The sequence below is a fragment of the Pempheris klunzingeri genome, chromosome 20 (genome assembly GCF_042242105.1).
Source record: "Pempheris klunzingeri isolate RE-2024b chromosome 20, fPemKlu1.hap1, whole genome shotgun sequence".
NCBI classification, from domain to species: Eukaryota; Metazoa; Chordata; class Actinopteri; order Acropomatiformes; family Pempheridae; genus Pempheris; species Pempheris klunzingeri.
In genome coordinates, this window is record NC_092031.1 from 5285330 (window position 1) to 5357418 (window position 72089).

Here is a 72089-nt window from a genome sequence, read left to right on the forward strand (position 1 = left end):
TCTTCCTCACTGTCTGTCTTCATGTCTTCCACTTCCATCCTTCCCCGTTGCTCAGAGATTAATTCCTGGCTGGCTCCGGGGAGGGGAGGGGGTTCATTATAGAGATCGTTGAAGGATCTCAGGGTTCTCGACAGCCGAGCAGATGAGATGGTCCCGCCAAAGGTCTCGTTACAGCTCTTTGGAAGGAACAGGGCTAGGGGAGTTTTGCTCGGCAGAAGACATCATTATGGCTAAGTGAACATGCTGTCAAGGTGGCAGGGTTAGTAGGAGGGAGCAGGATAGAAGTGGTGGTGTAAAGAGGAGGGGGGGGGCATTTGTTCTGCAATTAGCTATGAGCCAGCTCTCAACTCCTCCAGTGTAGTCTGGAGTTAATTAGCAGAGCTATTATCAAGCCTTGTTCATCCGCACAGATGAACAGACAGCAGCTCTAATCTTACCGCACTCTGACGTAGTCTGGAGATCTAATGTATTAGAATTGTTAAAACGGCTGCACCCACCCAGCATCAAATACACATATTATAGATTAAAGCGTGAATGGTGCCAGAGTGCTGGTTTGTTGACTGCCTAGTTTGAGCTACAGCTTTTATCTCATAGAAACATTTGATCTCGTTCCATATACATGTATGTTTGAATTGATCTAAAATGGGGGTGGACTAAACGGAGACATCGTTAATGAAGGGCATCTCTCTCTCTTCCTCTCTCTCTTCCTCTCTCCATCTCTGCCTCCCTTACTTTTCCTCGCCTGCCATATAAGCAACTGTCCCGATTGTGTCTCCTCAGACTTAGACATCACAGCCACACCAAATCTCCTGGAAGCATGAGGCGAGGGGGGAAGAATTCGGCTTAGCTGAGAGACGGCATGGATAACGGGCCCCTGCAGAATCCCCTCCTCCCGTCTCTGTTTCTCTCTCTCTCTCTCTCTCCCTCCCTCTATCTCTCTCTCGCTAACTTTTCATTCTGTGCCGTGGAAGATTTACTGTAATCTGGCAGATCAAAGGCGAGCATCGCAATCCTATTCCCCTAATCCAGTTTGATGGTGACTTTTGCACATGTAATAACACTGGCAAAAAGAGAGATTGCTTTTAAGCCAAGTCCCCCCCACCCCCTCTGTTGTCACAGTAATAATCATATTTATGAAAACAGAGTCAAAGCCAGAGCTATTTTGGTCTCTGATTACATATTACATGAATAATCATGTCAAATTTGCTATTTTTCACTGTAACATATTCGGTCCATACAGCAGGGATGCTGGTGATGATATCAGCTCCGGATTTTCACTCAATTTTCAAGTCTTAAACTCGATCTATTTTACCATCACATTATTTTTTGAGTACTTTCTGACTATTAATGTTTTTTTTCCACCCAAGATGTTTATCTAGGAATATCACAATTTATCTTTATTGCCAGACATCAATTGGATTTACCACAAATTGGTGTCAAAACATCTGGTTATTCATAGAGTGAAATTTCCTAACTGGGGTCCATTGACCCCTTAGGGTTCTTGCGACGGTTTAATCAAATCCCTCTCATATTGCATCTGACAGCCCAGCCATATTCTAACAGCCCTTTATGATGTAACTTATTTGATTTGGCTAAATAGGAAACAATTAGCAGTGACATCCCTTCGAGGCATTTTCTAGTTCCTCTCCCCCTGTGATTACCGCTCTACCCAGTGAAATCCCTTTGAAGGGGCAGACGGCAGAGAGAATCAGGAAAGAGTTACCTCATTAATCCTTACCTATAATTTCTGTTATACAAAGGTGAAAAGCAGAGAGGAAACTATTTCCTAGTGGTTGCTGAATTCTCTCTACATCCCTCTCAGTTATTCTAAATTGCTGATGGTCTTACTCTTGTGTTTTTTAGTACTTAAGCTTGTCATCTTTCTAGCTTTCTTCGCTGGATCATTATCCCTTATTTCCCTCCTCTTTTTGGCATCATACCCCTGTTGCCCTCAGCATGTTTATTTTTGTATCTAGTCACACTTTCGAGGCGGCTCTGCTTTCTTATCCACTTCTCTGTACCATTCTTTAGCCCATACGTGTGTTTTCACTGTCTGCTCTAATCTACTCAATTTAACATCTTCATACAGCTTTATCTCACGTCGAGCTTCTCACATTCCTCTCTCTGCAACTCAGTGTCTGCCTCTCTCTCGCCCTCCATACTTTAACCGGGCTTTGGCAGCTCTGCAGTGTTGCTTTGCATTTATCCGTCATGCTTTCAGTGGTTCTTAGTGACAATATGGCAAACAAAAGTACACATCTTTGAATGTGAATCTTTCTCATCTGTTCCGAGTGCTCTCAGACCGACGCTGTTTACATTCACCGCTACAACTGGGGCATATCTCACACCATGTTGATGTTTTACCGCTTTGCTTGTTTTGTTTCCCGAAAGGGTTAAAGCGCATACAGTACATATTTATTTGTCTCAAATTTGAATGCCGTTGCAGAAAACTTCAAGGGTATAATTTGCTCATTGTGCCTTCTCATTTCAGTGGATAATTTCGTAGAGTAATCACTGTCTCTTTGAACAGAAAACACACACACACACATACACAGACACACACATTCCTTATTTTCACACAAAAATGAAAAGCAGCCCAATTGCACATGCTGGATTAATGTGGAAAATTATGGTTGCTCGGCTTCAAATTCAAAATGTTTCTCCGGTTTCTGTTTCTTCTATTTTCTTTCATTCAATCTAGGGTTTGATGGATCCATTAGTGAAATGCATACTGCTGGAATAATACACTTTTTCTGTAATATGCTCAGCCTTTAATCCTTTGTCATGAGAAGTGGTTTGCTGACTGAAGCCTGAGCAAATTTCTGCTTCCAAGGGAGAGAAACCTGTGGAGTAGATAGCCCCTAGTGGTGGCTTTGGTTATTACACTTTCATAAACTTTCATAAAGTTGGTTCAACCCCTTTACTGTAACAGTGCTCGGACTGTGTCTCTTACTGCAACAGCAATACCTTTTTAAAAGATGATATATAGATCTCATAAAAGGAAAATATTCCACAATATCAGTTCAGGATGTTAATAAAAGGAGAAATATGAGAGTGACATAAGGAATATCACCATTTCACTGTCTTAAATCAAGACACGAAGACTCGCAGATATTAAATTCCAGACCTGTTTAGTTCGCCTCACATTTAAGTGGAAAGGTTTTAGAAGAAAGGTTTTCAAAAACAATCCACTCTGTTCACAAAAATCTCTACAAAGTTTGTGTTTAGTTCTTCAACTGCCAAGAGTTTCATTTATAAAGAATTTGGCTTGTAAAATAACATTCATGACAGATATCCTTAAAAGTGTACGTGTACTCGGAGCTGTTTAATAATATACAGGATGCAGTGTTGTTGCATGCAAAGTCTGTAACGGGATCTGTGCTCGGCCTGACCAGCTCAAGCCAGGGAAACGTATGATGTATTACCAATAAAACTGTTTTCCGTCCTCTGTCAGAAAGTCATTCAGGTTTATAATCGGGTTTATTTTAAGCCCCTCTGAGTAATAGTGCTCTGTGAAACAGTGTGTTTACTGAGAAATCTGGTTTATTGTTTCTCATTTCTGATTTGTTTTGATGTCATTTCACAGTTTATGTAGCATTTCACCCTCAGTTTATTTTCTCCGGTGTGATGTTGAGATTGTGTTCTCTTTCAATGGCTGCCAAGTGCAGAAAAAAATAAAAGCAGATTTGATGGCTCATGAGCTGTTGGCAGCGCTTATCAAAGTGGGAAGATGGAGAGATGGATGGATAGATGGACGTGTAAGATGGACGACTTGATGGTTTGTTGGGATGGACGTGTGCGTGGATGAGGGGGGTGGTCATCAGCCATGTTTGGGTAAAATTAGGGCGTGCTCCTCTGTGTATGTGGCAGCAGGGGCGGAGGCACTGACGTGTGGGTGCTCAAGCATGTTTGTATGTGTGTGTGGGTGTAAGTGTGTGTGTGCCTCTGTGTGTTGCAGAGGTCCTGTCAGTGAGCAGGAATGATTAATGGGCCTCTGCCACATGAAGGAGCCACAGACTAAACCCCAAAGCCTTAACTGAAGCATATAGCATACCTCACCTCTTCCTCTTTCTTTCCTCCTTTCCTACTCCTTCTCCTTTCCTTGTCCCTCCTCCTCTCCGTGGGCTTGTTTTCACACCTGCTCGCAGCTTTCAAAGCTAGGGAAGTGTGTTTTTTTTTCTCTCCAAGCTGTGCATCTGCAGCGTGGTAAAGCTGGGCGGCACCACGGAGAATCGACTGTTGATGGCAGCGGAAGAAAAGGAAGCTTGGAAGTGCAATGGAGCAAAGTGTTCAAATGTTTATGTTTGACACAACAAATAAAACTGTGAGCTAATCAGTGATTGATGAGCTCATGTATTCCCAAAGCGCTGATCGTCACATTGTCACTATTGCATGTTTTGGGTTGAGTGTTTTTGGGACGGCTGCTTTAGGCCTTTAATGTGACCTCTTCTTGTGACTCATGAGCTCAGAGCTCCAGGTGTCCCACAGTTGGAAAGCCTTTTGGGTCAGTGTTTTGGATGACTGCGGATGTAGCGGTGCTGCGGGGCCGTTTGGTCTCAGTCACTGTAGCTGGTCAACAGCAGTGTGCGGCAGGTGCCACATATGCCAGAAGAGGGGAGGGTGACAACGGGTGGCCTGAGTCAATTCTGGGCAGACACACTGGCACTGTAAAGTGAAAATGTGTGTGTCTGTGTGCTCACCGGACACGTGTGATTGATGAACATTTGGTAGAAAGTAGACGGCACAGCAGAGTATGACAGATTAACACTGTACACCCCTTTCTCTCAGTATTGTGTACACACACACACAGACACACACAATGTCAAAGGGACACCTGTCTTTTCTGTTTCGCCAAGGCTGCTCTGATGATTTGTCAGGTGCTGCTATTCATTTCTGTACAGTCTAATCAGGACGCAGTGAGACAGTAGTTCATGTTCACTAGGCTCGAGCCGGATGGGAACAAATAGACTGAATCATCATATGGGCCAGGATTCATTAGCCAGATGTTAGCCAACATGGAGCAGAATCACAACTGATCTCACCCTAAATGTACTTGAAGGATATTGTCCCCTCCCTCGTTCGTTTTGCGCCGTGAGTTATGAGTGGTTTTAGCTATAATTTAGCTACTCAGACACACACGGTTTGTGGATTTGCTGTCTATTTAGCTTTGGAACTTTGGAAAGTGTTTTGCACAATCAAATCCAAGTCTATGATTTATTCATGCTGCTGTTTTGCTGCCTTAGATTTGAGTCGATGGGCAGTGTACCATTACGCATGTAAAAACACAAATACCTTATGTGTCACAATAGTTTCTTTTCCAGCTGCCACCAAAAATATAAGCACCCCATCATGTTTTGCTGCTCTTCCATTGTGATCAGAGACGTGTGTGTAAAAAGGGAAAAAGCAATGTATTCAAATTTAGCAGGCTACTCATTCTCTATCACAGTTGCTGTCAATTGCCTATAATACAGTATTTTACAAATTGGAAGAATGTACTGCCAAATTTTTCACTGTGCTGGACATCAATTTTAAAGCATCATATTAGATCAGAATTTTGTCTTCATATTTACTTTATCCTTGCGTTTACCACTTTGTTACCTTATTGATACCTTGTTTCTAGGCACAGCATCCACTCATGCTTGTCTTTAAGAGACCTCATTCCCAGAAAGCTCACAGATGTGGGCTGACAGCTAGTTTCAGTAGTCTGAATGTTCTTCCCAGACGCTGAGTTTGAACATCCAAACAGCACAAGTCTGAGTATGAATTACTTTCCTTACCCATCTTTTGACTTAACTTTTGAATTTAAGTGGCCAATTTCAGTCACCGACCGTGAATCCAGCCCTTTGTCTGAATGTGTGTGTGCTTATTTATAGTTTCCACATACGTGTGTCCAAATTTCCCCCCCAGTTCTGCTGCACACGTTTCTGGAACTGCATGTGTCCTCCCTCCAGTTCAGAGCACTGAGGCCCGGCTTTGTGAGCAGAGCTGATAAGGACACACAGTAGGAAAAGGACTTCAGCTCCTTGCATGCACGCAAACAGCTTCCCTCCTTCATATCAACGCAGCAAAGTTTCTCTATTGAATCAACTTCTACATAACTGCTGTTATTGGCTGGTAGTGTGGAAGTCAGTCTATGCAAATGGTCTCCAATGGGGTAAATGAAAGTTGACAGCGACAGAGCCTCTCCCCTCAGCCTATAAATGGAGAGGGATTTAAATTTCAGAGGAAATTTCAGAGAAGATGCTGCAAAGAAGACTCAAAGACAAACTCTGATAGATATAGAGAAAGAGGACTATTAGTGCTCTTAGGGTCATTCATTTCATTTTGCATTTTAAAATTTGGGACCAGACATGTTGGGGTTTCATGAAATAAGTTAAGTACACTTTGAAGAGTTCCGAAGAACTATAGTATTTTTTTCTGGCAATATGCTTTCTGTTTCATATCAGTATTCAGTTTCAACCTTGTGCTAATGATTATGTATATGATGTCACAGTAATATTTCACACATAATGTAACCCAAGCAGGCCCAAAGGTCACAAACACAACACATGCGCTCTTGTACGGATATGGTGTCCACCTCTACTCTACACTGACACTTTTAGAAAATGAGCTCATGGGATGCAGCTCGGCTGGCACACTGTACATGCCATTCCTATCCGCTGATGGAGTGAGCTTTTTTTGAGGGCAGGTGGGCTCATAATCACCGTGCTCCTCTGCCCGCTTGTTATCCACTCCCACCGCCACCGGTGACAAGAACAACCCCACCTGGGCCCTGCCAATCCTGGGGCATTAGAGAGAGAGAGGGGGAAGTTTAAGGAAAAATACTTGACAGGGAAAGAGATAAACAGGAAGGGGAGAGAAATAAAGACTGGCCAGGAACATTTGAGGTAATGGATAGTGAGGGAGAGGAAAGAGGATGAGAATTTAATTTGGAGGTACAAGCGTCATATGGCTATTCCTGGGTAGTGACAGTGAACAGTGCTGGTTGCCTGCAGGCTGGGCCTCTCTTATCTCCAGTGCTGTGTACTCTCCAGTGATAATAGCCTCTCATTACAGAGCTGCAGCCCTAGGGAGACTTTGGATAAGTTACCGGCTGTAGTCACCACATCACAGAAGGCTATCCCTCATCACACACTGGGAAAGTGGGCCATTCCCATTCGCACACACATATTTGCTTGCCTACGTGCGGATATTCGTAATTGGACATGAGTGCACATGGGCAACCCAAACAGGAACAGACACTCCAGCAAGACAAATATTAACACAGACAGAAAAACACAAATCTACACATGCAGTTTTATTGGACGCCGGAGTGTCTGGTGCAGAGCAGCCAGGAACAGCTGTGTGTCCAGTCCAGCCTGAATCCTCTCCAAGTACCAGCAGAGAGACAGACAGTGCCCCCTGCTTAGCCCCATAATCTGGCATAATGCCTTTACTGTAACTCTAGCTCTCATGTACAGTGATGGACACACAGCCAATTCCCATCCAGTCCCATCCTCCTCTGCTCCTCCCCAGCTGGCAAGAACTTCCACCTTACTGATTGTTAACACATTACTATCATGCCAAATACCATAATACCTCCCATAGACGAACGTAAGTGCAATGTGACTGAACCCTTGCACTGCCCGCTGACGATAACTAATGGCACCTGTTGTTGTATCCATAAGATTGGCACGGGCAATGACATGCACGCACACACACACACACACACACACACACACACACACACACACACACACAGAAAGTTCACTCATATCATGCAATCAGTTTCAAGTACAGACAAGCATAAGAGGGGGCAATGCTTTCTGAAAAAGAAAAAAAACTTTGTATGAACAGTAGTTCAGAAAATATTCTACAATATATGACTGAGGGTTCATGTGTGCATGTGCTTTAAGAGCTTACTCAGTCCTCAAATGGAAAAAATTATCTTCTGGTCACCAGTTATCAATTTCAGAAATGTGAGCCCGATGCCCAGTGTTTTGTGAGGCAGAAACGCACCTGTCCCATGCATCAAGCAACATCAGCAAAGGACATATTCAAGCATAAACACCACAAATCCAGAAACATGCACACACGCACACACAAACACATCCTGTACTCCTGCTCCATTAATGTGCATTCATGCGAAAGCAAACACCAGCATACAGAGTCGTACTGGAGCTTGTTTTTTCATCTGCTGTACCTCGGCCTACAGTATATGCACACATCCACAAATGCACACCCATATGCGCACACGCATCCGTTATAACTAGCTAGCAGGAATAAGAGCTGCACCCTCCTTATTTCAAAACAAGTTCTTGTTGTCTTTCTGACAGGCCTCCCTCCCGACCGCCAAGCTGTCCCACTGAGATAAGCTTGCTGGCATTTTCATCATTCCGGCCATACTGATTGGACCATTATCATAAGAAAGAGGCAGAGAATCCAGGAGGCCTTCCCCCTGGACGCTGATTCATGTTCAAAGTTAGGATTAGCAATCTCGCCCCTCAAATCCCCTCAAACAAGGCAGGGCTGGGCAGGCAAATGAAGCAAGCATTCAACAGATAATGAAGAAGACTCTCATGGCTCAGTGGACGGGTGGAAGGACGGCCGGATGGACGTACGGATGGACGGATGGATGCATGGATGAATGGATGGAATCTGAATGACTCCTGAGCGACAAAACCTTAGAGAAAGCAAGAGTAAATCTTACCATTTGAACTTCCGTACAAAATGCTTTTTCTTCAATTTAGTTATTAGTCGTATATTTTTTTCAGTGTATGACCCTTCAGCAATGACTTGAGAGGCTAAATATAAACCTTATTCACTATAGATGTGTGAGAATCAGGCTAATTTCTGTGCCAAATACAATTTAGGGTTAGCCTTGGAGTATTTCCTTTGAAATGCAAACACAATCCAAGTCAAAAACTGTAAAAGAAACATTTCCACCCTACTTCAGTTTTTCCAAAAGTCCCAAATTCAAGCATTTGCGGTTTCAGCAAATATTTCAGAACCTTTTTTGCTAAATCTGTTGGGACCTACAGTGGTTACTGGCTTCATGTGCCCCATTTACTCCAGAATGAATAACAGCATACTGTGGCTTCAGTACTATGGCTGCTGGCACGGAGGCACGTGAGATCACCTGCGTTTGAATTCTGGTTTCCATCATTTCTTCATTTTATTGTTTTAAATAGGAAATAGGTTTTTCATAGTATAAAATCCTGTTGTTCATACTCTTTATGGATGTCAAATTTTAATTACTTTTCATTCATTGTTTTTGGATTGCTTTTTAATATAGAAGATGTCATTGTTAATGGCCACCTTTAGCCATGGGGCTTAAATTGCCTACCAACACACAAGGGATTCTCAGTAAACAGTGCAGGTATGTACTGGGCAGAATGCAAAAGACCTAATGCAGAAGACATTATCTCATCATTAGTTCAGTATTATCATGTCAGGTTTAATTGCATCATGTAGTTATAATGCAAAAGACAACAATATCATCTGTCAGTTTAGGCTGTGCTGTAAACAGATGTTTGGTATGTCCCTGCCAGTAGCTGCTCAAGGTTTGCTGCCCCGAGTAGTCAATACAAATGTCACTTCAAATTAATTCTGGGACCCGTACCATTGAAACAAACTTGCTGTTACAACCAGGAAGCACAGGGATGACCAAATAAAAGGTGCCTATGCTGGATGGATGAATTAAAAAATGGGAAAGAGTGAACAAGGGAGGAAAAGAGGAGCATGAGGAAGTGGAGATATGTAGACAAGTCACAACTTCTTTTGCTGTCACTTTCTTTATCCGTGTCTTACTTTACAAGAGCCTCAACTTTCCTGCACTTTTCCCCCAAACTAATCGTAAAGCTTTAGAGATGTTTAGGGCTGCCTTCCTGCCCGTGCCACTCCAGTAAAACTGCAGCAGTGACAGTTTTACTGTGAGACAAACCTTATCATTCTCTACCAGTATTTATTATTCACTCCCTGTCTGTGCCGATTACACAGGTGAACAACGGCTGGGCTGTAAGTCGCAGACCAAGGGCAAGTCTGCAAATGTTATTACTTGTTCAGTATTTATTTTCAGGATTATCAAATAGATGAAAATAATAAGAAAATTTCTACACAGTGTAGGACAGTTACCTGGCAAACATAACCCAGCTATACATGATTCAGACATTGTTTTTGTTTAAGGTTTAGTACAATGGAGGTGCTGAGAGAAGACTCTTTATCACGTCTTTGAAAAAGCAGGAGTCATGACATCTTTCAGCTTTCAAGTTGTCTCTCTGTTTAGTCTTTGCATGGTGTCATCTGACATGTGATCTCTGTCTCTAAATCTGTGTTGGAAAAAAACAGAGGGCTCTAAAAAGTCTGCAAAGGCTTGTGGGAGAGTAAAGCGACTTATCTTCAGAGGAGAGAAAACCTTGCATGAAAAGTGTGTCTCTTTTGATCTGCTCTGAATATATCTCCTTGTGTGAGATGTACGCTCTATATCTGTACGTTTCCATCATTGTAGAAAAAGTAGTTTGGTCTGAAATGCAAATGGGTTTTAGCATTACCAGTCCTCTTACAATCAGTACCTGCTTCTTCCTCTTCCATATTGACATGAGAAGACTGTGGTATCAAATGAGCACGAAGCACGGCCCTCTGCAGGTAGCTAAATGATGGATTATTTAAATTCCAGCCCATAACTCACACACAAGAGGTTAGAAATCTGAGAACATTGTAATTACACTCTCACCAGGGGAGCTTTGGCTCATCAGCACCCACAGCTCCGAGGTTCAAAGTGAAACGATCCTTAGACTAGGTTAATAAAAGGACAAACGCTGAGAATCTCATATAGCTGAAGAACTTTCTATTCCCCTTGGGTTGCGCAAAGTCATTCTAATAAAGTTTAAAGAAACATTTCACCGCAGCATTATAATTTCTATATTAATTACTCACACTCAGACCATAATACTGGATGAAAAGGCATCCCCACCTGCAAGCCCTCAGGGACGACAGAGCTTCTAAAAGTAGTAGCCAGTGGTAGCCACAGTAGAAGTGACTGGAGACTTATTCTAACTGGAAAAAATCTTGATGTCAGTAAAAGCATAGTGAACTACCCAAACCACTTCCTCAACACACAACATGATAAAATGGTAGTTTAAATAGAAATGTGAGCGTGCAAGTGGATGGTATGTAAGTTTTTATGGACTTTGATATTATTTGTCAGGAGGGAAAGGATGAAAGCCAAAGGATTTTGTACAAATGCAGAGGTGAATTGTTGTCACTGGACCAATGTGTCGTATTCTCTTGAAACAGCACTGATATACAGTTCATTCAAATATATTTCTTCTGTGTATAGTAGCTAGATAGTTAGAATGTACCCTATTTTCTCAAGGCTCAAATGATGGTTGCATTTTAAGTAAGCCCACAGAAGGCAGCAAATCCGATGAAACACAATGTAAACAATACAAAACAACACAGGTTTCACAACACTGAGAGGGACAAAAAGTGAATGTGGGTGTATCATTGTGGAAATGCATTCAGCATGTTTGTTAGACCTTGTGTGTCCTGTGCACAGTGTATTTTGATGAGGAGTGTTGAACGGGACAAAACCTTCAGTGAAAACAAGGGCAATGTTTCAGTTTTTCTCTTTCTAGCATCGCACACGGCTGACAGGGTCAAAGCCACCGTGGCCATTAATCGCAAGCTAAAAGACCTCAACACAGAAAATGACTTGAGTTGATATTTTCAGCAAAATCACTAAGAGAAATCAGGATTCATATTAACACTATTGATTCCAGAATTGTTGGCTCATCATTAAGAAACTGGTAATTACAGTATAATCACTCTGTTAACATTTTTTTGCCACCGCAACACTCCCAACCTCAGCAGAGAAAATCCTTGAATTATTTGGAATAAAATGCTAATTAATTACATTAACGAATGCAGCGACTTGCAGCAGTAATTAAAGCCTGAACAGCAATATATGATTAACATTCAGGGGCTGAAAATGACTGTGATTATTCCTACCCATGTTGAGTTCATTAAAAACCATGTAATCCAAAGGGGATATCAACATAGGATGAGTGCGAATGCAAATGAAAAAACTGGAATGTGCTCAATTATAAGCGAACACGAAAATTACTGTTGGTAAAACTTATAGTGTACAAGTCATTTACACAATTAACATTCACAGATTGCCTCATGACAATTTATAAGGATTCATTTAGAGACATGAGTGAAGATGTTTATTGTAAAGACTTTTATACATATAAATACAGTTTCTGTTTCTCAAGTTGTGTGTGTGTGTGTGTGTGTGTGTGTCTTTCTTGTTTTATGACTGACTTTCTGTCTTACAGTCTGCTTTGTGTTTTCTTTAAATCAATCCAGATGAGTGTAGTTGTGGCTATAGCATACAGCAGCTGTTCTGCATTGGTGATTTTTTATCATTTGATTAAGTAGAACAAGGCACCCAAACATATGGCAGCACTGCCTTTAAGTACACCAGCACACTTAAAAACACATTAAGCCAAAACAGTAAATAAGAAACACTTTGCTTTATTGTTTCATATTGTTCCTCAATCAGCACAGACATTAAATCCTGTTGCACTCCTCTTTTCATGGGATGCAGCTCCCTTGAGTGAGAAGAAAAGGGATTCCACCTGATCCATATTAATGTGCAATGGTTTACGGGCAAAGCTTATCTTTTAATGTTGCCCCCCCCTCCTCCTTTTGCAATCACATTAAGCAGCTCTGCGAGCGTCTACATGATGTTTGCATTACAGTCGCATATAAGAAAGTATCAAGTGTGTGGGGATTAGAGTTAAGTGAAGGCTAAACCCATACCTGGATCACATTAGACATGGCAAAGCAGCTGGGATCACATGGTGTGCAGAGCAGAGTCATTAATATATTAGCCTGTTCAAAGAACAGGTGGAATATTTTTCAGTGTTCAGTGAAATAGTTAAAACAACACATTGCATGCAGGTCGATAATGATTGTGGTGCATCTGGAAATTGCATCATGTTTGAATATGAGAATTGAAACGTTGAAATAAAATGAAAGAAAAAGTACTTATCAAACAAATGGGAAGAAAGCATCTCTTATCTCGGGTGTATATATGTTTACATGCTTCATTTAGGATCTAGTTCCAGGTTGGCAAATTATGTGGGAGCTCGGATGCATACAAATCTCTTACAGAATCTTTCTTTGTACGTGTTCAACAATGTACAAAACATTTCGGTAGCAGGATTTTAATTTTTAGTTGGTGGTTACTGTTGCTATATTGGTGGAAATGGCAAATGTCACCAGTGGCAGATTATACTAGCTGTGGTTAACGAACATTCATTCTTTAAAGGGATAGCTTGGATTTTTGATGTGATATTGGATGAGGTATGTATCCGTAGTTAGTGTTCTTCCTACAGTAGATTGCAGGTGACACACTCACACTCCCCCTGCAGGAGTGTCTGCATGAACACTGTACAATGGACAGCAGTAGATGGGATCAGCAGCAAAATGTATTTTAGCCACCAATAAACGGCCAACTTAAAAACTGTCAATATTAGTTTAAGTGTACAGTGTATTTGGATTTGCATTGCACCAGACATCAATGATAAAACCAGTACTTTTCCCTCGTGGAATAGATTCGATACTGAGTTACAATCCAAAAAAATTCTTTCACGCTATATATGAATAACATTTTGTATTTAGAATGAGCAAAATTAAGTTTCAAAATGTAGGTAACATGATCGTAGAGTGATGTCCACAACGTTAAGCAGAATGGGTCTTGTGTCCCCTGTGCTAAATCCCACCCTCCGGGCTTTGAGATCCTACACACATCTATTGATCCTTCTTAATCTCGCCTGGTGCTTAATCAAAGCTTTGCTGCTGATGTGTGCAAGAGCATCCAATCACTTTTATGATCTCCCAATTTTAACCTCCATTGTGTATTCACTCCTGCCCCACTTGGTAAAATCCGGGTCCTCCTCCTTTTTTTCTGAATGGCGCCATCACCACCTGGTCTCCATTCACTTATTGATTGCCGCTGGCTATGGTGATCATCTGGGTCCGGCTTGGTATTTAGCATTTATAATGCCCCTGTGCTTCAAAAGAGGCCCCTGTAAAACACTGTCAGCCTTCTCTACGCCCCCAAAATATCTGCATGATCCTCCATCAGCATTCACAGGAGATCAAGTTAACCCACTAGAGAAAAGGCCCGGCTGCACATAAGGTTTCTCTACAGGGACTTCTTTCTTTATCATTATGATTATGTGTCGACACTATGCCCTTTGCCCTCTCTCCTTTTGGGACAAGCCCATTTAGGTGTACCATAGTTATTCCTGTCTTCTCTCTTGACAGTTTGTGTATCCGAAGTTGCCAATCAAGCCTATGAAACTCTCTGTGGCCCTCATTTTCTTCCCATCCGCCAGAATCCATCAGTCATGGCACAAAGGGACAAAGGGGGGCTGTACCGCTGGAGGGTAGTTGGTCTGTTTGGGAGGGTGGTGTATGAGGTGTGTGGGGCAGAGTGTTACGGTGGAACTACCCCATTCTCTGGTCTCCACAGCCAGGCAGAGGGGTTAATGACGGGTTGAATGGTTTTCTGCCCCTTCCTCTGAGCCTGTGTTATAACTGGAGATAGGGCTTCCATTGTAGCCTTGTGTCAAAGTGCAGTGGAACAATGAGGACCTCAAAGTTCGGAGCTTACCTCTCATTGCTCGAAAGGAACCTATCAGTTTTTCATGTGCAATGGGGTGTGTTGACACTCCAGGTCTGTTCAATACACTCTTTGATTCTGCTTTGGGTCACAGGGACAAAGGAAGAAAAAGTGAGGGTGCGTGTGGGAGGAGACGGGGATTAGAGCAGACATCAATCTTTAACCTGTGCACTGTGGACACCAAACACAGCTGAACTTTGATTGTGGATCTCACTGCTCTGTCCACCTCCAGTAAGATTCACCACAGGGGGTTAACAAATTTCAGCATACATGCTCATTAGTTTTGTCTGAAACACAGTTTGCCGGTCAAAACTGGTTTCCTGACTGGCACTAAAGTATGCTCGAACATGAAGCTGTTTTGAGGTGATGATGAAATAAGATTTGCCCTAAATTGCCTTGTCAAGATTAAAAGTACTGTTATGGTAGCACTAATGCACTCTCTGAGAGAATCTTTCTTTTTTTTTAGATTATAATTGGCAGTTGTCCACAACAGTTCTTAAACGTCTCTGTAATGCTTTCAAATGCTGAATGGTATTGAAGCTTACCCTCACAAATAACCATCAGTCCGCAGCCTTCGCTGTGCTTAATCAAATCCACATGGTGATAAATTTTACACTGCAAGGTCCATTACTTCTGATTGGGCCCTAATTTGGCAAATATACATCAAGAGTGACATGGGGTGGCTGGGGTTGTTAGACATTTTAGGTAAAGGTGGGACTGAATAATGGAGGGCCTTTTGGCTGATGCACCCATCAGCCAAGCACATTTTAAGCTGTAATCTTCTTATCTGGAGCTAAAACCAACAAGCTACACAAACGGGCCAAAAGAAATGCCCCTTTGTATGGCATGTACCTACTTAATGATCCTCAATTAGCTTTTCCTGCCCTCATCAAGCACGGAGCACTTGCATTCCATGACGTCTACAACTATGCCCTTTAATTTCTGATAAGTGCAAATTGTTTGTGCTGTTCTCAGGCCATGCCAAGGTTTCAGTGTTCTGACAGAATAGTTTTTACAAGCCGTAGCAAAGATTGATGGGGCTCTAAACTCATTCAACTTGCATACAAATCCAAGCAAGGTCCCTGCATGTTAGTCTAACTATGGGTTGAGGTAAAGATTACAAGCATACACAACCCATTATGTATCAACGATACAGTGGCAATCAAAAAGAAACACTTTTAAAAGTAATTTCTGGTGAAGTGCCAATATTTTTAGAAACAAAAGTGTACTGTGAGCTGCTGAACAAAGTAAGGGCTTTGGTAGCTAATGCAACTCACAATGTCTGCTTTAACTGCATATGAAAGTACTTTCCCTTCTCACTCCAGGAGCACAGACGACAGTGGAAAAGACTGAAAAATTGTTAGCAAATGACATTAGTTAAAGAATTAGTCCATTAGACCTAATCAATCTACTATTATCCTCTTTCTGCTGGCAGTTTAGTTGGCAAATGGCTGTGTAGGCTGCGGTGAGAGAGAATACCTAATTCTATTGTCTCTCTGTCCCCTCTACCATTCTTCCCTGAAAAGAACCCAGAGGCTTCATTGGAGTCACCAGCAGGCCCAGTGTTTCATCCTTTAATAGGCAAACAGCCCAATTATTTCCCTTCTTGCTGAGTTGCATGGCCTAATTGGAGCCCAGACTTAGGTAGTGGTGCAAGTATAGATGGATGGAGGAGGAGGCGGAGGAGGAGGAGGCGGGAGGAATCTGTTGTGAAGAGAGTTCTTTTACAGTGAAAGTTTCCTGTGAATGAGAATTTCTCTTCCCCTCACCCCTGCTCCTCCTCCTTCCCACTGGCAAAGACAATGTGTTTTTACAACAGCTCATTAATGACAGAATGAATGATTTGATGGTATTTCGAAAGAAAGCTGAGTCTTATTGTCGAGCCACTGTCTCCAGTGGAAAGTTGGTTCATTTTGAGGTGATTGTTGTGGATTAGGGCACTTGCGGCCTTTCAGAGTGGGGGGGATAACCTCTTTCATTCTGCTTACTCACATTAGCATCCAAATGTCCCAAATGTCCTCAAGTGATTTACTGGATTTCTCTAAAGAAATAAACAGTAATTTGCATTTGACTTGTGGTTACAGCTGTGAGTGTATGCAGAGGATATTACCTCAACATTTTTTTTAATGCTGACCAAATAAAATGTAGTGCAGGCCAGAATATGCCTCCCACAACCTTGAAGTGGGTTGAAAATTGGAGTGTTACAACAAGCCTGTCATTCAAGCCTCTAAAATTATATTAAAATTAAAATATCTTGCTTACTAATCCAAAAATGCTTTGCTTTCACAATCAATGTTTTCTCTGTTCTTGGTTTTAGTGATAATTTATATGTACACAGCTGATGATACTCTCAAGCTTCGTAACATGTATTATACTGCCCATAACTTTATTATAGGGGACAGTTTTTGCACACAAAATTACACAAAAATATTCTAGCCATCACCAACGTGTCAAATTATGACTTTTATTCATTTCTTAAGATCTTCTTCCAAAATGCGCGCATTATCTTGCAATCACAAAAATATATCCTACCCCACATGGATACAAAATGTGCTTTACCCAATATGAAAAGACAGAATTAAGCTCCTGAGCTTTAAGGATCAAGTTATCTAAAGTATCAGCATTTCAAGACTGTGGAAGATAGTATCTGGTTGATGGAATTGTTTGTATTTTGTGTGTGTTTGCCCTTTTTGAATTCACTGGTGTTTTGTTTTATGTTTTGCCTGTTCATTATCATGTTCACTTTGTTCTTAAGGAACACATTTTCAGATGTGACTGAGGTCTCAATTGGTTTTCTCTCTGCACAGATAAAGTTTAGTGACCATGTGATTTTGCAGTGAACCGGGTTTAATGCATTTTTAATCAAGTTTAATCTCAATCAGCTACAGAATAAATCATTTCAGCCCTGCTGTGCTTTTCTCTGAAAAGTTTGGTTCTACATTGTACTGCAAATTTGTCCTTATTTGACACCAAACAATGGTGTTTTTACACTAAGTGAGGAAGACTGCAGATCTACACCACTAAGGTAATCTGACTGTGGTGGTTGTCTTGGGGTCACGACATGTGGAAGTTGGACACAGCTGGTGCCCACAGCTAGATGAAGGAGGTGAGGTGACAGGACAGGAATCAAACAGCCCTGCTGTCCACCTGCCGCCTTTCGAGTTCACCCCGGTACCAGGGCGCTCCTGCTGAGCAGCACCATGGCAACCAAAGAGCTCCCTACTGATTGGCCAAGCTGTTACAAATTAGCACATCAGACAGCTTCAAAAAGTCATTAGCATATAAAGAGGTGAGCTGAGGGCACAGAAACGAGGTCATTTGGGGCTTCCCCTGCAGTGCCCCTGGTCCTCTATAATGACCAAGGAGCACCTCTACAGGGTCCCCGGACATTGACAACAAGGTGCTTGCACTGTCAGTCATTTGTCACTACTGCCTGTAGGCTATGGTGGGTCACCAGGGAAAATGGAACAGTGTCTAGGAGGGCATAGGGCCTTTGGGATCAGCTGAGAGACAGTGCCCCAGGGTAGAGAAAGGGCAAAGAATGCAATATCATCACCATCACTTTCACCCTCATCATCACCTACTTGCCTTGTCGCCAACCTTCACCCTTTTCAACTTCTCGTAATCATCTTTGCGCTTATTTCTACTCTCCTTATTTTCCACCTTTACTATTTTCTCCTCCTCCTCCTCCTGCTACATGTGTGGGCCTACAGTGACAGATGCAAAACACCTGACCTCATATAAAACTGGCAGGCTTACAGTTTAACCACTGTAACACAGGGTCCAAAGGTCAAACAGTAGGCAGTCAATGGACAGCAGGAGGATCAATGCATATCATCAGTCTATAATGAGACGGGACATCATTAAAAGCTAGTTTCTGTTAATGAGAAGCGCTTCCCAGGGTCCCATTGCATTTACCATCAGCTCAATAGTGAATGAACCACGAGCTGCTATTGATTCCACACAACTGAGGAGCATGAAAGGCGTCAACAATTCTGGATTCTGTTGGTAACGATTCCCTGCAATTGTATAGAGGCTTATCAGTAAAAAGTAACTTTAATAGAAAAATCCCCACCTTATTGCTTTGTTCTACATGTCTTTTATTTTAAAGAGAAAGCTGGATGAAATACAAAGATAGACGGTTACAAGGGGGAAAAGGTTGTAATCCAAGCAAGCTCGAACATATGTGGTGCCAGAGGCAGAGTTTGAACTGTTACACAAGCAATGGATCACGTATGGTACCACTTGGATTTCCTGCCTCCTTCTCCTTCCCTGAGAGGGAATGGCTGCTCCATATTGATTCTATTTCCTTCCCTGCAAGCCGTGAAGGCCCAGAGAGCTATACAGCCTCTTATACAATGGTGCCACCACAAACCCTTTCTGTATGTGCTAAGAATGCTCATTAATAGTGATGTCCCCAATTTAAGTGTCATAACATTAAATCCAAGGTTATACAAGTGTAATGAATCTCAAATACTCTTTTTATCTGCTTCAGTTTTCCATTTCTATATGTAATTTTCCTCACTGACTTTGAGCAATGACATAATATTCGTTGTCTAATGCCATCCTTTTGTCTGTCTGGATCCTAATGATTTGTTTAATTACAAGAGTGGGAGATGCAGCAGCCGTGGGACAATAGCCCACAGTAACTGCACCTCCCATGGTGCAATTAGCTTTGAATACAACATCCTGGTGTGTCCTGCAGCTTGCACCTGAGACTAACGACTCCATAATCTGTTATCAATTATCACTCCTTTAGCTCTCACATCCTTGCCCGTCCTTCACTATCCCCTCCTCACTCACATTGCATTGCTAAACTTCCTCAGCACTTGATTAACACCCCTTCCCCCCCGTCCCCTCAGTAACTTCCCCTTTTATCCCTCAATCCATCCTCTGAGTCTTGAAAACTTCTCTCTGTTTTCACAGGGCCTTGTTTACTTCCTGTTGCAGGATCCTTCATCCTGAGTGCAGAGTTCACCCCAGGGCTCCACAGTGAACTCTTTCAAGTTTTTCAAGTAGTCTGGGGCACTGAGCTCCCTCTTCACTGCTCTTCTTCTTTTGTCCGTGTGATGTTATCTCCCTTTTTTCTTTTACGTTGGACACTACACTCGCTAGCAAAGACGGTATCATGTTCTTTTGAGGACACTTGTTTTTTGTGTGGTGTGAAATGTCTCTCTTGGCTCTAAACCCTTCACCAGAAGCTGTTTGCATGTCTAAATACAGAAACTGGTCCCACTGGTCATCTAAGAGACAGGTAAAATAGATGACATTGAAGAGGCGGAGGGGGGTTTTTGGAATGGTAACCCCTAAGGGAACAGTGACTATTAACTTCTCATCATTTCCATTTTTCAAAAGTACTTAGCAGACCACAAAACTGGAGGATTTCTCAACAGAGAGTCTTTTAGTTTCAAAGTGCTTAATGATGAGAGGGTTGTGAGAGAGTATTCAATCTCCCATACAGCTGAATCTGCTTTATGATGATCATCTACAGTTAAAATCCCTTCTCCAAAATATTCTTTTTCTAGCTAATCACTTTTTACTCGGTTCTTCAGTCTTATTGCTCCCATCTCAAATCGCTCACATCTTTCAATCCTCAATTGTAGCAGTCCTCTTCGTCACCCCTCCTCACAATGACCCCCACAAAGTGAAGGAGGAAGTTTCCAGATGGTTTAGCACTTGTCAGGGTAACTTCGGTGACCCCAGATGCTGTCCAGATGCAGGTCAACAGCAGGGTTCAGGACACTGTCCAAGTGACTTACGGCATGCTGTAAAAAGCCACTACGGAAAAGCAAGTAAACTCTAAACTCCACCTTGCAGAATGATCCAAATAGGCATGAAATCCCTTGAAGACTGAGTTCCTTATTATTGTGTTTAGTTTTCCTCTAATGTTGTGGTAGCTCGTTCTTGAGAGAGTTGACACGTTAGTCTGAGGGTTGTCACCAGAGGTTCTGTTCAGGATCACTGGAAAGCATTAAGTGACAGGTTAAGGTTTCTAAACGTTGCTGAATTATTGCTCGCTGCCAGTAAAGGAAAACATGGCTGCAAATATTCTCATGTTAACACCTTGAGTGTGTTTTAGCTTTGGCGGCCCTTTGCTGTCTTGGGCGCTCTTGCTAAACATTTTGGACCATTAACTTTTGATGTCGAGTGAATTACTTTTATGCAAGCACTACAGAGGAGCCCAAAGTCACTTTCATGAATGATTAAGACACTTTAAGCAGAATGTAATCACTTTTTGTTAGGCCATCTATTTGATATGACTGCTGAATCTCGCTGTGAAGCATAATTAGCTCCAGTGAGGTGATCAAATGATGCGTTAAAAGACTGATGCCCAGTGAACATGTGCAGAGGTGCAGAAGAAATCAGCAGCAGTGTGCGATCTACTTTGCTTTAAAACACGTTATGTGCTTATGTTTTTCTTTCCTAATTAACCAGCGTAGTTTCAATGGTCCCAGAGTGCCTAGTGACTGGACTAATAGAAATAAAGGCTCTCTAATGGACTGAAGGCAGACTATATTATTTTGCCCTTCAAACTGGCCCCCGGAACACCCCTCAACCCAGGCACGGCCCATTCTTTAAACAACAGCCATAAAAGCCAATGAACCGTAGGAATATGTTTGCCATATGGCCTTTGATTGTTAGGGGGCGAAATGGAAGGAGAAAGCAAGAAAGCATAAAGGGGCAGAGTGTGTGTGTGTGTGTGTGTGTGTGTGTGTGTGTGTGAGTCTTCCAAATTCCCAATACTGAATGGGGCTTCAGCAAAGCCTGTGTGAGTGGTGGCAGTGTGAACATTATCCAGACATTCATGTGTGTGTGTGTGATTTACAGCACTTAGCTGCAAGTGCAACAGTGTTTCTAGGGAAGGGTAAGGGGTTTTACGCTGGCTCTGAGGGTCAAGCCAACAGGGGGCTACACAAACCGCCAGTCCTGTGCTGAACCAGTCGGACTTTGCACACACACATATTTTACATGCAGACATATATCTGACTTTGGCCCATCAACATGTCGTTTTGATAAATGATCCACCGTAAGATTTTTTAAAAGAGATATTAAACCTGTGTAACAGATATCTTGACCTGTGTGTTCGTGCATGTTTGTGTGTGTGTCTGTTGGGAGGGATTTCATTTTAACGCATCTACCAATATAACACTATAGTGATATTATATACTACTATATGTAATACTATAAACTTACAAGCGCTTGATTGTGCTGTGTTCAAAGGTCCTAAAGCACTTTTACCATGAGTATATCTATGATTAAAATGGGAAAACAACACTGAGATGTTATCTGATGAAGCCAATAGGAATTTTTATAGTCACCCTCTCCTATTTATTTTATTTTTTTGAAACAAGATCTCTGTTGGTCGGGCTTATTCTTTGTTCACAGTCCAACATGTTACTGGGTTATAGATTTATTAATCAATCAAAAAAGATGAGTAGAAATTGTACTGGATTGGACCAATGGGATGCTTTTTGAATGTGTTAAGCTCGTGGCTTATGTACTGTATTCATATACAGTACATAAGCCACATATGTTTTATCTTTGTTCTATTGTCATGCATGCATAATGCTATATGGCATTTGCAGTGGATATTCATGCCACTATGTCCGGCCTTATCTTCCCTCAGTCCTACTCTTTTGTCCTGGGATTCCACTGCTTTCCCAGCTACAGGGACACTCACTAGTCCGACAGTCCCTTTGCTATCAGCCCAGGTCTGCAATCTCCTGATGGGCCATGGCAGACACTCCATTGAGAGAAGATTACAGCATTAGTCTTTGTTCTACTAATCACCCTGTCTCTATTCCATCTACATGAATGGTGATTTCAGGACATGCAAAAGATGGGAAAGTAGCTGACTAATTAGGTTTACTAATCGCAGTTTTATTAGCCTTTAGGTTCAGAATCTCATGTTTCTAAGGATAGAAAGCTTTTTTTTTCTTTTCAGAGTGTTTTTTTGGTTCAGCTCAATTATTCAAAAGGGGGTGATGTCATAATTAGGGGTTGTGTATGCAGAGCTGTAAATAAATCATTTGGCTATTCATCACAGTGTCCTATTAGAGCTGTAAGGACATGCTTTGTTTGATGCTGCTAATACAGTTTTGTCACTGCAAAAGAAAAAAAGACGTTTGTTGCTCTCACACACCGTCCACATAGTGGCACCAAAGCTCATGCATCGCAATGCAACAATCGTAATGTTATTATGTACATTTAGGTAATTTTGATACATTTATATTTATCACCAATTATCACGTTCAGGTATGTTAATAATATTATTAGAAGTGTTAGTACAGAAACGCCAGCTGAAACAGCCCAGAGAGGCTGCTGCAGTGCTAATACGCTAAGTGCAAGGGTAGTTATATTGCATCTGTGGTGTCTCCAAGCTTAATGGGTTTGAAGGCGCCACATTAAACAACATTGGACTCAGCATCTGAATGCAGCAAGTTCTCTGCCCATCATTGAGGGCAACAGGCTTTAAATCAGCCAGATGGAACAGGAGCAGACAGCTATATGAGCCACAGATAAAACTACTGGGACAGTTCTGGGATGACAAAGATTTAGAAGATCTCAGTGTGCTGCATGGAGATGCTGAGTCCAATGTTGCAGTTGTTTAATGTCATTGTCCATATCTCCCAATCTTTGCTGCATGCATTTGTGTATACTGAATTAGTGTGTTGTCTGTATGTGCGCGCAATAGTAGAGTGGGATAGATGGATTGTAAAGAAAAGTATCTACATAACCCCCAATGAATGGGGCTGTCAAAGTTTAAAATGCAGTGCAGCTCCAAATAACTTGGCTGCTGAGTATTCCATTCCCATAGGAGGCCCTGTTATTGCGTGGGGAATTTATGAGGCTTCATCAACACCATTCAGGGAGCTTTTATTGCCGTCCATCCGACCAGCATGAAGCTTTACTGGACCTCACGACAGCTGTCTGTCTGTCTGTCTGTCTGTCTGACTGCAGCCATTTCTTTGTGCCTTTGTGTATGATTTTAGTATTAAATGCTATAATTACAATGCCACATTGCCAGTGTTGTTTGCTCCATATAGAGCTAAGAGATTCCTATCGAGTCCCTTTAATGCGTGTTGCATTGAAATGAAAATGCAGAGCAGGCTTGTGGTCAACATGCTTGTCATACGTGACTTCTTGGCATTTATACCAAATATATGTTTGGCTCGATTTCCCCGTCAATATAAGTGTTATAAGCGCCACTTTGGTTTCATGAGGCAGAGAGTGAGCTGTTTTGTTGGCTGTCATCTGTTCACTGATGTTCTCCAGCTGCTAAAGGTGCATTCACGGGTGCTAAACTCATTGTCCAACCTTATTCAAAGACTGACGGGCACAGTTCCACAACGCAGCCGGCTCTAAATCCACCACAAAGCCACCACAGTCCGTCTGATTGTGAAACGTCCTGCACACTGCTTCATATTCTCTGCTCTTTCATTGCTGATAAAATGATTAGGCCCTTCGTCTCAGTGCATGTTGGTGGAAATTATTTTGATGTATGGCAGAAGCTGAAGTTGATTTAGTCCTTGACTACATAAGCTGCCAATCTTTGCTTTATTTCCTGAGCATGATGGACGCCCACAGGGTCAGGGGTCAGGTATGTGTGTTACTGACCTTGGCCCAGTCTTGACCTTGGGAATGGGTCGGTATGGTGGGTATTAGAAGGTGATGGGTCTGTAGGTTGAATAAGGTCCTTCTTTTCCGCATGACAAATGAATGACTGTGTCATTGGGGAAAAAGAAAAAAAAACACACTGTGTCCACTTTGACCCCTTCAAACAGCGCTCCAGGGAAAGTTAGATCCTGAATCTACTTGTGGGGTTACGGCTCGGCCCCCAGCGGCCAGGGATCATGTTCCTAAATAACCTCCAGACATCCTCAGGGATTTATGGACCCACTGGGCTCGAAGTACATCTTGGATCAGGGTCAACTTTGATGCAACATAGGCAGGTATTGTGCAGGGGTGGAAGCCTGAGTAGGACCGAGTGTGTGTGTGCCTGCACGTGTGATGCATGTATATGCATGCTTGCATGTGAACATGTGAGTGTGTTTATGCCCATGCTAAAGTCTAGGAGGTCAGATCTCCATGTGATCTGACCAGCTAATCTAAATCTAATCTCAGCCAGCTGCACGTCCTCTCCTCCTTCAGCCCCATCTCCCCCTTTCTTCTCCAGCTGAGGGAGAAAAATATTAAAACTACAAATTACTAAGACCTAGAGGTTCTTCCACTAGTGGTGATAGCAAGCAGATGGCAGCAAGACTAGGAGAGACCTAGCCCTCCTCCCCAAACCCCAACCCTTTACATAAAGCACCATTTGCATTTCATGAGCCTTAATTGCTTCTGTTGCCCTCCTCCCCACCGGCTCTGCGATTTTGTGCCTGTCACTGTGCACCCCTGCACCCTTGAAGGAGCTGTGATAGATTAAGGTGGACCTTCTGTTTGCATCCCCCTCATTGTGTTCCAGAAATTAGAAAATATTATCTCCCAGTAGGCCTGAGGTGAAAAAAGAAAAAAAAGGAGGGGGGTGTTGCAGGAGGTGACACTGACATTGGGTGGGATAGGACAAGACAGGAGGAGTTTTAAGGCATTAATGGGAAAAGTGATTGTTTTAAAAGCTTGTCTTTGACCCCATGACGGCAAAGCAATGATGTGTGGAACCCCCAGACACCTATTAAGCACTAAGGTAATAATGCGTATCAGTCAATACTTGACAGACACGATATACTGATTTAGTGCTTTTTTCAAGTATTTTGCTACATTTTACACATGTACAAACGGGCAGTTAAACTGTGAGGAGGAATTACTGTTTGAGAAAACAATGTCTGAAGGCAGGAGTTTATGATGTTTATTGACTTGCCAAAAAGCAGTTTGTGGTTAAATCAAGTGGAGCGCTGTGATAGAAAGTTGATCTGTCATCACCGCTGTAGTTAATGGGACAGAGGCTGGACAATTCTCTCCAGACTGGTGTTGGTTCAGGATGACATGATGAATATGTCTGGCATCTGTCTGCTTTGTCCCACCGCACATTTGCGGTCATTGTGTTTGTGTGCATCTGGATGCATATGAGTATGCAAACACGTAATGAGTGTGAATTTAAGCAGAGGTTCACTCAGTTCAGACGTTGCCCAATTTAAAAAAAAAAAAAAAAGAAGAAAGAAACAAAATGAATAAATAAATAAATAATAGGTGAATGGGGAATACAGATTAGAGAGACAGGAGTACATTCTGGGGCCAGCCTTACTCCTATAAGAGACAAAAGCCTGCTCTCATGCATTACACTTGTTTGGTTTTTCTGTGCCTATTTTGCTAATAATATACTGGAATAAGTTCTGAAAACATCAGATGTAAAATTATGGGTGAGGAAAACTAAATTTGTCTCGAGGTTAAGCAGTCAAACCAAGATCCACATTTTGGTAGATAGATACAGATACAGATGGATCACAAATTACAGGAAAATCCTAAATAAATGAGTGGAGAAACACAGTGAATCCAGATACTCCCCTGTGACTCATGTTGGCCCACCAGGTGGCACCTCATCAAACACTATGCAGCTTTTCTCTTTAATTTGTAACTCATCTTTATTTCATTCATTGTCAACTAACCTGATCTGGACTGACCTCCTGGTGCTCCATTGGAGTTGCTGATTGGTCAGCAGGTAAAGAGTGTTTGGAAACTACGTCTCATCTTCCATCTGAATATTTTTGATTGTAAGTGACAGAGAGCTCTGCCAAAGCTGTGCTCACTTAGATATAACTGATAGGTTAAGGTTAAAAACACAAAGACAGTGTGACCCACAATGTACCTAAGTCAGTACCCCCTTCTTGCATATTTGATTTTATAACACAGTGACCTTACCATGCTTTGTCTGAATCTATCAAATGATTTATCAAATGCAGAAGAGTCCTTTGTCGTCTGCCTTTTCATCTAATGATGAGTTGTGCTATAAAAGCCTTCATAATGGCTCTGGAGGAGGAGCTTTTGGGTGGACTGAAGGGTAATAGAGAGTAGACAAGTAAGAGTAATCGCCTGTCTCTATCTCATGCATGCATACTAATGCAGGAGGGTATCCACCCTCACAAACAAGCAGAATTCTAGACGAGGCTTAATGATCATATGTAGAATTAATGAGGTTTAACACATTTTAATACGCAAAAATGATCTGCTAAACCCAAGAGGCAGTTAGAGTCGTCCCACTCCCTCCAGAATATCAAGGCAGACAGAAGATGCAGCTGTAGTTCTCATGTTGTACCACACAGGGGCAGTGTTTGCTAACCTTGTCTGATATTTGAAACGTGTTGCTGTTACTGTGTGCATCCACCAGATGGCGGTATTGCACACAACATGATAAAAAGCAGTTCAATACTAAAGGTATATGAAGACTTTATGGATGTAAACACACTCGTGTACACAAACAATATAGGGAGGAAAGAATAGATGCAGACAGAGATACAGATGTTTCCAGACAAAGCTACATGAACGCACATAAACATGCCGGCCAGAGTGCAGTGTCCCCGTTTCACCCAGTGCTAGTATGTCAGAGGGGGAGGCAGTGGGAGGTTGTGACCTCTCAGGCCTGCAACAAGAATCCACCTTCTGAGAGTACTCTTTCATTGCTAGAGATTTAGATGCCTATCATCGGCTCATTTCAGAAGTGCTGGTTATGGAGTGACTGTTGTCTTTTAGAGGGATGGATATCATCACAAACCATCAGACATACTCTGTAGGCACGGGTTGTATGACATTGAAACGGGCAGGTTTTGCCTCTCCAGAAATGGATTTGGTATGTTGTGCACATGTGTGGTGTTAGTGAAAGACACAAAAAGCTCTGTCGTGGTGGTAAGAAACATCCTTTAATGATTAAACTCAAAGTAGCTTTGGTAATATCAAGAGCATTTGGAAGTTTAGGTGTAAACAAGGCACAGACAATCAAACTCTGTCGCTTTACACAACATAGTAGGGCAGTTGTCATTTGAGGCAACCTCTTCTAACTGAACCCAATAATGAGCATCATGCTAAAACCCACAGCAGACTAGCTCGTGTAAGCTCTGAATTGAATACTTTAATCCACGGCAACATAGCTCTGTTTTAGAAGGCTGCAGGATCTCACAGGAGATGTCAAGTGGAGGACAGACCCTTGCTTACAGTGTTCAAGACACGTCCAAGTCCTCTTATTTCTGATGCTATGAGAGACACTGTTGACACTGAAACACTAGCTGCATGTTTTGAATAACTGGCATTGGGTGCAAACCACCGTGCCTTTACCCCAGTGTGTGTAACGCAAGTCACATACAGCATTTGCAACCACGTGCACAAGCCAGCTCATTTGATCCAGCAGCGTATGATCGCGTACTGTAAGGTAGACTTGGCTGGCTTACACTGTAGACAGGAATTTACATACTGCACGCTGCAGCTCAGTTGCTGACATCTTTGATCCGTCTCATACTATATGATCTTGCAGCCACTGTCAATCAGAACATTCATCACCTCAAATGGTTCAGAATTTGCATTCATTTTAATGTCTATTCCAATTTGCTGGCAGTTTTTCCACATTATGCTGTTTTAGCACAGGGATGTGTGTTTCAGAGTTTACAGGCAGACGACATAACAGCCTAGAAAATGTATTAAATAATTTCTAGCTCCGCGTGCATCAAGTGTTAGCGCGAATCCAGTCCCTTGTAACAGTGGAATACACAGTATTAGATAATGTGAGAGTAGTTTTATTGAGTACTTGAGTGTTTTAAGCTAGATTGTCATCAACATCTGTTATGCACAACATATAAACAGTGTTTTATACACTAGAGGAGAAAGACATCTAGACGTCAGTGGGCAGAGACTGCAGCATGTCAAACTTCAAGTATGTGAAACAGACATTTTGGATCATCACTGCAAACCTCTCCGTCCTTTTTCTTACATGTAGAGTTAATATCAAATATGTTTTTCCTATCATCTGGTATTTTCTCATATGGCTTTAACTCAGTGGCATTTGTTTCTAGTAATGTTAAATGTATACATTTCTTCTTAGGCTATAATGCCCCGTGGTGTTATTTTTTATGGTATTCAACTGAGAAGGCAATTTGGCTTCTTGAGACTTTAACAGCCATACACACAAAGTGAACACAAACATCAGAATGAGGGAAAATTAAGGCATCTAGAGCAAAAACAAAGCTTATGTAAAGTAATTTCACTGTGATCCAACTCTTCATAAACTCGCAGAATAATACTGACGTTCCAAATGACTTTTGACTTCATCAATTTACCACAGCAAACTCAATTATTAATTGTTTTACAGTGGCTGATGAAGAAAAGAAATCAGACACTGCAATGTGAAACAGGCTGTGTTCCCTAAAGAAGCAGTCAGGCGCTGTATGTACAAGTGTACCTCTGTCTGACTCTCACTTTAATTCATGGCAAGCTGTTTGACTCTAAACAATAACAAAGTAACTCTGTTGTAAATGATTGCTATCAGTAATAGGAATGATAAATACGTAGCACCATCTTTTGTTGAAAATAAGAAATAGAAAAATAAAAACACTGAAACTTGCAAATTCACAAATAGAAGAGGACCAAATCTATTTTTCATGGCTATGCTATGTCCATGGATGTTACCACTCTTTTTGTAAAGCAAGCCCATCAAAAAAAAAAAAAAAAAATCTGTCTTCTAAACTTTCTATTTCTATACATGCACTTTGGTTAATATACTTCAAGAAACTTTTTTTTCTTTTTTACTAATTCCTTGGCAATGGCCAAAACAAAAAAAGGCGACAAAGAAAAGAAAACACAACAAATTGCATCTAATTATTTCATCATTACAAACAAACACAAGGCACTTAATCAGCTAAAACAAACCACATACAAGTATTCATTGACGGAGCAACACAAAAACTATGTACATATATGTAAAAAGTGTTATAAATAGGTTTTAAACCATAGATACTATATACATCTTTTAACTGAGACAGTATTGGTTTTTGTGTTGGTTTGCATGTTGATTTTTGGTATTACCCCCCCTCGCTGTGATCTGGGTGTGTTGGCCTGGTGGCTCCATTAGCCGCTGGCATCAGAACTTATACTTCAGAGGTGGAGTGGTGACACTTGCAGTTGGGAAGGGGGTTACTGGGAAAACTGGGATGGAGTGATGGTTCATTCTCGCTTCCTCAAGATGACATAGATGAGTCCGCTGATCAGCGCCAAGGGGACGGCAACCCACGCTAGGATGTAGGAGTAGCCGAAGGCCTCTGTCTCCGGCACCCAGTCAGGACTCTTCACCGTGTAGATGATGGCTCCGCTCATCACGAACAAGCCTGCAAGGAGGAAAAAGTGAGCGCTGAATAACTCTGGCCATCATCTTGTTCAGTTCTCAGATCATGTTTCTCTGCAGTATTGTGCTCTCCGTCTTGTGTCCTGGGCTGAACCCTGTCTGGCAGCAGAGGCGAGCAGGTCAGCGTTTCCCAGAAGGCATCCCCCCGCATTACATCACTGTGTTTCATGCTTACTGAACTCCAATCCAGCCTTTGCAAGCCGTCCCTGCTCTGCCCACCTCCCTGGTCTGACATGGTATGATCTGTTTGTCAGACCCCCGCACTGCCAGCCTTCCTGACATTTCAACTTGCACAGCTGGCAGCGTGCCCGGTGTCATTCCTGTTTGGCTGAGTGGGCACCTGGATGCCCGGCAATGCGCTGGCACAATACAGAGAGCAAACCTGGGATGTTGGAAAGGGCTGCCAAGAGAAGACACAATGGACTGGCCGTGGAGCTGCTCTCTGGGCAAAGGGCATGAAGTACAATAGACAAGTGGAGCATTAAACCATTAGCGACTGGCTCAGGCTCGCTTAATTTAATTCTCTGCCACAGAAGATGCAGTGTGAGCATCAGCCATTGGTTTGTCTTTGTAAACAGATTTGTGTGAGTGCTGTATTTCCAGACGGTGTCACTTTTAAGCAGCTCAAAATAGTGCTGGCATTTAGTCTATTATCAAATGATTGCTTGTCAAGCAAAAAAGCTGAAAATTATGTTTCAAATACAAGGTTTTTGAGACTTTTTCTGATTTTGTAACATTGTAACATAACAATGCATTTGGATTTTGGACAGCTGGTCAAACAAAACAAGCAATTTGAAGATGTCACCCTGAAAGCTGGTGGTAATATATGGTCATTTCTTTTATCATTTTCTGACTACGTAATTAATCGATCAAAGAAAAACTACAGATTAATAGACTAAACTAAACTGTAGTTATACCAGATCCAATAAAAATCCCTTTTTACATTTTGTGGTGATTTTAGCCAAAAATGCACCAGTGTAATGTCTATTCAATCACTCGTATTGTGTCGAATGATTTGTGAGGAAGTTTCAAGGAGGTTTGAACTCACTTGCGAGAATCTGGAAGGTTCCAGTGAGGAAGAAGCGTCCACCCTTCTGCAAAGTGAAGAGCTGGCAGAAGAAAAGGAAGAGAGACAGGCAGCTGAAGATGATGGAAAGGATCATGAGGGCCTGGACCGCCTGAATCCACTCTACAGCAGGAGGAGAGAGCAGAAGGAGAGTGTTGTCAATAACTGACCCACAGTCATCATCATCATCATCATCATCATCATCATCACGTAGACTTAACGAGCACAGGAGAATGGAAGGGTAAGAGGACCAATGAGAAAACAAATGCCAAAGCGTACTTTAATTGGTCTTGTCTCTGCTGAATTCAAGCATCCTCTTGAAGAGCCCGTTATGAGCGAGCCCTGGCTATGTTTACTTCTGGGAATGTGTAATGGATCCATAACAATGAAACCTGGGTATCTCGTTCCTAAAAGCTCTGTGCGCCCTCCACAGCAGGACCTCTGACTAAATGTACCACATCGATCATTACTGCTGGTCCTCCAAGGCCGGGCTGCTAGAAGCCATTAACCCATTAGACACCTGTATTGACAGTGAAGACGATCTGCTATATGCCTGAGTGTGCGCTTATATGTTTGTTTTGTTTGCTTCTTTTGTGCCACCATGCCAGGAATCCCTGGATTTCCAAGCAGGGTCTATTTCTTGTCTTAGGGTTGTCTACGCTGCCTCCCTGGCCTCTCGGGTTTCCTAAGAACACGCTCTGTCCCTCGCTGTCTTTCCAATGCTTCTGTTTGTAGCCATCCCTGCCGTAAAATGCTGCCATGTCACAAGGGGCTTGACCTGCCTCGATCTGTTCGTGCACTGGCAGCCACTGCGTAAGTTCAGGAATTTAATTCTGTCCTATCCAAGTATCAGCAAATATCCCACACAAGCCTAGAACAGTAAGTTTTTATTATTGTTCCACCTGTATGCACGGAGCTGCCAAACTTTGACATTCAAATCTCTGACGTGTTTCCTTCAACATTCTTGGGCATCTGTGGTTTATTGATTCTCTTGCATTATGCAAATCAAAGACATGATGCGGTGTAATGGGGGGCACTTACAGCATGGAAAAAAAAGGCATGATGCATAATTTATTAGCGCTACAACAAAAGGGACGATTAAGTAATGAGACATAACTTTGTGTGATGTTAAGACTTTGACTAACCACATTTTAACATTGTAGGCTAAACTGAAAACTCCACATAGCCCTGTAACTTTTGCAAAGAAGCACACAGTTTTCCTGGAGAAACACTGAAAATATCACTATTATAGATTTAAAGGCAAGGTATCGTGGAAGAATGCACATAGTTACCAGTCTGGAGTCACATTACCTCCAGTTAGTCCTGATGATAATTGGCTCAGGGATGAGATATGGGAAGAAACATGACACGCTGCAAAGCTCCATCCACAAAACGCAGCCAGCACAATACCGCACGAGAGCGACAATTAGATTGCACTATAATGACCCTGTTTTCAGATGTTATATAATACCATGTGATAACACTGTGAGAAATGGGTGCAGTGTTCCATCCCTGCCCTATGAATAGTCCTCACCTATAAATATGACAATTCATCACTGCTTTCTGATAACACACATCTTGTCCTCCTTCCTTCCTTCACTGACCACTAGTAGGAAACAGTGACATGGGGCATTTCCTAGAATGAGGCGCGGTTCAGGCCTCACAGTATCACCAACAAGAAAAGTATGACTCATATTCTAAAATGTACATGAATGCTGTAGATTATGAATGTACCAAACAGGAAAATCATTGTTGATGTTTGTCGTCTATCTATTCTGAAGCCTTGCTCTACACTGAGCTCGACAGTGGTCCACAAGAAAAATAACACTGCTGTACTATTTACTTCAGTATGTTTATGTATTGTAGGCCTGTGTGGGAGCAGAGGACATTCTTCCTCAAACGCTAATTTTAGAGCGCGTAAATTCTATGAAGTCATTTTCCTGGCTGCAAGGACGTGATGTTTAGCTCAAGCTCGGCATGTGATAACTGCGACATGGGTATCGCTCACTTGAGCATCATCAAAATTAAATGAGACCAATATTTTTGTAACCATGGCAACGGCAAGGGGGAACTCAGAAGTTTCAGAAATGCCCTAAAAATAACCACAATGACCACGATTATGATTCAGTTCAGTATTAACTTGAATGCTCAGCAAAGGTTCAAAGAGGCTTTTTGAACACGTAACCGCTATCTTCCATCTCCCCAAGCCAAAGCACAGACCCGGGCAGAGCACACGTGCCTTCTTGAATAAACACTGTGCGTCAGTGCACTAATGAAAATAAGTCAAACAAACTGGCTGCACCATCAAACTACCTGGCAGAGTGTGCAGGCGCTGCTACCCTGAGAAAACACACACTGGCTGAGCACGGCTCATTCTAGACAAATGACATCACCCTGGTGCAGCCAGAAGCTCCTGCACTCCTGTGACGGCACATTTAAAAGCAAAACATACTCAGCAGTGCTCTTACGTGATGTTGTTGCTAAATCATTAATTGTAGGACAATGGAAATAGTGTAAGGTAGGGGTCTTATAATGGAATCTATATCCATACTCATCTTATCTAATGCAAACATGTGGCTGCCTGTCTAAATACATCTCTAATGCTGCAGCTGCTACCTTAAATTGTCCCAATGATCCCTGCAAACTAACACTGGACACTCTGATCTGACACTGGGCGTGACCAGCCATCAGCATGCTATGTTCTGCATAAGGCAGTCCAAGGTCTCCCTGCTTTCAAATACTCTCACACACATTCTCGCATACTACTAAAACTTTAAATACTCTGTGCAGCCCCACCCTGATCATCCACAACTCCCAAACTCCTGTCACTATGGACTCCTAACATGAGACCTGAATATGGACATCACACCACGACTATTTATACGGCGGCAGCCTATCAGCTAGCACTTCAAAACAGCACTGCCACATTCTCTGCCCTAGATGGCACCAGAGTCCCAAAGGAGCTGAGACACACCCACATCATCAGCATGGTAAATACTGGATTTCAGCAAGTCATTTTCCAATGTTCAAGTCCCCAATTTAAAAAAAACACTGTGGATGGTTTAGACTGGTTACGGTGCTGTCAAGCTTTTTAGTTGGTACCATTTTGCCAAAAGTAAACCTTGAAAGAGACATAGGTCTATGAGTGAAGAAAACCACAGTGTATCACAGCAGAGCAGAAATCAAAGTGTCCACTATTAGCCATTGTACTGCAAGTACATTGTAATTAAGTGCTTAAAGTTGTCTTGAAGGCAGATAGAGAAATACTAGGCAGGTGTCTGACCTCCAGTTGATGCTGGGTCACAGTGGTATCCTCCATTGGTGGTAGAGCAGTTGATCCAGAGGTCTGAGGTGCCAATGTCACTTGATGTCCATACCTGAAGTCAACAATATGCAACTTGATCAGTTATGTGTGAAGAGCAGCACCAAATGCATCAGAAAAAAAAGTTTCATTGCCATATTCAAATTCTCCTTCTGTCTGTAGTAATCAGGAGAGCATTTGTATTGATGTATTTCCTCCTGTGAACTTCTATGTTGGGGTTTTAAGTGCTTTTATGCTTACTATTACATCGGCATCTAAACAAAGATTGACAAAAACATGACTCACGCTGACTATTGTTGATACAAACAGGAGAACCAGAGCAGCGACGTGCAGGAGGATGATTCCCAGTAGTAGGAGCAGCATCTTTCCAGATGATCTGGACAGTAATGAGAAGGGGAGAGAGTCTCTGTCAGTGTGTGTGTGTGTGTGTGTGTGTGTGTGTGTGTGTGTGTGTGTGTGTCAGACTGGTGGGACATGGGTGTGTCGCTGCAGCACGTTCAACACAGACAGCCTGTGGAGAAACTTCATGTGGCCCTGTGGTCTGTGTCAGATGGCAGGGTCTGCGTTTCTACCGCATGCACAAGAACAATAGCATCACATATTGTTCAAAAAGAAAGTCGTTGTTAATATTCTACACGTGGGCACAAGTGCTTTCACGCGCCTTTTGATTTACGCTTCACAGCAAGTTTGGTTGACAGGATTAAACTTTGAGTGTCACCTGAGGGACTGCGTCTCCGTTATTATTGGCTCAAACGTAATCCAGCGTGTTTCAGAAACTCGTCTTCTTTCAGATTGCGTCCCATTTTCTTGTCTATCATTCTGTCATCTTAGATTGGCTTTAAACTGCCGGCTTCTATCATCTACAGAATGGAAATAATTTGAGCAATGACAGTTGATCTTTAAGTCATATTTAAAAGCAATATACGAACCGCTTAGAAGGAGGCGTCAGAGTAAAATTCCGTGTAATTTAAGTGTATTTATCGGACGACATGATTTCATAGTGACTAAATAAGTTTGAGGACAGCCCACTCCTCCTGTCTGTGGCGGGGATCCCGGCGAAAAGCTTGTTTCCCTCTTAATCCGCCTGGACAGAGTGAGTGCAGCTGATTATCGAGGAAGTTTAGGAAACACCAAAGTCCACTTACTTGGAGCGGAGGGGGGGAGGCTTGTATTTCCACAAAAGAAAGCTTACAAGAAGCAAAAGCAAGTTTTCCCAAAAGAGTCCAACAGCGGTAGTTCCTCAGTCCTAAAAGTCGCTCTCAGACTAGATTGATGCCAGGGCTGACGTTCTGTTATAAAGTGTCTCATTATGGAAGAACAACGCCCTGCGTGCGTCGCTGCGTCATGGAGTGACCCTCTGGTGCACGGCCAGGATTCCCAATATAGATGCTCCATGCGTAATAGCGCATGGGTTGCCTTAGTTACTAACACACCGTAGCGTGTGTGTGTGTGGTGTGGCTGATAATTGTTTGGCTGTCGTGGTAACTAAAAGCAGATATCTGCTTTCGAGGATTATTTTAACCCCCTCAGACACTATTTTCAGCTTTTATTGCTGTTGCTACACATTTCACTGCGCTGTACTTTGGAAATCCATCTTGTTGATGGTGCTTTTTCAGTTAATGTAGGACTTTGCTTGCGTTTACCAAAGTTATATTCTACATGAAGTACATTTTAAAAAGATCTTTCTGATAGATATAAAGTAGAGCATAAGAACATATTTGAACAGGATGTGGCAGTGGATTGCACATCCACGTACACAGTTTGATTTAAATCCTTGTATATATCACTTGATTATGTTGTAGATTGTCTCAGTCGTTTGGTAATTTAAGATAATTTGCTGTTTCAGCCAAGCAAAATATCTACCTCAGGCCTTTCACCACTTTGATTAATTTTGTGTCTGTTGTACAGTAGAGTAAGAGTAAGGTATGTTGGACTTTTTCCATGTAAACTCAGCTTTTCGTTGCCTTGGAAATTGGAGACACAAACATAGTTGCAGTGCGGCGTAGTGGAGGTCTTTTCCCTCTGGTAGTCATGTTGTCAGCCTCGTGACTCACAGTAGCCTATGTGTGAAAGTGTGGATGGGTATGCCCAGCGCACCACCAGTGAGAGATGGTATCTGGGGCTCTCCTCTGTTTGACATGACTCATTTCCAGTGGGAGTGAAATGGCGTTCCACCCTGATCAGGGGCTGCTGCCCCTGTTGTTAATGTGTATCTGAAAGTATGCACAGAGGGTAGTCTTATAAATATGGGTGTTGCAAAGAATGGAATTCCAGGAAATGTAAACTGGGAGTATAAGGAGCGGTCAAAACTGTAAATATCTTAAAGTACCAATTAACTTCCTTATCTCTGGATCATCTTCTGCACGGAGCTAAGATTAACCAAAGTATGCTGTCAATGGTAACTTAGCTCAAGCAGATTGTTGGACTGATTGTTTCTTTAGCCATCATTCCCAAACACAGCATGATCTTTAAGGGTTCATGATAAAACTGGACATACTATGTTTGTAAGTCATCAAATGCATACACCCTCTTCCAAAACGTCCAAAATTGATTTCACACCCTGCGCAGTAATCACCGGGCTTCCTTGATGGACAGCACCTTATAAAACACACACTTTCTTTGCATTAGCAGGCTGGTAGAGGAGCTTGGGAGCTGTCCGACCTCAGATAACCCCCTGTCAACATCCACTCTCTATTCTTCACCACTTAGCTCACACTTCCTGGATGCCTCCACGTGCGATTCTCACACTCATATAAAAACAGAGGCCTTTTTGCTGTGCTCATGTCCACACACACGTGAAAGGGACAGTTACAAGAGCAGATCACAGCCAGAGAAGTGTGCGCTCTGAGTGAGGGCTGTGTGGCTGCTCACTCATCAAAGTATGTGACATTCTTTGCCTGAGTTGCATAGAAGTACCTCTTTGTCAGACATGATTGTTCTGTTGATTGTAACCAATTTCTGTCGTGTACTTCTGGCGTTACAGTGAGTTGTAGAAGAGAACTCTTGATGTGGAGTAGCTGTGCAGGCGCTCCCATCCCTTATATGTCAATGTTTGTAAAAGACTGACAATCAGTGGGCTGAGTGGACATGGGAGTGTTAAGTTTACTGCGTTTGTCAAGCTGGGGCTGAAGCCAAACCCTCTGGAGAGAGTCACATAACAAACATTCAGACCAAGATTCTGAATTATGTTACATCTGGAACAGCGTCTAACATTTCACCTCCGTCGTTAAAATGCTACGACTTATCTTCACGTTAGCGCAGCAGACAGTGAGAGTGCATACCAAAAACATAGATAGGACCTCGGCCAGGGGGCATGGTTCTGGAGAGTAGACTTGATTGAGTTACAGTAACTCCATCCACATACCAACACAGAAGAGCGTTAAAACACATGCGGCTGTCATAAGTGATGTTTTTATTTCTAGCAAAAGAACTCCTATACGATCTGTGAAATAAAGACGCATTAGAGATGCTCTTGTAGCAATAAAACATCACTAGAGAGGGGGCCTTGTCCTTGGCACAATTAGATTCCCTTCTTGTTGATTTTAAAACAATGTGACAGACTGCCTTCTTTCACTCCTTTGCATTATGTGCTATTTCACTGATGATGGCTCAAACCACAATCCATTAACTGTGCTGAATAAATGGCTCATACTCACTGCAGGTACTTTTTAGCTCGACTTTGAGACGGTGGATCCAGGGCTGCAGGTGAGAGGGAGGACCTGTCTGTGTCACTTTTTCACTGCTGTGGAGCAGGCCTCGTGCCGTGTGTGTCAGGTTGTGGCAGCTGTGGGTCAAAGGTGTGTCAGTCCTTGTGTCCTGTCATCAGCATGGGAAGTGCCGCTGTCTGTCAGTCCACTGAGTTGCAGTATTTTAATAGCTCCCCTCCTACTGCAGCCGTGTCACAGTTGGACTGCCCCTCTCCCTACTCACATTGGACTCCTCTGGCCCCGCTCTATCCGGCTGTTTACAGACCCGGCTCGGGATATCCAAATAAACACGCTTACAGTACCTACATGCAAATCCATGACGATGCCAGTAACTACAGTTGTAGTCATAGCAAATACTTGCAGTATAAAGGGTGCAAATTGTGTTTGAGTGGTTATGAGTAAAAACCTTGCAGACAATCTGAGTAGAGATGGAGACGGGGCTGTTAGGAGCACAAAGAAGGACAAACATGGGAGACAGACGGGCTGAAAGAGAGATGAGAGGGTGAATGCGGTCTGTTTGTTTGTGTGTCAATAAGTTGCAAGCTACTCACTGTAAGCAACCCTTGTCTGGTCATCACACTTTAATCAGACCAGAAGAGTGATGACAACAAAGGGATGAACCAGGCCCCGTCTCTTAAAATACACTAAATACACAGCAGATTGAGCCTTGTCTGTTGGCCAGGTTCAAACAAAAGCTCAAATTAACAAGATGATAATGAAATAGCCAGAGGAAAAGTGAAAGGGTTCATTCTGAAACCATACCAGAATTTCTACAGTATGTCACTGCCTTATTTTTATAGAACATTGATGAATGTAGAATGAAGCTCTTAAGCACACACACCCTTAGTCCGATTAGTTTGGTGTATTAAATTGTAGTCTTGAAGAATCTGAAAGGCCTCATGATTCACATATTATCCTGTGTCATGTTGTGGTTTGAGTATAAGCATGAAAATAAGATCATTTATGAAAATGTGCAAATTGCATGAAGACAGAATGCAATCTTGACCAGTGTCTTTTTAATTCAGCTGTGTGCTGTGTGGAGCTGAGCCTTTTTTCTTGTTTCCTTGCTTCCAGATGAAGAAATAAACCCAATCTAATAAATGTGACTTCAAGTCGGACTAGAGTGCATAACCATCAGTCATCCTCACCCCACTATGATTCAGCAGGAAAGACTGCAGTACTGGATCTTGGCCTCTGCGTCGCTCTATCATCCAGGCATTCCTCTTTCTATTGAAGGATGAGAAGAATTGGACACTCAGATCAATGTTATGGATTGTTCCAGGATTCCACTCAGTCACACAAATGACCCACAAGACCTCCGTCATTGTACTGTCAGTGTACTGTATGTTTGCGGCTGACTGCTGAACTTTGGATAGCAGTTGGCTTTATCTGGTTTATCTGGTTGGAGACACAGTTATGTGTAGAATGCTGGGGGAATGTAAGCTTGATTGACTAAAAGTTTAGAGAAGTAAAGATTTCTCATGTAAGCACGGATCAGCAGACAGTTGGCACACAACCACAGAGCCTCCGTACGTGAGGTCGCCAGTTGGGATGGAAAACCACATAGAATATTTTGCTTCTTATCAATCTGTCTCCAGCTTCCTCTCTGTCACTTGCAACGGCTACGAGACCGATTACTCAACGTATTCCCGCTCAGTCTCTCTTCTTGTTCTATCCTAGCTTTTACAGTGATAGACAAACTTCACAGCTCAACGATGGGGCGGTCAAACAGCCTCTTGAGAAAACTCAGAGTTTTGGCGCAGATCCAAAGGCTGCAGGGAGAGCTGGTTCCCATGAATGTTTAGAGTTCATTTCAAATTCAGCTCTCATACAGTTTGAGATGACTGGAGATGAAGTGAATAATTCCATATCATTGAGATAGAGGGATGTAAACTAGATTTTCCAGTAAAAGCCCATGAAACCCTACCAACATTTTTAAGAAATCAGGATATTTTTCTCACAATTATACAGACACATTTTTTCATGATTCATATGTAAATGACATATTATTTCCCCTTCCTGCCGATGTAAGTCATTTCTACATTCTACATTCCCATACCATTTACATAAACTGTCATTTTAATAGGGTATTTTACACCTGTTATGTGATATTGATCTTAATATTGATTGATCCCCCCTGCCTTTTTTTTTTTACAATGAAGTTGAGGATGAATTAGGCGATTCACAAAGTGAGAGATGGTCTGTTTTAGAGATGGATGAATTTAATAATACTTGGCTACTATGCTTCCTGTATCGGGGTATTGGACAAAGGACCTAAATTGAATTGGCACAAAGGATTTACTAGATAAATCACCTGTGCATAGCATTTGCTTCAAATGGTGTCCCCTGAAAAGGAAAGCATTACATAGCACAGCAAGGGAAAATAGCTTTCTTTAAATTGATATTGATCTGGACTGATCTGAACAGAAAAGGTTACAGTATGCTTGATGCTTGAAGCTGTCAACATTTTCATACTAGCATTGGGTCTGACAACTACATGTGATTTGAGAGGGTTTATTCCTAGTGATTAATCTCCAGTAATTAACTTCTTGTTTTCCAGTGTGACAATACGGTTGAAATTCACAACTCTCAACAACCCTGTTTCCAGCAGCACCAGGAAGCCATTTTTTGCAAAGAAGATTAGATCAGATTATAAATTAGATTAGTTTTGTGCTATCTGCTCAACACCAGACAGCTGGACTAAAAAGTCAAACAGATGGCAACATCGTAGAGCCAGTTTTTTCTCAGGCGTTGTGGAGACCAAAACAGAGCTAAAAGACAAGCAAATATCGGCCCTAAATGCAGCCTGTAGGATGATAATGTTGCTCTGTTTCAACAGGATGTGTAAGCTGGCGTTTAATGCTTGCACGTTAGCCGTAACAACTTGAAAATGTGATAATATCTCAGGACTGTGTGTCTGATTCGGAGGTCTGCCTCCTAGCGGCCAACCGACAGCTTAGCATTTGTTTGATTCTAACTTTGAGTATTTCTAAATGGACAAACGTCTCAGTGGAGTAATCGGTGCGATATATTATTAAACTGGCATACTCCAAGTAAAACATATACTCTCCATGACGTCCACCACTTTTCTTCTTCAATGATGCATGCTCAGTCCAAGTCTGTAATTACAGCACAGAGTACAAAACCCTCAGTGACTGACACCAGTCTCAAGTGATCTGCGATCAGCTCTTTAGTATGGTATGATGGCATGTAAGAAAAAAAAAAACACACACACAAACATGGGGCACAGGGCATCTATAACAAGAGCAAGTGTTAAAAATAAAACTGCCAATATGTTTGGACTGCGGGGAGAATTCCAGAGTACATTCCCCATATGCGGGGGTGGTAGAGGAGGTCATATGGGAAGGCCTATTTGTGTCCCAGCCAGAAAGAGAGCCATAACCTCAAATGAAGCATAAGATGAGACATAGAAACAGGTTCATTCCACTTAGCAGAACTGACTTTTCATAAGTTTGTATGTATTTCCCAGCCATAAAAGTGGGAGTTTGAAGGGGAGAGCAAAGGGGAAAGATAAGGCAGGACAAAACCCTCAACTCTTTGCTATCTGCCAGTATGTTTAATTACAAGGTGATGAGAGTGGGGAGTCTTTTGATGTAAGCTAGACAACAGGGGGCCTTTCTTTGCAATACCAGGGCTCAGGAATGTGCCTGGGCACAGGAGTTGGACCATGAAGGCCCACACATACACACATTAAACACACACTACAAGTAGGAAACCATAGCAGAGACCCCCTGCCGCTGACTACCTCCTGAGGGTTTTATTCAAACACAATGCTGTTTGCACAGCAGAGTGAGCTCTTCAGCTCGCTGTGACTGTGACTTATAATACAGTTGTGAAACATTACACCTAAATCAAAGTGAAGGTTATACACAGATACCCAGAGTGGTTTATCTTTATGGTCACTGCCTCCCTCCTTTTAGGAATCTGTATAGTGAAACTGCTCAGTATACACACCAGAGATGTTGTCATGCTTTTACTTTAATGCTGCAGCCATTGAAAAGATTTAGGTGGGACCAGATTTCATGACTTTACAGCTTAGATTCCAGGTTGCATTGCTTATATCTTATTACTACGCCAGTCCATCTAGCAACTGTCTCCAGTTCCCATTCATTTTGCCTGCAGACAATCACTTAAACTGAGACCTACTTTGGCATATACCCTCTTCCCACTGGCACTATAAGATAGCTAGGATATGAAACAGAAATGTGCTGCAGGGGAAGAATTAATGTATAGAACACGACGACTGTATTTTGTGATCTGATCCTTCTTACGACCTGATTGCAGTGATCAATTTAACAACTGGAGATGTGTTGACTACAGTATTGGTGATTTGAGCAAAACTTTCTTTCCTCAGTGAAACCAAAGGTTATGCAGGAAGTGCAGTAGAAAAAGGGTTGGGTCCAAGAGTGTGATAGTGTTGATGTATCTTGGAAGTTAGTTTAAGCTCCGAATGGTGTTGACTGAAGAAGCAAAATGAGATGAAACTGATACTCTCTATATCTTTAAATGTGTGGAATCTCTGAACTGGATCATCAGGGGGACAAAGGGGTGGAGCGGAGGGTAAAAGAAAGAGGCTGATGAGAGGTGAGTGGTATGGACCTCAAGACCTCTAGGGTGGGTGTGGGGTTTTATATGTAACTTAGAAGTTGTTTGCACAGCTCCGCCTATGGGCGAGGTGATGAGTAATGTGCCTCACCAGTCATTAAAAAAGGACAGTTAAGATGATAAAGTCCCTCACAATCCATATTTCTGAGTGCACCAAACTAATCTGATGCTTGGAGTTCGAGTCAAACCTTCAAATCACAGTCTCTTACACGCCACTGCTCCTCTAGGGTGACTTTCAGGTCAGTTTAAAGTGACAGATCTCAGGGAGCCTTCAGAAACGTGTGTGTTTGTCTTTGTTTCGAGGTGGCTGTGCTAATCCAGGCTATTTGTTTGGTGTCACATGTGCTACCTAGAGCCATGTTTATGCTCTACTGGGCCGAGACCTGTCGCCAGTGTAGTGTAAAGAAAAATGAGCAATGCACATTGCAACATTTACTGCTGTGCATGGTGTGAAAAAGCAAGGCTTAAATTATAAATCATTATAAATGGAGTGAAAATGCGTGTTATGACATTGTGAATGCTGTCAACGTATTAATTAACCTCTTGAATGACACTAAGAAGTTTACACTAGCAGTGATGTTTGTGTATGCAAGAATTCGTTTAGATGATTAACAGCTTTAACTTTAAATATATAACTTTCAGAGTTTCCATTTTTCAACAATAACAGTTAGTAGCATGCAGTAAATTTACCAGGTAAACTGTCTGTAATTGGAGGCAAAATAAAGACATTAGGAGACATTGGTTTTATTTTTTATATGGGTTGTAAATCCATAACAGGTACAATACTCAAAATGAACATGTTCATAATGAGATTCTGACATCAGTAAAAGTTTTAGTAAAGTAAGTAAAAGGTTAGGTCATTTTGTTTTCATTCCAATCATCCACACCACCCTCTAAATCACTCCAAATTAAAACATCCATAGTCAATTATATTGGTCCTTCAAGGCTCACTTCTGTAAGACTTGACTTAGGTGTAGCCCACCAGGCGGGGCATGCTGGGAAAGCTCTTGCGCATGCTCATGCACTTTTCCTGGTCCAGGAAGAGCGAGTTGGCCTTGACGGACAGGTCATGCTCAAGGGTCACTTTAGTCTTGACCAACGTCTGCAGGGTGGTCTCAGCCTCCATCAACCTTTCCTGGAGCTTCTGAATGGTGTCCTCGATCGCTCTCACCTCACTGACAAGTCTAGACAAGAAGGGATAAAGAGAAGCAGCCTTCTGTTAAGTTTGCAGGAGAGAGAAGGAAGTGAAGGACACCTTTTCATGCAAATTAATGACTAACTACAGACTGTAAAATAATGTGTTGATTAGATTGTTATAGGTTAAACCTTATTGTAGGCAGATATAGGCTAAAACACCTTCAAATGCATCTTGACACATTGAAAATGGATATACATTATACTTCAATAAGTCAGTGCAACTTTCTGTTTTATGTAGCTACTGTATTTTGAAACAATATATTTATATGCCATCTGTCAAATGACATTTTCTCACTGGCCACACAATACTAGTTGCAGAGCCACAGTACCTGTGGTGTGGGTTGTCTCTGCAGAGCTCTATGTTGGGCCTGCGGGTCCTCTCCTCCAGCCTGGTTTGAGCCACTTTCAGTGGGCACTCTTTGTCTCTGAGGGCCTTCTTCAAAGACTCAATCAGCATCTCTGTCTGAAAGATCTCCTGCAGAGTCTGGTTGAGGAGAAAATAATAATAATAATACATTTTATTTTTAGGGCGCCTTTCAAAGCTCACAAGGTCGCCGTACAGAATACAAATAAAACATACAATATAATAGATAAAACAGGTATAAAAACAAGCAATAAAATACAGTAGCAGTGCAAAATGAATCAAAAGACAGATCCAGTATAAAATGACAGAACAATCATTATAATAAAAGCCAAGTGTCTCATTCATGAAAACAGCAGGTCAGCTAGAGTAGCGATCGGGGTAAAGGAGGAACTGATGAGAGAGGGGAAAAGATGAGAATCTCAATGGTAGAAGCAGAGAATCAGTAAAAGGCTGCACATTTGCGAGCTTCAAATCAGCTGAACACAGTCTGAACACAGTGCTCCACAGTGGCCTGCTCTGTCCAGACCCATTTGATGTAATTTAATTCCAGTCAATAACTACACTTTACAACTGACAGTGACTGAGGTTTATTAAGGACTGTGTGCCTCACATCACATCATGCTGTCAGTGTTCCAACCCATCCAACAGCTGAGTGTAACCCTCAGCAATTAACCCCAGGACACTGGGATCCAGTGTAGTAAATGGCACCAGAAATGAAAGAGGAATTAATTAACTTCCCTCTCTCCTTTTGACAGAGATGTTTTACAGTAAACATCCACATAACTCACAATCCAAGACACATGTCCCCTTCTGGCCATGTGGAAAATATTAAAGGAGCTTATCATATAATCTACATTCTGTACACATTTTTTTGCCGAAGGTGCTGAATATAACACAGATGCTGTTTGTGTTGTGTGTAGAAAAGGGAAAGAAGGGTACAGACACATGACCTATTCCTAATAAGAAGCAAATTTAGTTACAGAGAGAAATGGCACAGACTAAATAGATTTTTTTCTTTTGTGACGTGCCATGTGATTGCTTCCTTTAACCCACTTTTTTTTGTTTTTTACAAGCCAGAAGCAGAGCAAGAAAAGTTAAAGACAGGGAGGCAGAAATCTGGAAAAGGGGAGAAAAAAAATCAGAACACACATTTAGATATTACAGGAAATTTAGGTTAGCAGCTCCATCGGCCTCTCCATGTCTCCTCTGAACTCTGAAAAGCTTCACCAGTACTGACTTGTGTCTCATTGCGTTTATTAATAGTCTCTCTTTTAGATTTTTCCTTTGTTTGGGTTGCTTTGCAGCGTAGACAGCTGTTGTCAGAGCTAGAATAGCAAGTTTTCTGCAGGAAATCATTGACTCCAGATTCCACTGGCATCTGAAGGGACGTGCGTGCACATCTGTGTTTGTAAAACGGCCAATAGGAAAGCTCTCTCTAACGCCAGAGAACATGGCCAAGAGGAGGTGCAGAAGTCTAGTTTTCTCTCAGACCACTTGAATTACAAAATTCTGAAAGATAATTATACATAAACAGCCAAACAAAAGTACATTTTGATTCATCACATCACCAACATAGACTTTAAACAGTGTTCTTGTTACGCAAACAAGACAAATATTGTCTTTTATGAAATGAGACCATGTAGAGAAGGTGTTGACCTTAGCCAAGTGTGTCTGCAGGCTGTTCTTGGCATCAGCCGTTTCGGATATGCGGTTTGTGAAGGCTAGGTTGACATTGTTGAACTGGTTCCACATCTCGTTGGAGGTGGCGTTCAGCAGGATCTCTATCTCGTCCCGGAGTTTGCGAGAGGCGGCACGTTCACTCTGGGAGAGCAGGATGTTGTCGTCAGTGAACTTGGACCATGTGTCTGGCAAAGAGAGTCTGAGAGGGAAAAAAACATAATTCTCCCACTGTGTTTGAACATGCTGTATATGGAGAAGACATTTTTAGATACTTTCTAGCACGGCAGTGGCATTTCTCTAAGGAAGGTCTGTTAGTTTGTTGATTGGTTTACCACTGCAGTCCACAATGAAATATTTCAACTACCATTGAATGGATTGCCACGAAATTTTGTACAGATGTTCAAGGTTCCCAGAGGATAGAGTCTAATGATTGTTGTACCATCCAGTACTTGAAGCCACTTTTTAGCAGCTCTGTGATGCAAAAAGCATCGTATGAAATCATTTGCATTTGGTTTATATCACACAAGCTATACTCACGAAGGGTCTAGTCTCTCGACCCCTCTGTAATAGCCGATGCCATCTGATGTGTTCCTTAGATGGTGACACCTGTCATCTATCCTCTGAGCTGTCACTTTGTCATTCATGTCTCTTTCCAATTCATGCTGAGCAGCTCGGTTTGACCTAAGGAAAACAATACAGACACTGAAAACTGATTCTATCAAACACAAATTCAAATTTTATTGTGCTGGAATAACTGTTTTATGTGTAAATGTGAATCTTGCATAGAGTTATATTCTAATGGATTTTCCAGACTCACGCCAGCTGAGCGATGGCTCTGTCCAGATGTCGCCTCATCCTTTCCTGACATGACTTGATGGCTTCGACTTCCTTGTTGCAGCACAGGTAAATAGAGATATAATCTGCTTATTTCTTTTCCCAGCTTGGTATGAGAAGTCACACATACATAAACTCGTAAACAATGTTACCTTTATGAGATCTTTCTCTACGCCGTCATGCACCAAATCGATGGACATTCGCTTCTCTCTGTGGTACAAACACTCTTGAGACACCTATTGAGAGAGCAATCATGTCTAAAACAAGATTAGATGGTCATACAAACAGTAAAATATCAAACAGCTTCCAACATTGTGACACTCAAATAGGGGAGGAACTCATTTGAACTGGTATGGCATACTGCAAATGTCCCTGAATGCATATATAGTGTGATGTATTATCTACATTCTCCAGTTTCAGTTACCTGGAGTCTCTAAGAAAGCCTGTTGCCACATGATCTTGGCCTAACAAGCTGTCCATGTCATCAGATCTCCAGCCAGATCAAGTTGACTCTCTCTGGATGACACAAGCGACTAGTGGCATTTTAACAGGGCACTGAGGTGACCTAATTAAGTGACAGGTTCTGTTGCTATAACCAAACTGGGAACCTTAGTCATAACTGTTGCAGTACAGATACTGTGACCTACCCTGAGACGTCTTGTGCATAAATAATAAAATGAGTGCAATGACCAGAGGCCTGAGTAGGGGCAAATGCAATTTGTCCTTCTAGAATTGTAAATATTTCCTCCAAAATGTTCCAAAGACACAACTCAGATGTTTGACATTAGCTACCAGCGAGGAGAGATTCAAATTAACACACACACTTATTTAAGCATATTCATTCCACTCTCACCTGAAGCGGCCCCTCAGTCTCTGCCAAGGCTCTCTCCAGCCTCCTCTTGACCTCAGTGAGGGCTGCGATCTCCGTCACCATGTTGTCAATCTCATGGCTCAGCTCTGACCTCCAGAAGACAATGTCATTTAGCCGCTCGCCAATGTTCTTGCTGGTATTGTCCTGGGTACGTCTGGTCAGCTGCTCTTTATCCTGCATCAGCCTGATGGTGTCTCTTCTCAGCCTCTCTGCACTTTTCCGGGAGGACTCAGACTCCCTGTAGTTGCTTTGGTTGGACTTGTACCAATCCTCTGGAGTGTAGCGGGTGGACAGTGCTGTCCTGTTGGACGGGTAGAACATGGTCTTAGCTCGAACCAGGTCTAAATTTTCTCTCTGTATTGAAGAGGAGGTTGGGACAGCGTTGCTGCTCCTGTAATAGCTGTTGGTCCTCCACAGGTTGGCACCAGGATTCATGGCTAACGCAGGCTGTGTGTTGCGATAGCTGGACGCCATGGTGGAGATGGCAGGGAGGAAGTGGCTGCTTTTTGGCCGAGCGTATGTGGCTGTCAGAGTGGATCCAATCAGCTCCATTTTTGACTCCCCTCAGGGTGTCCCTAGTTTTATGAATCACGTGCATAGAATAACTTTTCACAACAGTCTTAACATTTGCATATAAGCTTCAGTTGTTTCATTTTAGGCTAGGTTTTTTTTCCACATTTACACAAATGGATCAGACATTAAATCCAGTGTAAAATCTCCATACTTATACAGTAATCAAGTAAAATATTATAAACATAAAAATAAAATGTCTTACCAAGATGAACAGAGCAGGATACTCAGATTCTCAACATACGCAGGCTACCTGTCAGCTGTGCTTACCTGGAAATGAGCTCAAGAACACACTAAAGGTAAACTGACATGCATAATAGATAGACAAGTTTGCAAGTCATTCATTCAGCCAGCCAATGGCAGTGCGGTCCTCGGCAGCAGGAGCTGGCCTGTCCAAGATTTCTGTTGACATAGAAGCAGTTGCCATAGGTTACTGAAACACTCTGCCTAGGATTTTCAGATTAATGTCAAGCAGGTGCTTTTACTTGAAAACACTAAAAAAAAAAACTGGAAGAAATATCACTACAGAGTAAATAAGATTTTTATGCTTGTACATTTTCTTTTCATCTTCATTTTTCCTCCCCCATAGATGCTGTGAAGTTGTTTATATGACCGCTGTGGACTTACTTCTGCTTTGCCAATTGTCCTTTAACTTGGAAATAGCTTTTGCTTCTTCATTTGAGGTCAAACTACAACAAACAAATTGAAATTTCTTTGACAACATTATTAATTTTAAATAAAAGCTCAGACTTTAGACAGGTCATCTACCTTCAAATTTCTTGCTAGAATGTGAGCAATCTGAGCTCTGTCTGCTCACTGTGAGAAGCTAGCTGTCTGTATGGATTACAGTCACCTGTTTAATGATTCATGCCACAGGAAGAGTCCACACAAACCCCTGTAGCACAGAATAATAATCTGTGTTGTGTTACCTACCATTGGAAATGAGGATCATTTACACTAGTCTGTTGTGAGGAGGTGGGGACGGACAGATGATAGCTCGGTCTCCACTACAGAGACAAGCAGAGCTGTAGCCAGGAGTTACTCAACTGGTCTGTCTTTCTCACAGAATTTTGACCAAAGAAAATAGACACACTGTAGTGGTTTTGCATCTTGCAACACACTTGCCATTTATCCTACACGTTTTAAGTGATTGGTGTTTATATGATAATAATATAGTGTAGTCATCATATCTTCTCAATATTTTGGAGCCTTACTGTGCAGTGCGCTCATGACAGGTGAGCAGAGCTTTACAGTCAGCTTGTCATGTCCTCCTTGGCTGTTTATCAGGCTGTGAAATGTGGTGAGAGCAGCTCTCTGTGCCACTTACATTACAGCTGAGGTGCCAGTTACCTTTGCATGATGTAGGCCCTTTCTTAAGCACAAGAAGCTATTACACACTGTTTAGTTAAATTACTTAGAATCTTTAGCAACGTTCCCACAAGTGTTGCGACCAGAGCTGGAAGATGTAGTTCAGGTGAAGTGAAAGTAGAGATTCTCCTTTACAATTATTCTAATACAGTAAAAGTTGTAGTAGATTCCCTGATATTTTATTGAGAGACCCATCTTGCATTTTTGACTACATACCCTGGGGTATTTAAGATGTATTGACAAACATAGTTCACAAGTTTTTATTGCAGATGTTCCATTTTAAGAAACAAAATGCCAAATACCTAAATTTTCACTAATGCCAAAGTATCTGCAGGAAGCCAAGACTGGATTGATATTATCAACCAACCGATATATTGGTCGACCTCCAATTTAATGGCAAACATATACTATCTGTTGTATGCACTCATAACTGCACACCATGTCATCTCAAGCTTACTGATGATGGCTATATGATTGGCTTGCAGGCTTATGTTTCTTGCCTTGAAAGCTCCTCTCTGTCCAGTATTTAAAAGTGCATGGCTCAGAGGACTTCAAAGAGGCCGCTCTGCGCACTATTTTGCGACTCGTGGTCAGGCTACTATTGTCATAAACATGAAGGTTTGGATTTAGAATGGAATGACATGTCATTGCTCCACCCCTGCGGCCTCAGCATCACTTAACATGGCTAGGTTGAAGACGGCCACCCCACATGCCTCTCCTGCCCTGACCTCAGCTGCTATAAATACAGTGCTAGTGTCCACTGGAGAAGTGCTTCCCAGTCAGTCTCCCCACCGGCCTCAGAACGTGAGGGAAATGTTAGAGGGGCCTATATATACTCCTGCCTTGTGGCCCATGAGAGTATGTTGTGAATTACTGCATAGTGTAAATGTCTGAGGGAGCAAGCATGCTGTCCACTCCACTTAGAGCATATTGACATTGAACAGAGGGCTGTAATGCACATTTTCCTCACATTGGTTTGGATGAGACATGAAGTGAATGCTCACATTTGGACAGAAGAGACAAAATACATGATACACTGAAACTCCTGTCAGCCCTCTCAGGTGACAGCATGCAGGGGCTTGTATTTCATCAATCAGTAATTGAGAAAGGACTTTGGACTTTTCTGCGACTCAGACGCAAACACATTTATATTCATGTCCTTTCTTTGCATAAAAATGCTGAATGACACAAACCGCGTATGATATTCATATATAACATGTCCAACCCAGGCATGACTGTACTTTATCACTGATGAAGAAGCATGTAACCTTATGGCCTCAACTACTAACACATCAATAATTCTGTCATTGACTCATAACATATTTTCCCTACATGACAATACAAGAACACACACACACACACACACACACACACACACACAAACACACACAAACACATGCATATACACACCCACACACTCCCTAAGGCCTTGACACAGCCTTCACTTTTCACCATTGACCTCCAGCTTATCAGATAAGAATAGAAAAATAGAGAGGGTCAGTGGTGTGCTCTAAACATTCACACCCAGGGGAAACAAGTCCTTGTGTGTTCCCTCTCTGGGCCCCCATGTTTTCACTTCATTATGTTAACCTGGCAAGCTTCCTGCTCGATCTAGTGCTCTGGTCACACCACAACGTCCTCTTTTTACAACCTTACTATCAGTAGTCCCATCGAGCTTTGCTTTCATTTCTAACTGCACAGTTCAGCAGGTAAACCAGACGTGCTTCGTTCTTTCTCTCTATACAGGCCATTGTGATGGCATCAGTTTCCTCTCATGAATTGTGGATGGGCCAGTCTGTGAGGAGGGTGGCCACACCTGGAGGGGAACACAGGGGAGGAAATCAACCATTAAATCTGATGACAGTATTAGAGATCCCCCACCGAGGTAATGGTACATCCAGATGGGAAAATCACAGGAGCCTTCAGAGCTCGTCTCAGGTCATCACCATTCGTTTGACACACGGCTGGTGTGTGGTCTGCCTCTCCTCATTATGCATCAATCCATTACCCTGTGAGTTAGTCCTCCAGTTGTTACTGAGGCCGCTTATTTTTCAGCGGTACCAAGTATGCATAGTGTTGACTGAACTTGATCACATGGGCTAAAAAAAATCTGACTTTTCTAAGTAATTCCCTGCAAGGTTGTAGCAAGAATGCTGTAGACACAAAAGTGCTAGCTCACTATTGGTACACATGGCAACTTCATTTTCAGCAAAAACAATTAGATTGTGTTTGTCAGTTAAAAGTGATCAGTAACAGCAGTTTTGCGTCCCCTCCCAAAACGGCCATTTCCTTGACCCCGGGGTCAGCGTTTTTGGCCAATCCCCCCTCCTCCACTGTTTTGGCTGCCACTTGTTTTCTGGCCGACTTACCACATTAAAAGTGATCAGTAACTGTTTCCCAACAGGTCTGGAGGTGGATGAGGCAAAAAAGAGGCAGTTTTGCGTGGGCTCCCAAAACGGCCATTTCCTTGACCCCGGGGTCAGCGTTTTTGGCCAATCCCCCCTCCTCCACTGTTTTGGCTGCCACTTGTTTTCTGGCCGACTTACCACATTAAAAGTGATCAGTAACTGTTTCCCAACAGGTCTGGAGGTGGATGAGGCAAAAAAGAGGCAGTTTTGCGTGGGCTCCCAAAACGGCCATTTCCTTGACCCCAGGGTCAGCGTTTTTGGCCAATCCCCCCTCCTCCACTGTTTTGGCTGCCACTTGTTTTCTGGCCGACTTACCACATTAAAAGTGATCAGTAACTGTTTCCCAACAGGTCTGGAGGTGGATGAGGCAAAAAAGAGGCAGTTTTGCGTGGGCTCCCAAAACGGCCATTTCCTTGACCCCGGGGTCAGCGTTTTTGGCCAATCCCCCCTCCTCCACTGTTTTGGCTGCCACTTGTTTTCTGGCCGACTTACCACATTAAAAGTGATCAGTAACTGTTTCCCAACAGGTCTGGAGGTGGATGAGGCAAAAAAGAGGCAGTTTTGCGTCCCCTCCCAAAACGGCCATTTCCTTGACCCCGGGGTCAGCGTTTTTGGCCAATCCCCCCTCCTCCACTGTTTTGGCTGCCACTTGTTTTCTGGCCGACTTACCACATTAAAAGTGATCAGTAACTGTTTCCCAACAGGTCTGGAGGTGGATGAGGCAAAAAAGAGGCAGTTTTGCGTCCCCTCCCAAAACGGCCATTTCCTTGACCCCGGGGTCAGCGTTTTTGGCCAATCCCCCCTCCTCCACTGTTTTGGCTGCCACTTGTTTTCTGGCCGACTTACCACATTAAAAGTGATCAGTAACTGTTTCCCAACAGGTCTGGAGGTGGATGAGGCAAAAAAGAGGCAGTTTTGCGTGGGCTCCCAAAACGGCCATTTCCTTGACCCCGGGGTCAGCGTTTTTGGCCAATCCCCCCTCCTCCACTGTTTTGGCTGCCACTTGTTTTCTGGCCGACTTACCACATTAAAAGTGATCAGTAACTGTTTCCCAACAGGTCTGGAGGTGGATGAGGCAAAAAAGAGGCAGTTTTGCGTCCCCTCCCAAAACGGCCATTTCCTTGACCCCGGGGTCAGCGTTTTTGGCCAATCCCCCCTCCTCCACTGTTTTGGCTGCCACTTGTTTTCTGGCCGACTTACCACATTAAAAGTGATCAGTAACTGTTTCCCAACAGGTCTGGAGGTGGATGAGGCAAAAAAGAGGCAGTTTTGCGTCCCCTCCCAAAACGGCCATTTCCTTGACCCCGGGGTCAGCGTTTTTGGCCAATCCCCCCTCCTCCACTGTTTTGGCTGCCACTTGTTTTCTGGCCGACTTACCACATTAAAAGTGATCAGTAACTGTTTCCCAACAGGTCTGGAGGTGGATGAGGCAAAAAAGAGGCAGTTTTGCGTCCCCTCCCAAAACGGCCATTTCCTTGACCCCGGGGTCAGCGTTTTTGGCCAATCCCCCCTCCTCCACTGTTTTGGCTGCCACTTGTTTTCTGGCCGACTTACCACATTAAAAGTGATCAGTAACTGTTTCCCAACAGGTCTGGAGGTGGATGAGGCAATAAAGAGGCAGTTTTGCGTCCCCTCCCAAAACGGCCATTTCCTTGACCCCGGGGTCAGCGTTTTTGGCCAATCCCCCCTCCTCCACTGTTTTGGCTGCCACTTGTTTTCTGGCCGACTTACCACATTAAAAGTGATCAGTAACTGTTTCCCAACAGGTCTGGAGGTGGATGAGGCAAAAAAGAGGCAGTTTTGCGTGGGCTCCCAAAACGGCCATTTCCTTGACCCCGGGGTCAGCGTTTTTGGCCAATCCCCCCTCCTCCACTGTTTTGGCTGCCACTTGTTTTCTGGCCGACTTACCACATTAAAAGTGATCAGTAACTGTTTCCCAACAGGTCTGGAGGTGGATGAGGCAAAAAAGAGGCAGTTTTGCGTGGGCTCCCAAAACGGCCATTTCCTTGACCCCGGGGTCAGCGTTTTTGGCCAATCCCCCCTCCTCCACTGTTTTGGCTGCCACTTGTTTTCTGGCCGACTTACCACATTAAAAGTGATCAGTAACTGTTTCCCAACAGGTCTGGAGGTGGATGAGGCAAAAAAGAGGCAGTTTTGCGTCCCCTCCCAAAACGGCCATTTCCTTGACCCCGGGGTCAGCGTTTTTGGCCAATCCCCCCTCCTCCACTGTTTTGGCTGCCACTTGTTTTCTGGCCGACTTACCACATTAAAAGTGATCAGTAACTGTTTCCCAACAGGTCTGGAGGTGGATGAGGCAAAAAAGAGGCAGTTTTGCGTGGGCTCCCAAAACGGCCATTTCCTTGACCCCGGGGTCAGCGTTTTTGGCCAATCCCCCCTCCTCCACTGTTTTGGCTGCCACTTGTTTTCTGGCCGACTTACCACATTAAAAGTGATCAGTAACTGTTTCCCAACAGGTCTGGAGGTGGATGAGGCAAAAAAGAGGCAGTTTTGCGTGGGCTCCCAAAACGGCCATTTCCTTGACCCCGGGGTCAGCGTTTTTGGCCAATCCCCCCTCCTCCACTGTTTTGGCTGCCACTTGTTTTCTGGCCGACTTACCACATTAAAAGTGATCAGTAACTGTTTCCCAACAGGTCTGGAGGTGGATGAGGCAAAAAAGAGGCAGTTTTGCGTGGGCTCCCAAAACGGCCATTTCCTTGACCCCGGGGTCAGCGTTTTTGGCCAATCCCCCCTCCTCCACTGTTTTGGCTGCCACTTGTTTTCTGGCCGACTTACCACATTAAAAGTGATCAGTAACTGTTTCCCAACAGGTCTGGAGGTGGATGAGGCAAAAAAGAGGCAGTTTTGCGTCCCCTCCCAAAACGGCCATTTCCTTGACCCCGGGGTCAGCGTTTTTGGCCAATCCCCCCTCCTCCACTGTTTTGGCTGCCACTTGTTTTCTGGCCGACTTACCACATTAAAAGTGATCAGTAACTGTTTCCCAACAGGTCTGGAGGTGGATGAGGCAAAAAAGAGGCAGTTTTGCGTCCCCTCCCAAAACGGCCATTTCCTTGACCCCGGGGTCAGCGTTTTTGGCCAATCCCCCCTCCTCCACTGTTTTGGCTGCCACTTGTTTTCTGGCCGACTTACCACATTAAAAGTGATCAGTAACTGTTTCCCAACAGGTCTGGAGGTGGATGAGGCAAAAAACAGGCAGTTTTGCGTGGGCTCCCAAAACGGCCATTTCCTTGACCCCGGGGTCAGCGTTTTTGGCCAATCCCCCCTCCTCCACTGTTTTGGCTGCCACTTGTTTTCTGGCCGACTTACCACATTAAAAGTGATCAGTAACTGTTTCCCAACAGGTCTGGAGGTGGATGAGGCAAAAAAGAGGCAGTTTTGCGTGGGCTCCCAAAACGGCCATTTCCTTGACCCCGGGGTCAGCGTTTTTGGCCAATCCCCCCTCCTCCACTGTTTTGGCTGCCACTTGTTTTCTGGCCGACTTACCACATTAAAAGTGATCAGTAACTGTTTCCCAACAGGTCTGGAGGTGGATGAGGCAAAAAAGAGGCAGTTTTGCGTGGGCTCCCAAAACGGCCATTTCCTTGACCCCGGGGTCAGCGTTTTTGGCCAATCCCCCCTCCTCCACTGTTTTGGCTGCCACTTGTTTTCTGGCCGACTTACCACATTAAAAGTGATCAGTAACTGTTTCCCAACAGGTCTGGAGGTGGATGAGGCAAAAAAGAGGCAGTTTTGCGTGGGCTCCCAAAACGGCCATTTCCTTGACCCCGGGGTCAGCGTTTTTGGCCAATCCCCCCTCCTCCACTGTTTTGGCTGCCACTTGTTTTCTGGCCGACTTACCACATTAAAAGTGATCAGTAACTGTTTCCCAACAGGTCTGGAGGTGGATGAGGCAAAAAAGAGGCAGTTTTGCGTGGGCTCCCAAAACGGCCATTTCCTTGACCCCGGGGTCAGCGCTTTTGGCCAATCCCCCCTCCTCCACTGTTTTGGCTGCCACTTGTTTTCTGGCCGACTTACCACATTAAAAGTGATCAGTAACTGTTTCCCAACAGGTCTGGAGGTGGATGAGGCAAAAAAGAGGCAGTTTTGCGTCCCCTCCCAAAACGGCCATTTCCTTGACCCCGGGGTCAGCGCTTTTGGCCAATCCCCCCTCCTCCACTGTTTTGGCTGCCACTTGTTTTCTGGCCGACTTACCACATTAAAAGTGATCAGTAACTGTTTCCCAACAGGTCTGGAGGTGGATGAGGCAAAAAAGAGGCAGTTTTGCGTGGGCTCCCAAAACGGCCATTTCCTTGACCCCGGGGTCAGCGCTTTTGGCCAATCCCCCCTCCTCCACTGTTTTGGCTGCCACTTGTTTTCTGGCCGACTTACCACATTAAAAGTGATCAGTAACTGTTTCCCAACAGGTCTGGAGGTGGATGAGGCAAAAAAGAGGCAGTTTTGCGTGGGCTCCCAAAACGGCCATTTCCTTGACCCCGGGGTCAGCGTTTTTGGCCAATCCCCCCTCCTCCACTGTTTTGGCTGCCACTTGTTTTCTGGCCGACTTACCACATTAAAAGTGATCAGTAACTGTTTCCCAACAGGTCTGGAGGTGGATGAGGCAAAAAAGAGGCAGTTTTGCGTCCCCTCCCAAAACGGCCATTTCCTTGACCCCGGGGTCAGCGTTTTTGGCCAATCCCCCCTCCTCCACTGTTTTGGCTGCCACTTGTTTTCTGGCCGACTTACCACATTAAAAGTGATCAGTAACTGTTTCCCAACAGGTCTGGAGGTGGATGAGGCAAAAAAGAGGCAGTTTTGCGTGGGCTCCCAAAACGGCCATTTCCTTGACCCCGGGGTCAGCGTTTTTGGCCAATCCCCCCTCCTCCACTGTTTTGGCTGCCACTTGTTTTCTGGCCGACTTACCACATTAAAAGTGATCAGTAACTGTTTCCCAACAGGTCTGGAGGTGGATGAGGCAAAAAAGAGGCAGTTTTGCGTGGGCTCCCAAAACGGCCATTTCCTTGACCCCGGGGTCAGCGTTTTTGGCCAATCCCCCCTCCTCCACTGTTTTGGCTGCCACTTGTTTTCTGGCCGACTTACCACATTAAAAGTGATCAGTAACTGTTTCCCAACAGGTCTGGAGGTGGATGAGGCAAAAAAGAGGCAGTTTTGCGTGGGCTCCCAAAACGGCCATTTCCTTGACCCCGGGGTCAGCGTTTTTGGCCAATCCCCCCTCCTCCACTGTTTTGGCTGCCACTTGTTTTCTGGCCGACTTACCACATTAAAAGTGATCAGTAACTGTTTCCCAACAGGTCTGGAGGTGGATGAGGCAAAAAAGAGGCAGTTTTGCGTGGGCTCCCAAAACGGCCATTTCCTTGACCCCGGGTCAGCGTTTTTGGCCAATCCCCCTCCTCCACTGTTTTGGCTGCCACTTGTTTTCTGGCCGACTTACCACATTAAAAGTGATCAGTAACTGTTTCCCAACAGGTCTGGAGGTGGATGAGGCAAAAAAGAGGCAGTTTTGCGTGGGCTCCCAAAACGGCCATTTCCTTGACCCCGGGGTCAGCGTTTTTGGCCAATCCCCCCTCCTCACTGTTTTGGCTGCCACTTGTTTTCTGGCCGACTTACCACATTAAAAGTGATCAGTAACTGTTTCCCAACAGGTCTGGAGGTGGATGAGGCAAAAAAGAGCAGTTTTGCGTGGGCTCCCAAAACGGCAATTTCCTTGACCCCGGGGTCAAGGTTTTTGGCCAATCCCCCTCCTCCACTGTTTTGGCTGCCACTTGTTTTCTGGCCGACTTACCACATTAAAAGTGATCAGTAACTGTTTCCCAACAGGTCTGGAGGTGGATGAGGCAAAAAAGAGGCAGTTTTGCGTGGGCTCCCAAAACGGCCATTTCCTTGACCCCGGGGTCAGCGTTTTTGGCCAATCCCCCCTCCTCCACTGTTTTGGCTGCCACTTGTTTTCTGGCCGACTTACCACATTAAAAGTGATCAGTAACTGTTTCCAACAGGTCTGGAGGTGGATGAGGCAAAAAAGAGGCAGTTTTGCGTGGGCTCCCAAAACGGCCATTTCCTTGACCCCGGGGTCAGCGTTTTTGGCCAATCCCCCCTCCTCCACTGTTTTGGCTGCCACTTGTTTTCTGGCCGACTTACCACATTAAAAGTGATCAGTAACTGTTTCCCAACAGGTCTGGAGGTGGATGAGGCAAAAAAGAGGCAGTTTTGCGTGGGCTCCCAAAACGGCCATTTCCTTGACCCCGGGGTCAGCGTTTTTGGCCAATCCCCCCTCCTCCACTGTTTTGGCTGCCACTTGTTTTCTGGCCGACTTACCACATTAAAAGTGATCAGTAACTGTTTCCCAACAGGTCTGGAGGTGGATGAGGCAAAAAAGAGGCAGTTTTGCGTGGGCTCCCAAAACGGCCATTTCCTTGACCCCGGGGTCAGCGTTTTTGGCCAATCCCCCCTCCTCCACTGTTTTGGCTGCCACTTGTTTTCTGGCCGACTTACCACATTAAAAGTGATCAGTAACTGTTTCCCAACAGGTCTGGAGGTGGATGAGGCAAAAAAGAGGCAGTTTTGCGTCCCCTCCCAAAATGGCCATTTCCTTGACCCCGGGGTCAGCGTTTTTGGCCAATCCCCCCTCCTCCACTGTTTTGGCTGCCGACTTGTTTTCTGGCCGACTTACCACATTAAAAGTGATCAGTAACTGTTTCCCAACAGGTCTGGAGGTGGATGAGGCAAAAAGAGGCTGTTTTGCGTGGGCTCCCAAAACGGCCATTTCCTTGACCCCGGGGTCAGCGTTTTTGGCCAATCCCCCCTCCTCCACTGTTTTGGCTGCCACTTGTTTTCTGGCCGACTTATCACATTAAAAGTGATCAGTAACTGTTTCCCAACAGGTCTGGAGGTGATGAGGCAAAAAAGAGGCAGTTTTGCGTGGGCTCCCAAAACGGCCATTTCCTTGACCCCGGGGTCAGCGTTTTTGGCCAATCCCCCCTCCTCCACTGTTTTGGCTGCCACTTGTTTTCTGGCCGACTTACCACATTAAAAGTGATCAGTAACTGTTTCCCAACAGGTCTGGAGGTGGATGAGGCAAAAAAGAGGCAGTTTTGCGTGGGCTCCCAAAACGGCCATTTCCTTGACCCCGGGGTCAGCGTTTTTGGCCAATCCCCCCTCCTCCACTGTTTTGGCTGCCACTTGTTTTCTGGCCGACTTACCACATTAAAAGTGATCAGTAACTGTTTCCCAACAGGTCTGGAGGTGGATGAGGCAAAAAAGAGGCAGTTTTGCGTGGGCTCCCAAAACGGCCATTTCCTTGACCCCGGGGTCAGCGTTTTTGGCCAATCCCCCCTCCTCCACTGTTTTGGCTGCCACTTGTTTTCTGGCCGACTTACCACATTAAAAGTGATCAGTAACTGTTTCCCAACAGGTCTGGAGGTGGATGAGGCAAAAAAGAGCAGTTTTGCGTGGGCTCCCAAAACGGCCATTTCCTTGACCCCGGGGTCAGCGTTTTTGGCCAATCCCCCCTCCTCCACTGTTTTGGCTGCCACTTGTTTTCTGGCCGACTTACCACATTAAAAGTGATCAGTAACTGTTTCCCAACAGGTCTGGAGGTGGATGAGGCAAAAAAGAGGCAGTTTTGCGTCCCCTCCCAAAACGGCCATTTCCTTGACCCCGGGGTCAGCGTTTTTGGCCAATCCCCCCTCCTCCACTGTTTTGGCTGCCACTTGTTTTCTGGCCGACTTACCACATTAAAAGTGATCAGTAACTGTTTCCCAACAGGTCTGGAGGTGGATGAGGCAAAAAAGAGGCAGTTTTGCGTGGGCTCCCAAAACGGCCATTTCCTTGACCCCGGGGTCAGCGCTTTTGGCCAATCCCCCCTCCTCCACTGTTTTGGCTGCCACTTGTTTTCTGGCCGACTTACCACATTAAAAGTGATCAGTAACTGTTTCCCAACAGGTCTGGAGGTGGATGAGGCAAAAAAGAGGCAGTTTTGCGTGGGCTCCCAAAACGGCCATTTCCTTGACCCCGGGGTCAGCGTTTTTGGCCAATCCCCCTCCTCCACTGTTTTGGCTGCCACTTGTTTTCTGGCCGACTTACCACATTAAAAGTGATCAGTAACTGTTTCCCAACAGGTCTGGAGGTGGATGAGGCAAAAAAGAGGCAGTTTTGCGTCCCCTCCCAAAACGGCCATTTCCTTGACCCGGGGTCAGCGTTTTTGGCCAATCCCCCCTCCTCCACTGTTTTGGCTGCCACTTGTTTTCTGGCCGACTTACCACATTAAAAGTGATCAGTAACTGTTTCCCAACAGGTCTGGAGGTGGATGAGGCAAAAAAGAGGCAGTTTTGCGTGGGCTCCCAAAACGGCCATTTCCTTGACCCCGGGGTCAGCGTTTTTGGCCAATCCCCCCTCCTCCACTGTTTTGGCTGCCACTTGTTTTCTGGCCGACTTACCACATTAAAAGTGATCAGTAACTGTTTCCCAACAGGTCTGGAGGTGGATGAGGCAAAAAAGAGGCAGTTTTGCGTGGGCTCCCAAAACGGCCATTTCCTTGACCCCGGGGTCAGCGTTTTTGGCCAATCCCCCCTCCTCCACTGTTTTGGCTGCCACTTGTTTTCTGGCCGACTTACCACATTAAAAGTGATCAGTAACTGTTTCCAACAGGTCTGGAGGTGGATGAGGCAAAAAAGAGGCAGTTTTGCGTGGGCTCCCAAAACGGCCATTTCCTTGACCCCGGGGTCAGCGTTTTTGGCCAATCCCCCCTCCTCCACTGTTTTGGCTGCCACTTGTTTTCTGGCCGACTTACCACATTAAAAGTGATCAGTAACTGTTTCCCAACAGGTCTGGAGGTGGATGAGGCAAAAAAGAGGCAGTTTTGCGTGGGCTCCCAAAACGGCCATTTCCTTGACCCCGGGGTCAGCGTTTTTGGCCAATCCCCCCTCCTCCACTGTTTTGGCTGCCACTTGTTTTCTGGCCGACTTACCACATTAAAAGTGATCAGTAACTGTTTCCCAACAGGTCTGGAGGTGGATGAGGCAAAAAAGAGGCAGTTTTGCGTGGGCTCCCAAAACTGGCCATTTCCTTGACCCCGGGGTCAGCGTTTTTGGCCAATCCCCCCTCCTCCACTGTTTTGGCTGCCACTTGTTTTCTGGCCGACTTACCACATTAAAAGTGATCAGTAACTGTTTCCCAACAGGTCTGGAGGTGGATGAGGCAAAAAAGAGGCAGTTTTGCGTGGGCTCCCAAAACGGCCATTTCCTTGACCCCGGGGTCAACGTTTTTGGCCAATCCCCCCTCCTCCACTGTTTTGGCTGCCACTTGTTTTCTGGCCGACTTACCACATTAAAAGTGATCAGTAACTGTTTCCCAACAGGTCTGGAGGTGGATGAGGCAAAAAAGAGGCAGTTTTGCGTGGGCTCCCAAAACGGCCATTTCCTTGACCCCGGGGTCAGCGTTTTTGGCCAATCCCCCCTCCTCCACTGTTTTGGCTGCCACTTGTTTTCTGGCCGACTTACCACATTAAAAGTGATCAGTAACTGTTTCCCAACAGGTCTGGAGGTGGATGAGGCAAAAAAGAGGCAGTTTTGCGTGGGCTCCCAAAACGGCCATTTCCTTGACCCCGGGGTCAGCGTTTTTGGCCAATCCCCCCTCCTCCACTGTTTTGGCTGCCACTTGTTTTCTGGCCGACTTACCACATTAAAAGTGATCAGTAACTGTTTCCCAACAGGTCTGGAGGTGGATGAGGCAAAAAAGAGGCAGTTTTGCGTGGGCTCCCAAAACGGCCATTTCCTTGACCCCGGGGTCAGCGTTTTTGGCCAATCCCCCCTCCTCCACTGTTTTGGCTGCCACTTGTTTTCTGGCCGACTTACCACATTAAAAGTGATCAGTAACTGTTTCCCAACAGGTCTGGAGGTGGATGAGGCAAAAAAGAGGCAGTTTTGCGTGGGCTCCCAAAACGGCCATTTCCTTGACCCCGGGGTCAGCGTTTTTGGCCAATCCCCCCTCCTCCACTGTTTTGGCTGCCACTTGTTTTCTGGCCGACTTACCACATTAAAAGTGATCAGTAACTGTTTCCCAACAGGTCTGGAGGTGGATGAGGCAAAAAAGAGGCAGTTTTGCGTGGGCTCCCAAAACGGCCATTTCCTTGACCCCGGGGTCAGCGTTTTTGGCCAATCCCCCCTCCTCCACTGTTTTGGCTGCCACTTGTTTTCTGGCCGACTTACCACATTAAAAGTGATCAGTAACTGTTTCCCAACAGGTCTGGAGGTGGATGAGGCAAAAAAGAGGCAGTTTTGCGTGGGCTCCCAAAACGGCCATTTCCTTGACCCCGGGGTCAGCGTTTTTGGCCAATCCCCCCTCCTCCACTGTTTTGGCTGCCACTTGTTTTCTGGCCGACTTACCACATTAAAAGTGATCAGTAACTGTTTCCCAACAGGTCTGGAGGTGGATGAGGCAAAAAAGAGGCAGTTTTGCGTGGGCTCCCAAAACGGCCATTTCCTTGACCCCGGGGTCAGCGTTTTTGGCCAATCCCCCCTCCTCCACTGTTTTGGCTGCCACTTGTTTTCTGGCCGACTTACCACATTAAAAGTGATCAGTAACTGTTTCCCAACAGGTCTGGAGGTGGATGAGGCAAAAAAGAGGCAGTTTTGCGTGGGCTCCCAAAACGGCCATTTCCTTGACCCCGGGGTCAGCGTTTTTGGCCAATCCCCCCTCCTCCACTGTTTTGGCTGCCACTTGTTTTCTGGCCGACTTACCACATTAAAAGTGATCAGTAACTGTTTCCAACAGGTCTGGAGGTGGATGAGGCAAAAAAGAGGCAGTTTTGCGTGGGCTCCCAAAACGGCCATTTCCTTGACCCCGGGGTCAGCGTTTTTGGCCAATCCCCCTCCCTCCTCCACTGTTTTGGCTGCCACTTGTTTTCTGGCCGACTTACCACATTAAAAGTGATCAGTAACTGTTTCCCAACAGGTCTGGAGGTGGATGAGGCAAAAAAGAGGCAGTTTTGCGTCGGCTCCCAAAACGGCCATTTCCTTGACCCCGGGGTCAGCGTTTTTGGCCAATCCCCCCTCCTCCACTGTTTTGGCTGCCACTTGTTTTCTGGCCGACTTACCACATTAAAAGTGATCAGTAACTGTTTCCCAACAGGTCTGGAGGTGGATGAGGCAAAAAAGAGGCAGTTTTGCGTCGGCTCCCAAAACGGCCATTTCCTTGACCCCGGGGTCAGCGTTTTTGGCCAATCCCCCCTCCTCCACTGTTTTGGCTGCCACTTGTTTTCTGGCCGACTTACCACATTAAAAGTGATCAGTAACTGTTTCCCAACAGGTCTGGAGGTGGATGAGGCAAAAAAGAGGCAGTTTTGCGTCGGCTCCCAAAACGGCCATTTCCTTGACCCCGGGGTCAGCGTTTTTGGCCAATCCCCCCTCCTCCACTGTTTTGGCTGCCACTTGTTTTCTGGCCGACTTACCACATTAAAAGTGATCAGTAACTGTTTCCCAACAGGTCTGGAGGTGGATGAGGCAAAAAAGAGGCAGTTTTGCGTGGGCTCCCAAAACGGCCATTTCCTTGACCCCGGGGTCAGCGTTTTTGGCCAATCCCCCCTCCTCCACTGTTTTGGCTGCCACTTGTTTTCTGGCCGACTTACCACATTAAAAGTGATCAGTAACTGTTTCCCAACAGGTCTGGAGGTGGATGAGGCAAAAAAGAGGCAGTTTTGCGTCGGCTCCCAAAACGGCCATTTCCTTGACCCCGGGGTCAGCGTTTTTGGCCAATCCCCCCTCCTCCACTGTTTTGGCTGCCACTTGTTTTCTGGCCGACTTACCACATTAAAAGTGATCAGTAACTGTTTCCCAACAGGTCTGGAGGTGGATGAGGCAAAAAAGAGGCAGTTTTGCGTCGGCTCCCAAAACGGCCATTTCCTTGACCCCGGGGTCAGCGTTTTTGGCCAATCCCCCCTCCTCCACTGTTTTGGCTGCCACTTGTTTTCTGGCCGACTTACCACATTAAAAGTGATCAGTAACTGTTTCCCAACAGGTCTGGAGGTGGATGAGGCAAAAAAGAGGCAGTTTTGCGTCGGCTCCCAAAACGGCCATTTCCTTGACCCCGGGGTCAGCGTTTTTGGCCAATCCCCCCTCCTCCACTGTTTTGGCTGCCACTTGTTTTCTGGCCGACTTACCACATTAAAAGTGATCAGTAACTGTTTCCCAACAGGTCTGGAGGTGGATGAGGCAAAAAAGAGGCAGTTTTGCGTCGGCTCCCAAAACGGCCATTTCCTTGACCCCGGGGTCAGCGTTTTTGGCCAATCCCCCCTCCTCCACTGTTTTGGCTGCCACTTGTTTTCTGGCCGACTTACCACATTAAAAGTGATCAGTAACTGTTTCCCAACAGGTCTGGAGGTGGATGAGGCAAAAAAGAGGCAGTTTTGCGTCGGCTCCCAAAACGGCCATTTCCTTGACCCCGGGGTCAGCGTTTTTGGCCAATCCCCCCTCCTCCACTGTTTTGGCTGCCACTTGTTTTCTGGCCGACTTACCACATTAAAAGTGATCAGTAACTGTTTCCCAACAGGTCTGGAGGTGGATGAGGCAAAAAAGAGGCAGTTTTGCGTCGGCTCCCAAAACGGCCATTTCCTTGACCCCGGGGTCAGCGTTTTTGGCCAATCCCCCCTCCTCCACTGTTTTGGCTGCCACTTGTTTTCTGGCCGACTTACCACATTAAAAGTGATCAGTAACTGTTTCCCAACAGGTCTGGAGGTGGATGAGGCAAAAAAGAGGCAGTTTTGCGTCGGCTCCCAAAACGGCCATTTCCTTGACCCCGGGGTCAGCGTTTTTGGCCAATCCCCCCTCCTCCACTGTTTTGGCTGCCACTTGTTTTCTGGCCGACTTACCACATTAAAAGTGATCAGTAACTGTTTCCCAACAGGTCTGGAGGTGGATGAGGCAAAAAAGAGGCAGTTTTGCGTGGGCTCCCAAAACGGCCATTTCCTTGACCCCGGGGTCAGCGTTTTTGGCCAATCCCCCCTCCTCCACTGTTTTGGCTGCCACTTGTTTTCTGGCCGACTTACCACATTAAAAGTGATCAGTAACTGTTTCCCAACAGGTCTGGAGGTGGATGAGGCAAAAAAGAGGCAGTTTTGCGTCGGCTCCCAAAACGGCCATTTCCTTGACCCCGGGGTCAGCGTTTTTGGCCAATCCCCCCTCCTCCACTGTTTTGGCTGCCACTTGTTTTCTGGCCGACTTACCACATTAAAAGTGATCAGTAACTGTTTCCCAACAGGTCTGGAGGTGGATGAGGCAAAAAAGAGGCAGTTTTGCGTCGGCTCCCAAAACGGCCATTTCCTTGACCCCGGGGTCAGCGTTTTTGGCCAATCCCCCCTCCTCCACTGTTTTGGCTGCCACTTGTTTTCTGGCCGACTTACCACATTAAAAGTGATCAGTAACTGTTTCCCAACAGGTCTGGAGGTGGATGAGGCAAAAAAGAGGCAGTTTTGCGTCGGCTCCCAAAACGGCCATTTCCTTGACCCCGGGGTCAGCGTTTTTGGCCAATCCCCCCTCCTCCACTGTTTTGGCTGCCACTTGTTTTCTGGCCGACTTACCACATTAAAAGTGATCAGTAACTGTTTCCCAACAGGTCTGGAGGTGGATGAGGCAAAAAAGAGGCAGTTTTGCGTCGGCTCCCAAAACGGCCATTTCCTTGACCCCGGGGTCAGCGTTTTTGGCCAATCCCCCCTCCTCCACTGTTTTGGCTGCCACTTGTTTTCTGGCCGACTTACCACATTAAAAGTGATCAGTAACTGTTTCCCAACAGGTCTGGAGGTGGATGAGGCAAAAAAGAGGCAGTTTTGCGTCGGCTCCCAAAACGGCCATTTCCTTGACCCCGGGGTCAGCGTTTTTGGCCAATCCCCCCTCCTCCACTGTTTTGGCTGCCACTTGTTTTCTGGCCGACTTACCACATTAAAAGTGATCAGTAACTGTTTCCCAACAGGTCTGGAGGTGGATGAGGCAAAAAAGAGGCAGTTTTGCGTCGGCTCCCAAAACGGCCATTTCCTTGACCCCGGGGTCAGCGTTTTTGGCCAATCCCCCCTCCTCCACTGTTTTGGCTGCCACTTGTTTTCTGGCCGACTTACCACATTAAAAGTGATCAGTAACTGTTTCCCAACAGGTCTGGAGGTGGATGAGGCAAAAAAGAGGCAGTTTTGCGTGGGCTCCCAAAACGGCCATTTCCTTGACCCCGGGGTCAGCGTTTTTGGCCAATCCCCCCTCCTCCACTGTTTTGGCTGCCACTTGTTTTCTGGCCGACTTACCACATTAAAAGTGATCAGTAACTGTTTCCCAACAGGTCTGGAGGTGGATGAGGCAAAAAAGAGGCAGTTTTGCGTGGGCTCCCAAAACGGCCATTTCCTTGACCCCGGGGTCAGCGTTTTTGGCCAATCCCCCCTCCTCCACTGTTTTGGCTGCCACTTGTTTTCTGGCCGACTTACCACATTAAAAGTGATCAGTAACTGTTTCCCAACAGGTCTGGAGGTGGATGAGGCAAAAAAGAGGCAGTTTTGCGTGGGCTCCCAAAACGGCCATTTCCTTGACCCCGGGGTCAGCGTTTTTGGCCAATCCCCCCTCCTCCACTGTTTTGGCTGCCACTTGTTTTCTGGCCGACTTACCACATTAAAAGTGATCAGTAACTGTTTCCCAACAGGTCTGGAGGTGGATGAGGCAAAAAAGAGGCAGTTTTGCGTGGGCTCCCAAAACGGCCATTTCCTTGACCCCGGGGTCAGCGTTTTTGGCCAATCCCCCCTCCTCCACTGTTTTGGCTGCCACTTGTTTTCTGGCCGACTTACCACATTAAAAGTGATCAGTAACTGTTTCCCAACAGGTCTGGAGGTGGATGAGGCAAAAAAGAGGCAGTTTTGCGTGGGCTCCCAAAACGGCCATTTCCTTGACCCCGGGGTCAGCGTTTTTGGCCAATCCCCCCTCCTCCACTGTTTTGGCTGCCACTTGTTTTCTGGCCGACTTACCACATTAAAAGTGATCAGTAACTGTTTCCCAACAGGTCTGGAGGTGGATGAGGCAAAAAAGAGGCAGTTTTGCGTGGGCTCCCAAAACGGCCATTTCCTTGACCCCGGGGTCAGCGTTTTTGGCCAATCCCCCCTCCTCCACTGTTTTGGCTGCCACTTGTTTTCTGGCCGACTTACCACATTAAAAGTGATCAGTAACTGTTTCCCAACAGGTCTGGAGGTGGATGAGGCAAAAAAGAGGCAGTTTTGCGTGGGCTCCCAAAACGGCCATTTCCTTGACCCCGGGGTCAGCGTTTTTGGCCAATCCCCCCTCCTCCACTGTTTTGGCTGCCACTTGTTTTCTGGCCGACTTACCACATTAAAAGTGATCAGTAACTGTTTCCCAACAGGTCTGGAGGTGGATGAGGCAAAAAAGAGGCAGTTTTGCGTGGGCTCCCAAAACGGCCATTTCCTTGACCCCGGGGTCAGCGTTTTTGGCCAATCCCCCCTCCTCCACTGTTTTGGCTGCCACTTGTTTTCTGGCCGACTTACCACATTAAAAGTGATCAGTAACTGTTTCCCAACAGGTCTGGAGGTGGATGAGGCAAAAAAGAGGCAGTTTTGCGTGGGCTCCCAAAACGGCCATTTCCTTGACCCCGGGGTCAGCGTTTTTGGCCAATCCCCCCTCCTCCACTGTTTTGGCTGCCACTTGTTTTCTGGCCGACTTACCACATTAAAAGTGATCAGTAACTGTTTCCCAACAGGTCTGGAGGTGGATGAGGCAAAAAAGAGGCAGTTTTGCGTGGGCTCCCAAAACGGCCATTTCCTTGACCCCGGGGTCAGCGTTTTTGGCCAATCCCCCCTCCTCCACTGTTTTGGCTGCCACTTGTTTTCTGGCCGACTTACCACATTAAAAGTGATCAGTAACTGTTTCCCAACAGGTCTGGAGGTGGATGAGGCAAAAAAGAGGCAGTTTTGCGTGGGCTCCCAAAACGGCCATTTCCTTGACCCCGGGGTCAGCGTTTTTGGCCAATCCCCCCTCCTCCACTGTTTTGGCTGCCACTTGTTTTCTGGCCGACTTACCACATTAAAAGTGATCAGTAACTGTTTCCCAACAGGTCTGGAGGTGGATGAGGCAAAAAAGAGGCAGTTTTGCGTGGGCTCCCAAAACGGCCATTTCCTTGACCCCGGGGTCAGCGTTTTTGGCCAATCCCCCCTCCTCCACTGTTTTGGCTGCCACTTGTTTTCTGGCCGACTTACCACATTAAAAGTGATCAGTAACTGTTTCCCAACAGGTCTGGAGGTGGATGAGGCAAAAAAGAGGCAGTTTTGCGTCGGCTCCCAAAACGGCCATTTCCTTGACCCCGGGGTCAGCGTTTTTGGCCAATCCCCCCTCCTCCACTGTTTTGGCTGCCACTTGTTTTCTGGCCGACTTACCACATTAAAAGTGATCAGTAACTGTTTCCCAACAGGTCTGGAGGTGGATGAGGCAAAAAAGAGGCAGTTTTGCGTCCCCTCCCAAAACGGCCATTTCCTTGACCCCGGGGTCAGCGTTTTTGGCCAATCCCCCCTCCTCCACTGTTTTGGCTGCCACTTGTTTTCTGGCCGACTTACCACATTAAAAGTGATCAGTAACTGTTTCCCAACAGGTCTGGAGGTGGATGAGGCAAAAAAGAGGCAGTTTTGCGTCGGCTCCCAAAACGGCCATTTCCTTGACCCCGGGGTCAGCGTTTTTGGCCAATCCCCCCTCCTCCACTGTTTTGGCTGCCACTTGTTTTCTGGCCGACTTACCACATTAAAAGTGATCAGTAACTGTTTCCCAACAGGTCTGGAGGTGGATGAGGCAAAAAAGAGGCAGTTTTGCGTGGGCTCCCAAAACGGCCATTTCCTTGACCCCGGGGTCAGCGTTTTTGGCCAATCCCCCCTCCTCCACTGTTTTGGCTGCCACTTGTTTTCTGGCCGACTTACCACATTAAAAGTGATCAGTAACTGTTTCCCAACAGGTCTGGAGGTGGATGAGGCAAAAAAGAGGCAGTTTTGCGTCGGCTCCCAAAACGGCCATTTCCTTGACCCCGGGGTCAGCGTTTTTGGCCAATCCCCCCTCCTCCACTGTTTTGGCTGCCACTTGTTTTCTGGCCGACTTACCACATTAAAAGTGATCAGTAACTGTTTCCCAACAGGTCTGGAGGTGGATGAGGCAAAAAAGAGGCAGTTTTGCGTCGGCTCCCAAAACGGCCATTTCCTTGACCCCGGGGTCAGCGTTTTTGGCCAATCCCCCCTCCTCCACTGTTTTGGCTGCCACTTGTTTTCTGGCCGACTTACCACATTAAAAGTGATCAGTAACTGTTTCCCAACAGGTCTGGAGGTGGATGAGGCAAAAAAGAGGCAGTTTTGCGTCGGCTCCCAAAACGGCCATTTCCTTGACCCCGGGGTCAGCGTTTTTGGCCAATCCCCCCTCCTCCACTGTTTTGGCTGCCACTTGTTTTCTGGCCGACTTACCACATTAAAAGTGATCAGTAACTGTTTCCCAACAGGTCTGGAGGTGGATGAGGCAAAAAAGAGGCAGTTTTGCGTGGGCTCCCAAAACGGCCATTTCCTTGACCCCGGGGTCAGCGTTTTTGGCCAATCCCCCCTCCTCCACTGTTTTGGCTGCCACTTGTTTTCTGGCCGACTTACCACATTAAAAGTGATCAGTAACTGTTTCCCAACAGGTCTGGAGGTGGATGAGGCAAAAAAGAGGCAGTTTTGCGTGGGCTCCCAAAACGGCCATTTCCTTGACCCCGGGGTCAGCGTTTTTGGCCAATCCCCCCTCCTCCACTGTTTTGGCTGCCACTTGTTTTCTGGCCGACTTACCACATTAAAAGTGATCAGTAACTGTTTCCCAACAGGTCTGGAGGTGGATGAGGCAAAAAAGAGGCAGTTTTGCGTGGGCTCCCAAAACGGCCATTTCCTTGACCCCGGGGTCAGCGTTTTTGGCCAATCCCCCCTCCTCCACTGTTTTGGCTGCCACTTGTTTTCTGGCCGACTTACCACATTAAAAGTGATCAGTAACTGTTTCCCAACAGGTCTGGAGGTGGATGAGGCAAAAAAGAGGCAGTTTTGCGTGGGCTCCCAAAACGGCCATTTCCTTGACCCCGGGGTCAGCGTTTTTGGCCAATCCCCCCTCCTCCACTGTTTTGGCTGCCACTTGTTTTCTGGCCGACTTACCACATTAAAAGTGATCAGTAACTGTTTCCCAACAGGTCTGGAGGTGGATGAGGCAAAAAAGAGGCAGTTTTGCGTCCCCTCCCAAAAAGGCCATTTCCTTGACCCCGGGGTCAGCGTTTTTGGCCAATCCCCCCTCCTCCACTGTTTTGGCTGCCACTTGTTTTCTGGCCGACTTACCACATTAAAAGTGATCAGTAACTGTTTCCCAACAGGTCTGGAGGTGGATGAGGCAAAAAAGAGGCAGTTTTGCGTGGGCTCCCAAAACGGCCATTTCCTTGACCCCGGGGTCAGCGTTTTTGGCCAATCCCCCCTCCTCCACTGTTTTGGCTGCCACTTGTTTTCTGGCCGACTTACCACATTAAAAGTGATCAGTAACTGTTTCCCAACAGGTCTGGAGGTGGATGAGGCAAAAAAGAGGCAGTTTTGCGTGGGCTCCCAAAACGGCCATTTCCTTGACCCCGGGGTCAGCGTTTTTGGCCAATCCCCCCTCCTCCACTGTTTTGGCTGCCACTTGTTTTCTGGCCGACTTACCACATTAAAAGTGATCAGTAACTGTTTCCCAACAGGTCTGGAGGTGGATGAGGCAAAAAAGAGGCAGTTTTGCGTGGGCTCCCAAAACGGCCATTTCCTTGACCCCGGGGTCAGCGTTTTTGGCCAATCCCCCCTCCTCCACTGTTTTGGCTGCCACTCGTTTTGTGGCCGACTTACCACATTAAGCAGCATTCTCTAGTATCCAAAAATACTCCAATCTAATTTGCCAAGTCAGGATTAATTGGACATTGGTGTTGGTTGGTTTTCAGTAGATTTGATGATTCTGTAAATGTGTGATGACAGTTGGTGCTTGCTAGAGTTCAGCCATAGTGTATTTGGCTCAGCTCAAGTCAAACAGGTTTACATACTGAATTTGTTGACTGTTTTCAGCCACAGATTTGGTTTGTTAGTGAGGACATAGGGCAGCAAGAGGGTGTGTGTGTGGCATCACCATGAAATAAATACAGTCCCCATGTTCATAGTAGTTAGGAAAACAATGGAATCCTACAGTAGGGAAATCTAAGGCAACACTATAAAGGAGATGGAGGTTTGTTGACTGTAAGGAAAATGTAACGTAAATGAGTTTTGCTTGGTATATCATTTAAGTGCAGCCTATCTCAGTGTACAGTTGTTAGTCATGTATATAAAGAATATGCATGTTGCATAGCAATAAGAACCCATTAACATGCTTGCATGCCTTGTGCTTGTGTTTGTGCTGGGTTGCATGGTAACTACAGTGTTTGAAGTGTGCAAGTTTAGTGGGAAAGCCTATGAGGCACAGACCACTCTATGGGCTCTATTATATTACCTACACAAAGGAGGCTAATGGATACTGTATTAGATACTTAGACAGAGGAAGCAGAGGCAGACAGACAATCGGGCATGCAGCAGATGATGTATGTGTATAGCTTTGTTTATGTCTCAAGTCCCAAGATTATCTTGAAACCAACAGTGAAATTGACATTTACATGCAACACACAGTAATTTTGCTTTTCTTAATCCTGTTTGAAATCTCTCACACTACCATTAAGTATAATGGGTAGTGGGCTAGTAGTAGTTAGGAGATATAACAGAATGAATTCCTCCTTCCTTGGTTTCCAAGTACATGGATAATTTTTCTCTTTCTTCCTATGACATCATACCAAATGCTTTGAACTTATTAAATCAGCTAAGCAGACATAGGAGCCGTGATTTTAACTGTGAAAGGCATCTACTTTATCTACAACATGAAATAAAGTCAAACAGAAAATTAAATGAAATGCAGCAGATAGGGGTGTGTGGCTGTTGTGGTGGCTGGCGGTCATGTGGTGGCGCGGAGGTGGGCAACGCGTGTCTGGCAGGACAGGCGAGGGGTGGATGGACTTT

At 44.7% G+C, this 72089-nt stretch overlaps 2 protein-coding genes across 3 annotated transcripts; both read right to left on the reverse strand.

Annotated features, from left to right (window-relative positions):
* Nucleotides 1-27509: 27509 nt before the first annotated feature.
* On the reverse strand, nt 27510-38200 carry pmp22b (peripheral myelin protein 22b). 2 transcript variants are annotated; one of them, XM_070851921.1, is made up of 5 exons: nt 38041-38200; nt 34670-34760; nt 34346-34439; nt 31045-31185; nt 27510-29979 (listed from the first exon to the last, which is right to left on the reverse strand). In XM_070851921.1, exons 2-5 carry the CDS (start codon nt 34745-34747, stop codon nt 29819-29821), a joined length of 474 nt encoding a protein of 157 aa, XP_070708022.1. In that variant the 5' UTR covers nt 34748-34760; nt 38041-38200; the 3' UTR covers nt 27510-29818. The 2 variants fall into 2 exon arrangements, with proteins under 2 accessions (XP_070708022.1, XP_070708021.1); XM_070851920.1 differs by lacking the exon at nt 38041-38200 and adding an exon at nt 35530-35653.
* A 5484-nt stretch (nt 38201-43684) lies between these two features.
* tekt3 (tektin 3) lies at nt 43685-48544 on the reverse strand. Its single transcript, XM_070852440.1, is given in 9 exon segments — nt 43685-43901; nt 44244-44398; nt 45935-46157; nt 46496-46639; nt 46776-46846; nt 46945-47028; nt 47646-48218; nt 48220-48238; nt 48504-48544. Coding segments are annotated over 9 exon segments (1527 nt in total).
* Between the last annotated feature and the right edge of the window lie 23545 nt (nt 48545-72089).

Excerpts from the sequence above, each read along its gene's own strand:
- pmp22b (XM_070851921.1), bottom strand. The coding sequence starts at position 34,747 with ATGCTGCTCCTACTACTGGGAATCATCCTCCTGCACGTCGCTGCTCTG. Across the intron at positions 31,186-34,345 it reads TGACCCAGCATCAACTGGAG|AGTGGATTCAGGCGGTCCAG; the intron begins GTCAGACACCTG and ends CTCCTGCTGTAG. Across the intron at positions 29,980-31,044 it reads AACCTTCCAGATTCTCGCAA|GCTTGTTCGTGATGAGCGGA; the intron begins GTGAGTTCAAAC and ends TCCTCCTTGCAG.